Source organism: Thamnophis sirtalis, unplaced genomic scaffold (assembly GCF_051295495.1).
Source record: "Thamnophis sirtalis isolate CommonGarterSnake01/CBP01778 unplaced genomic scaffold, rThaSir2_p1.2 scaffold_3, whole genome shotgun sequence".
NCBI classification, from domain to species: Eukaryota; Metazoa; Chordata; class Lepidosauria; order Squamata; family Natricidae; genus Thamnophis; species Thamnophis sirtalis.
In genome coordinates this window covers 6,949,785-7,014,258 of record NW_028261383.1, presented here as the reverse complement: position 1 = coordinate 7,014,258, position 64,474 = coordinate 6,949,785, and the positions used below count along the sequence as shown (strand labels likewise).

Sequence of the window (64,474 nt, the reverse complement as noted above, 5' to 3'; positions counted from 1 at the left end):
ATTAGCCTAACATCAATACCTGGGAAGATACTGAAAAAGAGAAGAAAAAAAACAAGATCTGCCAACATCTTGAAATGAGTAAAATAATGTAGCAGTCAGCAAGGGTTTGTTAAAAACAGATCAAGCCAAACCAATCTTATTTTATTTTTCAATATAGTGACTAAATTAGCAGACCAGCGAAATACTGTGGACATAATATACTTAGATTTCAGTAAGCCATTCGACAAAGTAAACCACAATCTACTTCTATGTAAGCTAGAAAAAAGTGGGACAGATAGCATCACCAAGAGATGCATTCATAACTGGCTGACAAATTATACTCAATGAGTCGTCTTTAATGGGTCTACGTCTACATGGTTGGAAGTAAGCAGGGGGTGCTACAAGGTTCCATTTTAGGCCCAGTACTCTTCAATATTTTCAATAACGGTTTAGATGAGGGGATAGATGGGAAACTTACCAAATTTATGTATGATAGTAACTGGCAGGAATAGCTAACACCTTAGAAGATAGGGTTAAGATCCAGATGGGTATTGACAGACTTGAACACTGGGCCCTATTTAACAAAATGAAATTCAATGTAGAGAAAAGTAAAGTCAAAGGCAAGAAAAACCCAAAGAACAGACATATACTGGGTGAAACCAGGCTTAATAGCAATAACTGCGAGATGGCTCTTGGGAGTCTTAGTGAACAACCTGTTAAATATGAGCCAGCAACATGCTGTGGCAGCCAAAAAAGCCAATGCAAATGTAAATTGTATTAACAGAGGGATTCAATCAAGATCAAGTAAGATATTAATACCACTATAAAGCCTTGGTAAGACCACACCTAGAATAATGCATCCAGTTATGGTCACCACACTATAAAAAATGTTGAGACTCTAGAAAAAATGCAGACAAGAGCAACTGAGGTGAATAGGGGATTGGAGGCTAAAATATATGGAGAATGGTTGCAAAATCTTGCCATGGCTAGTCTAGTGAAGAGGAAGACCAGTGGTGACATGATATCAGTCTTCCAATATTTGAGGGGCTGCCACAGAGATGAAGGGGTCAAGCTATTTTCCAAGGGGCTCAAAGGCCAGACAAGGAATAATAGATGGAAACTGATCAAGGAGAGATTCAACCTGGAAATAAGGATTTATTTACTAGACTTATATATCGCTTCATAGGGTTTTCAGCCCTCTTTTAGCGGTTTACAATTTTTTTAGCAAATTGAGTCAGCAACTTGCCCCCACAGTCCGGGTCCTCATTTCACCCACCTTGGAAGGATGGAAAGCTGAGTCGACCTTGAGCCGGTGAGATTTGAACTGCTGAACTGCGGAACACAGTCAGCTAAAGTGGCCTGCAGTACTGCACCCTAACCACTGCGCCACCTCGGCTCATGGATACTTTTTTGACAGTGAGAACAATCAACCAATGGAACAGCTTGTCTTCAGAAGTTATGGGAGCTTCATTACTGGAAGCTTTCAAGAAGAGATTTGACTGTCATTTGTCAGAAATGGTGTAGGTTCTCCTGCTTCGGCAGGGGATTCCACTAGATGATCTACAAGATTCCTTCCAATTCTGTTAATTTGTTAAAATATGAGCCAACAATGTGTGTCAGCAGCCAAAATAAAGAATGAGATACAAAACAATAGCAGAGTTGGAAGGGACCTTGGAAGTCTTCTAGTCCAACCCCCTGCCTAGGCAGGAAACCCTATACTGTTTCAGACAAATGGCTATCCAACATCTTCTTAAAGACTTCCAGTGTTGGGGCATTCACAACTTCTGGAGGCAAGCTGTTCCACTGATTAATTGTTCTAACTGTCGGGAAATTTCTCCTCAGTTCTAAGTTGCTTCTCCCCTTGATTAGTTTCCATCCATTGCTTCTTGTTCTACCAAGGCTTCATTAATAGGGGGTAGAATCAAGATCACATGAAGTAAAGTTCTTAGTAAAGGTTTTGGAATACCGCATCCAGTTCTGGTCATGACAATATTAAAAAGACCCTGAAAAGAATGCAGAGAAGAGCAACAAGAATGATTAGGAGGCTGGAGGCTAAAACATACAAACTATGGTTACAAGAATTTGTATGTCCAGTCTAATGTAAAGAAAATGATAGCAGTATTCCAATTTTTGAGGATCTCCAACACAGATGAAAGGAGTCAAACTATTTTTTTGAAAGCACCAAAAGGGAAGGCAAGTAACAATGGATGGACACTGATAAAAGAGAGAACCAACGTAGAACGAAGGAGAAATGTCCTAAGGGTGAGAGCAATCAACCAGTGGAATAGCTTGTCTTCAGAGGTTCTGGATGCTCCATCACTGGAGCTTTCAAAAAGAGACTGGACAGGCATATGTCTGAAATGATATAGTGTTTCCTGCTTGTACAGGGATATGAACTAGAAGACCTCCAAATTTCTCCCAACTCTATTATTCTGTCTGTCATAGTTCCCTGTAATGAACTCTGGGAAGTCATGACTGACACATTGTTCAGGTTCAAGAAACCCTTTCACGAGTACATCATATTGGCACTTAGAAAGTTGAAGCTAGCCCTGCATTATTCCTGTACATAAAGATAGGTAAAAAAATAGGATTTCTCCCCCCCCTCTGGTCTTTACTTCATGTGGACCAATCAGCCAAGTCGTAGGTTCCCGCCAGGCTTCAACATATGTACATTGACATGACCTTAGTTCACTGGCTGGCTGGTGTTATGTTATGACTAGAGACACCACATTCCTAAATTTTCCTCTCCCCCTTGAATGGCAACCAAAAAATGAATAGCAATAGCAGTTAGACTTATATACCGCTTCATAGGGCTTTCAGCCCTCTCTAAGCGGTTTACAGAGTCAGCATATCGTCCCCAACAACAATCTGGGTCCTAATTTTACCCACCTTGGAAGGATGGAAGGCTGAGTCAACCCTGAGCCAGTGAGATTTGAACAGCCGAACTGCAGTCAGCTGAAGTGGCCTGCAGTACTGCACTCTACCCACTGTGCCACCTCCCAGAAGTTCATCTCATTTTCCAGGTGGACACTATGTCTTCGTCTATGTCTAACTACACCTGATAAGAATATTTGAGAAACTTTAACTGGGATTGTTGCAGTCAGCATGGGTTATGCTAGATAGTCTCAGGGTCTCCTTCAAATTTATGAACATACAATTCTAAAATGCTAATAACAAATGTATAAGGAGTTTATTTAAAATGCATATGTATTTTATAAAATTAACACTGTTTAATAACAAAATATACATGTCATGGTACCCGCTCTTTGAAAAATTATTCAGAAGTGATTACATGGAACAAACTTGGCCTTTTGAAGCACAAAAAGGTTGAGATAGTTTCCTTTCCTCCTTTGTATTATTTCTCCAAAGAAAATAAGTTTGATGAGTCATTGTCAGGACCCCATACCTGCCATGGCTGCAGCCTTTGAGTCCCCAGTCTCTCTTCTCCGTCTTTCCTCTTGGATGTGGAGGAATATGCAGCATTCAAGCTATGGCCCAGAGTATTAAACAAAGTATAAATATGGTGGTTATATTCGTTCCAGACCCTATTTCTTTCCAATTTGGTCTTCAGAGGGGATTTCTGAGTGCATCTTTTCCGGCCTTTCACAGAAAGGAGGTCTTCTGAAAAAGAACAGAGAAAAGATTGATCACCAAACTGTGGTTGCACACAGAGATCGGGTTTGAAGGAACTATCGTTTTGTCCTTTTCTCAATTGAAAGATATAGGTCCAAACACTATGGACATATTTCAGAAATGTGTGTCTTTTTATAGGCAATTTGCCAGAGGCTGTAATTATCCAGATTTTCCCTTCAATGGGTTCTGGCAAACTTGTAAGTATTGAATGGAAAGAAAGAAGTCTGTCCCAAATGGAAAACATTTTTATGATGTGAACAAAGACATTGACTTGTCTCCACTTGGAAATGGCATCCCTGAGAGGTGCTGTATGTCCAGCTGATGAAAATTGTTGTGATATAACAACACAAATTCCATTTTTGATAAGCATAGGAGTCAATGTCCTCATGGAATTCTCTCCATTCTCTGTGTCTGAAGCAAAGAGACCAATCAAGGTCCATCTGAAATGGAGAAGCAGTTGGACAATTGCTGGGTACTGAAAGCCTTCTTTAGGGAGCATCCGGTAAAAAAATGGGAATTGACTTTTATCACTCAGAGCCTCTGAAACAACTTTATAACTAATCTGAAAAAGCAATGAAGAATGCTGTATTTAAGATTTGATATTAACTTTCAATAAATCCAGCTTTTTTTTCATGAACATATTAGAATAGTGTATTATTGATTAGCTGATATTACAGATATTAGCAAGACCGGATAAAAAATACAATAAAGGAAATGAAATAATAATTAAAAAATCAGAATAAAGAATGCAAATGACTCCTTTTTTTCTGAAATCAGACCCACATTTGCAGATTTAACTGAATTGTTTTATTCAAATAAAGAGCCATATGTAAGGTTTTAAAATTCTGTCCACAAAGTTATTTTATTGTTGTTTTAATATAAGGATTTTGATTTCAACACAGATCTTCTCCTCACTTTCACAAGTATGCAGTAGAAGGCCCCAAAGTAATAGGGATAGTGTCATGAGATGACAGGGCTGCTTTGCTGTTTTCCCTCTCCCCAGTGTCAATCCCATCACTAGACAATATACAGTACCTATACTGGCCATGGAGGAAAGCAACTCTTGAAAGCCATAGAGTGGATATGGTTGAATTTATTGCTTACCTATCCTACCGATTCACTCTTTTTACTAGATAAAGCGGGACACCACAAACCTGTGGGACTTTGTAGGCGTCTGCTAATGTTGACATCTGGATGGAGATATCCTTGTCAGCTCCATCAATAAGAGCCAAAAGGTTGTCCTTCCTTCCACAGCTGTAGTTGGGAACATTGGCTTCTCCAGTAGAGAGCATGTCCAGCAAGGAATCTGAAGTGCCAATAGTGTTCAAAGAGTTGTCATGCATGTTGTAGCCAAGTGTGAGATTTTTCAGGAGCTTGGAATTCTTATTGACCACTTGAACAGCAAAAATAAAGCGTAGGAATTTAGACTGATCAGAAGATATTATACTGTAAAAAAAATGTTCATTTTTATCATCACCGTTACCATCATCATTAATAGCAAACTATATTTTATATTTTAATATATTTTTGCTTGACTAATCAAAATAAAGCATAGCACTTTTCAATGAGCAGTAGATAAACTCCTGTAAAAATGAAAAAACAAACAGCTGTAAATATGATCATATTACTATCATCAACAACAGAACCAACAACATTTTTTTTTCAGTTTAATTTGCCTTGTCTTTTGAAGCCTACAGAGTCTTAATCCAATACTGACTCCAAACCCAGAGACAAATGATACTCACCCATCTCCATTCAATTTTAATGAATGTTGGGAAGATGGAATTGATACAATCCTCTACATGGGTTAAGAAGTGCAAATACACTATTCATTGTGGCAGTACTAATTTTCATTTGCCCAGTAATCAGAGTTCAAAATAATTGAATAAAGTAGAACCACCATAAAGGGAAGAGGATGTTTCAAAAGTGATCCAGAAACCAATCCTAAAAATAAGTTATCCTGTATTTCTATAAGGATCTGAAAGTAAATATCAATGAAGGGTTGTATTTGAAATGACCTGGGCAGGGGAAAACTACAATAATCACTATTTTAAACAAAAGTCAGTATTCAAGTCATAAATTCAAGATTGAACACAGAGAGGAAAATAATATGGACTTGTTTCATATTCTTTTTCTGTTCCATCTTTGGATTTGAATCTTTTCCTGAAAATAAGACAAAGAAAGCATGGAAATCAAAATGATTCAGGAAATTAGACAGGAGAGGTGCTGCTATATTCATCTGAAATAAGTGGAACAAGGAGAACAAAATGAGGTGTTAGAATTATAAATAGAGGGAATGCAATAGAGGGAATATAACTCCATTATCCTGAATTACTTACGAGTTGGACTGACTAGAAGGAGCGGCATTGAAAGGGAACATTATATGAGATATTTTTGTTGCGGTGATGACTATACCAATGATTTGGTCTCCTGATCTGTAATAGGTCCATGGTTTTTTCCCTTCCTGAAGCTCCAAGGTCAGTGGACATTTCATTGTAACATTCCCAGAGACTGGCAGGGATAACAGTAGCATCAGGAACAGAAGCAGGAGGTTCATAATTCCTGGGGATTAATCAATGTGCTTCCTGCTTTTAAACAAGAACAGGAAGAAGAGTTGAAGAATTAAAAGTCCTCACACAAGAGCCAGTGGCTTTCCTAATTAAGACAGACAAAGCAAACTTCACCTGGAAAGGAGAGAAAGGTGCATTTAACAGCACAGTATGATGTTTACATTGCTTCAGTCTGATGTTTACATTGGTCATTGGAGAAGTAGGAAAGCTCAAGGAGTAGGGTGCTGATAATTATAGTGAGAAGCAACATTTTCTCTGGTGAATCTGAACTTCTTCATTGGCTCGATTTGCAGAAAGGTAGCTGGAGTACAGCATATTAGTGAAAAATTACAGATATACCCCTGAGGGCAGTGTTTTTTAGTGGTTGTAATCTTTCCTGTCAGGACCTGTCCAGAAAATGATGCTGGAGGAAAATGCAGCATTTCAAAACCTATGTTGTTAACTTCGGCTATCCTTCAACATGGAATCTTTTCTCCAGAGAGTAGTGAGTAAGGTCACCCAGAACTATGGAGTTTGGTGCCACACTAGGTTGAGGACACTGAATATTTTTTGATTATATCATTGTGTAAATATGAAGAAAGATACAGGCCCAATAGATTTTTTTTCCATTGACACCAATTTACTGCCACACCCAACTAAAAAATGGTTTGAAGGGACATGAATTTCCTTCCTTCTTCTGGTTGTGTGGATGAACTACATGATAGTGGAGCTCTTTGGTCCTTCACATCTCTGAGACTGTGTGTGACCCCCCCTCCCAAGACTTCCAAAGTCTTGAAAGAGGTGGTTGGGTATCCCTGTGTTCAGTTGTCAGAAAGATTATGTTTCTTGTTTGGAGAGATGTAAATTGACATGTACAATTTGACTTAGAAGGAAGAAAGGGAATTGAGTTAGAGGGGGCAGCAACCACCCTTAGGTAATACACCAAGGTTTAAGGTTTTAGGTTTAAGGTTTTAATGGATTTGTATGCCACCCAATCCCAAAGGACTCCGGACGGCTTACATAAAAACAATTTAAAAAATATTAAAAGAATTTAAAATATAAGACAAAGCGAATTAAAAACACAACATGCACTCAATCTTAGTGGGGCTGGAGATCAATCGAGGATCAGCAGCCCCAGGCCTCCCGGAACAGCCAGGTTTTAATAGACTTTCAGAAGGCCGAGAGAATGGGGGGGGGTCTGGATCTCAGGGAGTAGATCGTTCCATAGGGCCAGGGCAGCTACAGAGAAGGCTCTCCCCTGAGGAGCCACCAGGCGATATTGTGTCATCGACGGCACCTGGAGAAGGCCCATCCTGTGAGATCTTATTGGGTGCTGGGAGGTATGTGGCAGGAGGTGGTCATGGAGATATCCAGGTCCTAGGCCATGTAGGGCTTCAAAGGTGATGACCAGCACCTTGAAGCGCGTTCAGAGACCAATAGGGAGCCAATGCAGTTCACGGAGGATAGGTGTAACATGGGTGTATCTAGGTAAACCCAGTATCGCTCGTGCAGCTGCATTCTGGACCAATTGTAGTCTCCGAACACTTTTTAAGGGCAGCCCCACGTAGATCGCGTTACAGTAGTCGACTCTTGAGGTGACAAAGGCGTGAGTGACCATTTGGAGTGCCTCCCAGTCCAGGTAGGGCCGCAACTGGTGCACCAGATGAACTGGGCAAAAGCTTCCCTGGTCACAGCTGACAAATGATGTTCAAGTGTCAGCTGTGGATCCAGGAGAACACCCAAGTTGCGGGCCCTTTCTGAGGGGTGTAAGCTTTCACCCCCAGGTTTAAAGGTGGGATGTCTGGAGTATCTTTGGGGGGCAGCATCCAAAGCCACTCGGTCTTGTCAGGGTTGAGTGCAAGCTTGTTCATTCCCATCCAGTCCCTGACAGCTTCCAGGCAGTGGCACATCACTTCCACCGCTTCACTGAGTTGGCATGGGGCAGACAGATACAGCTGGGTATCGTCCGCATACTGGTGGTATTTAATCCCGTACCGGTGAATGATCTCACCCAGTGGCTTCATGTAGATGTTAAATAGGAGGGGGACAGGATCGAGCCCTGCGGCACTCCATATTTAAAGGGCCTAGGGGTCGACCTCTGTCCTCCGACCAACATCGACTGCGACCTGCCAGAGAGGTAAGAGGAGAACCATCGTAAAACGGTGCCTCCCATTCCCACCTCTTCCAGCCGCCACAGAAGGATACCATGGTCGATGGTATCGAAGGCCGCTGAGAGGTCAAGAAGCACCAGGATAGAGGAATGTCCTCTATCCCTGGCTCGCCAGAGATCATCGGTCAGTGCGACCAAAGCGGTTTCGGTGCAGTAACCAGGCCTGAAACCAGACTGAAAGGGATCTAGATAATCCGCTTCATTCAAGGTCCGCCAGAGTTCGAGGGCCACCACCTTCTCAACAACCTTCCCTAAGAATGGGAGGTTGGAGACTGGACGATAGTTTTTAAGGGCAGCTGGGTCCAGAGAAGGTTTCTTAAGGAGGGGTCTCACCACCGCTTCCTTCAAAGGTTGCGGGAAAGAACCCTCCCGAAGAGAGGTGTTTACAATCCTCTGGATCCAGCCTCGTGTCAAGGATGGGCAATCCCTGAGGACATCTGATTTTTTTAAAAATTATTCCCATGTTACAGATCTCAACTTCTTTTCTTAGTGCCTGACTACAAGAGGTTTGGCAATTCTGATTTCTGGTTGTTGCTTTTAGTTGAGGCGTAACAAGGGTGATTCATCCATGATATTTTCTGACATGTCTCAGGGAAGCCTGGTTGATCTTCTATTTTTTTTTCTTTGAAGAAGAAGCATCTGTTTTCCTTGACATCCTCTCAGTAGAGTTGGACTATGGATGGACAAGGGAGGATGGTTCTTCTTTTCTACCACTCTCATGCCAAATAAGGTTACCAGCACGGGTAGAAAAATACAGATTTTTTTTTTTACTTTTTCTCTGAAGTAAAAATGATATAAGCTCCACAATTTTATTCTGCACCACCAATTTAATGAAAGGATTCCAATTCAGAATTGACTTTTCTTAAATGTCTAAATCTCATTTGAATCGATGCCAGCATCCTAATCATCAAAAGAGTTAAAAATCAGCTGTCTCTATTGTGGGTATATGGGCCATATAAACACCTCCAGAAATGGGAGACTTGGTCCATTTGTTAAGAGTCATAGTTGTACATTTTATGTGTAGGTGTGGGTATCTCCTTCTGTGTCTATCCTTTAATGATTCTATATTTCATGTGTTATCACTTCCAATTATTAATTATTGCAGAAGATAAATAAGCAAAGGGACAGAAAGAGATTGAAAGTCCGTCTGAAATCTTAATACAACAGCAAGAAGAATGACAATATGAAGAATAATCCAAAACTGAATTTGAAACTGAATTATGTACAAATAATGAACATGCAATAACAAAAATGTATAAAGTTTAAGCATTTGAAACAGAAGCTGAACAAACTGAATTTGCATTACTAAATTAACTATTAAATTTAGATATCGAATAAAGATGGGATTTATATCTCATAATTTAAAAGATTGGGGTATTTTTTAGAAATATAATGATCTATTCTTGGTATATGACACCAGAGAATTTATCAAAAATATGTAAAACATATTTTAAACAATGCAGGAATTATGAAAATTATGGGAGAACATTTAATCACATGGGGCAAACTTGTGAGAAAACTAAGACACTTTAGATACACTTTACATTATTGACACAATAATGTAAAAAATTAGAAAGGCTAAAATTGTGAAGAAACCAGATTTTTTTTATTGGGACTTCTGAACAATGAATTAAAAAGCATTCATAGGAGACGGATTTTACATATGGTAACTACAAGTATATTATTGTACATTCAAGATGGAAGTATCATGGAATTACCACAGTGAAGGACTAGATTGTGGGAAATGTAGAATTTAAAGAAATGGGGAAAACATCTGTTGAAAAGACGGTTGGAAATGTGCTTTTTTTCTTTTTCATTCCTTTTGTATTTATTTTTTCTTTTAATTAATATTTTGTTTTCTGGAAAAGTTCTTGATAAATACATATTTAAAAAGAATTAGGGAAAGCTAATAATAACTAGATAAACTCAGACATAATATACATTCAGTATCCAAAAATAAAAGAAAAATGGAAAGAATCCCAGAGTTCCATTCAGATAGGTGAGATATTTCTTGGAGATTTGAAAATGCTTCCAAATCTCTTAGCCTTTGGTGGGTTAAAAATACAATTGTTGAAAGAATATTTAAATAACATGTCACTATACTTTTTCTAGAGTGTGAACATCTTTTTTATATCATGGCAACCAAAACTGGATGCAGTATTCCAAGGTAAGGCCACACTTGGAATATTGCATCCAGTTTTGGTCGCATGATTAAAAAGATGTTGAAACTCTAAAAACAATGCAGAGAAGATCAACAAAGATGATTAGGGCACTGAGGGCTAAAACATATAAAGAACAGTTGCTGGAACTGGGTATGTCTAGTCTGATGAAAAGAAGGAATAGGGGTAGATATGATAGCAGTTTTCCAATGTCTCAGGTGTTGCCACAAAGAAGAAGGATCAAGCTATTCTCCAAAGCACCTCAGGGCAGGACAAGAAACATGGATGGAAACTAATCAAGGAGAGAAGCAACCTAGAATTAAGGAAAAATTTCCTGACAGTTAGAACAATTAATGAGTGGAACAACTTGCCTCCAGAAGTTGGGAATGCTCCAACACTGGAAGTTTTTAAGAAGACATTACATAACCATTTGTCTGAAGTGGTGTAGGGTATTCTGCCTAAGCAGAGGGTTGAATTAGAAGACCTTCAACGTCCTTTCTAACTCTGTTATTCTATGTTCTACTTTCATTGATTATATCCTGATATATTCACACTTTCAGGAAAGCATTAACAGAGTACTGGAAAATGCTATCCTTCCTTTTTGCAATCCAAGTGACCAAAAAGAATCCCAACATTTCATTCAATATCACCCTGGAATACAATATCCATGACAATTATTTCAGTGCACACATGACTTCAGAGGCTTTGCTGGACCTGCTTTCGGAGGGGGAGGCCAACGTTCCCAACTACAGCTGTGGAAGGCAGAAAAAACACAGTTGCTATTCTTGAAGGAGCTGATACTGACATCTCCATCCATTTTTCAACCATGTTGAGAACCTATAAAATCCCTCAGGTGTGTCTTTGTTGGGAAGACCATTTTTAGACATGCAACTTACAGCCAGACATCTTCTGTTGTAAATGGAAATTAAAGTTTGATTGTGGGAATTGCATGAAGTAAGCATGAAGGTTAACACTCCTCCAAAATTTTCTGCAGCCAACTGTCACTGATTGGAATCTTGACCCTGTTGCTAGGCAACTAACCTAACAGAAACTCCCCCTCTGCTCTCCTTTCTCCTGGGCCATGACAAGCCAACACCTCAAGAGCCAAAATAGACAGCAAAGAGGACAAAGGAAAACCTTGAGTTGTCCACTTCTAGATATCATATGGTTTAGTTAGATCACCATTAACCATAATTTCAGCCTTCTGACTAGTATCAGATTTCTCAGCAAGACTGAGGAATTTCTCAGCAAGGTTCATATCTTCCAGAACTTTAAGCAAAAAATGCCAATGCAAATTATCAATGGCTTTCTCTGCATGTTTTTTGTTATGTTGTTTTAAATATATATGACCGGGATTGCAAACATATGACACATGTGCCACAGGTGGCATGTGGAACCCTCTCTGCAGACACATGAGCCATTGCCCAGCTCAGCTCCACTGCGCATGTGCATGTGCTGCCCGCTGGCCAGCATTACATTATGGGTGTGGGCATGCACATGCTTGAGCCCCCTCCGCTACCCCCACTTGTGGCACATGACAAGAAGGTTAACCATCACTGTACTATGACATCCAATACAATTCTCACATTGTCATCTTTTGTCATTTCATTTAACTAAACAGCCACATTGATCTTTGTCTAAGGTGACCAGACATCCAGATTTTGGTGTGATAGTCACGATTTTTAATAATTTGTCCCGTCGCGTATTGAAAAACTCCTGATTTTCCAAAAGAAAGAAAATCAATTTTAAAAAGGACACCGTTAAAAAAAAAGTTTTTATTTCTCTAAAGTGTCGTTCCCTATGTGGCCTTTAGAGGGCAGTGGTTTCCCTCCCTACCCTTTTGCGCGTGCATGCGCCGAGGCGTGCCGTTTTTCTGCAGGGAGAGTGATGGTAAGGAGGAGGCTTGGTCCTGGGCCAAGCAGCTCAGCCTTCAGAAGTTTTTGGGTGCCGCTCTTCCTGCAGCCATGCCGTGCAAGCCGCTGTCAACCTGGTCTGGGTGAGCCAAGGGGAGGCAGGCGTGGATCTGGTTGGGAGAGGTTGGCGATGGGGGTGGCTTTTGAAAGGGTTGGGAGGCATGGGGGAAGGCAATCGGGGGAAGGCTGCTTTGCAACTGCCAGCGAAGTCCCATCCCCCCTCCTGCTCTTGCCTTATCTTCTGCTTGCTCCATCCCAGCGGAGGCTGAGCCCGCCTCTTATTTGGACCTCCTGCATCCCCCCCAAACGGAGCACCCCATTTCAAGCAACGAGGGGCGCCAAGCAGGGCAGGGTTGCAAACACCCCTCCCCCCAAGGCTGTAGGCGAAAGCTGCTCTCCAGCATCCCTCCCTGCCCTGCCCTCCCAGACCCAGAGCCATCTCTGTGGAGGTCCTTTTTGGCTTTAACACGAAGCCTTGAGGGGGGAACAGGGCGTGCCCAGGCACCTCTGCCCCTGAATCAGGAACGCTGGAGAAGCGGGCGCAGATCACTGGCTTTTTAAATCAACTTTTTGGAAGGAGAATGGGAGGACAGATGGGGCGAGTACTAAAGGCATCCCTGCTGAAATCGCTTTTAAAAAAGTCATTTTAAAAAAATCCCACTTTTAAGGCGGTGAGCAGATCTAATGCTCCTTCCAACTCCCCACAATAGAGAAAGGGAGGGGGGAAGAAAGTTAGGGAAGGAAGGAAAGAAGGAAGGAAGGAAAGGAAAGAAAGAGAGAAGGAAACAAGGAAGGAAGGAAAAGAATGAAGGAAAGGAGGAAGGAAGAAAGGAAGGGAAAAAAAGAGTGACTGGCCTCATTTCATCCAAGCAGGTTTCCATGCCCAAAATGGGACTAGAAACTCCTGATTTCTTGTCTGGTGCCTGAACCACTAATGAAAAGAAGGGCTAGGAGAGACATGATAGCAGTGTTATTTTTTCCCTACTCTACTTCTGCTTCTGGGCTAGAGGGATAGAATCAAGATCACGTGAAGTGTTAATACCACTTTATAATGTCTTGGTAAGGCCACACTTGGAATGCTGCATTCAGTTTTGGTCATCACGATGTAGAAAAGATGTGGAGAATCTAGAAAGAGTGCAGAGAAGAGCAACAAAGATGATTAGGGGACTGGAGACTAAAACATATGAAGAACAGTTACAGGAACTAGGTATGTCTAGTTTAATAGAAAGAAGGACTAGGGGAAACATGATAGCAGTGTTCCAATATCTCAGGGGTTGCCACAAAGAAGAGGGAGTCAAACTATTCTCCAAAGTGCCTGAGGGTAGAACAAGAAGCAATGGGTGGAAACTAATCAAGGAGAGAAGCAACTTAGAACTGAGAAGAAATTTCCTGACAGTTAGAACAATTAATCAGTGGAACAACTTGCCTCCAGAAGTTGTGAATGCCCCAACACTGGAAGTCTTTAAGAAGATGTTGGATAGCCATTTGTCTGAAATGGTATAGGGTTTCCTGCCTAGGCAGGGGGTTGGACTAGAAGACCTCCAAGGTCCCTTCCAACTCTGTCATTGTATTATATTGTATTGTATTGTATTGTATTGTATCGTATCGTATCGTATCGTATCGTATCGTATCGTATCGTATCGTATCGTATCGTATCATATCGTATCATATCGTAACTCATACATTTTAAGAAAAGGCAAGAGACCCATCTCTTTCTCTCTTTCTAGTGGCTGCCTCTATTCCTGGCCTGCCTCATCATCATGGCAGCCCAGCATCAGCCAATCAAACAGGAGGGAAGATAACAATGGTTGCCTGGAAACTCAGCCATCAATCAGCCTCATAGAGAAGAGATTTGAATAATAAATATGGGGTGGGGGGAAGGAGGGTATCAAATAAGGATAAAATTAAAATGTTTTTTTTTTTTTTTTTACTGATGATAAAGAGACAAAAACTTCCAGAAATGCAGACAGATGGGATGCTGAAGTCCTAAAAGAGTTTCCCCCACCTAAAAATGGCTGCCACGACGAGATTTTCCCCAAGTGGAGCCTTTGGGGCAAGTGGGAGCAATGGGGCAATGGGGGACACTCAGGATGCATCTTCCTGAGAGTCCTAGAGAATTCCTTCCAGGGAGAGGCCAATTGCATATTTATAATCACCATTCACCTATAGTATTTCCCTGAAAATAAGACAAAGATAAGGTGACCAGATTTTCAGATTGGTAAAGAGGGACACATTTAATGGAGGGGGGGGGTGTTGATTAAAATTTTTATACGGAGCAACAAAATTTTTCATACAACGCAAAAATAGTATTGTAATATTTTTTTTATTTCAACATAACTACAATTTACAAATATAAATTGTAACTGTTGCCAAACATCAACATTTTGATCACGTGACCATGAGGATGCTGCAACGGTCACTAAGTGTGAAAATGGTCGCTAAGTGTGAAAAATGGTCACCAGTCACTTTTTTCAATGCCATTGCAACTTTGGTCACTAAATGAACTGTTTGAAAGCTAAGGCTAGCTTGCATTATAATGCCTTATGGTAGCTTACATTTTCAAGAGAGAGAAGCTAAACTCCTAAACACACAAGGAATTTGTCTTTGGTGAATATGCTCTCAGTGTACATAAAGAAAAATAAAATAGAATACATTCATCAAGAATCATAAGCTACAACACTTAGTGATGGTCACTAAAGCCTGGAGGATTGTTCCCTCTGTGCTTCTTTAAAACAGTATACGTTAGAATAGAATAACAGAGTTGGAAGGCACCTTGGAGATCTTCTAGTCCAAACCCCTGCTTAGGAAGGAAACCCTACACCATTTCAGAAAAATGGTTATCCAACATCTTTTAAAAAACTTCCAGTGTTGCAACATTCACAACTTCTCTCCTTGATTAGTTTCCACCCATTGCTTCTTGTTCTACCCTCACGTACCTTGAAGAATAGTTTGACTCCCTCTTCTTTGTGGCAACCCCTGAGATATTGGAACACTGCTATCATGTTTCCCCTAGTCCTTCTTTCTATTAAACTAGACATACCTAGTTCCTGTAACTGTTCTTCATATGTTTTAGTCTCCAGTCCCCTAATCATCTTTGTTGCTCTTCTCTGCACTCTTTCTAGATTCTCCACATCTTTTCTACATCGTGATGACCAAAACTGAATGCAGCATTCCAAGTGTGGCCTTACCAAGACATTATAAAGTGGTATTAACACTTCACGTGATCTTGATTCTATCCCTCTAGCCCAGAAGCAGAAGTAGAGTAGGGAAAAAATAAAATAATGTCTAAAAATATTTTAAAACTTAAGGAAAATTTCAAGACTTTGACAGAAAGAAAATAGAAAACAGAAACTAAAAACAGCTAAAAAGAAGCAAGTTACAATGAAAATGGACATTAAACTGTGAAAAAATAAGTACAGCCTCTTTGAATTCCATGGATTTACAAATCAGGACACAGTAAAAGTCATCTGGTCCTCAACATCTGGTCCTCAACAGTTCTTAAAAATAGGTAAATACAAGCTCAGATGAATAACAGCACCTGATATATTACAACCATGCCATCATTTATTTTACAAAAAGAAAGCCAAAAGGAGAAGCCAGGGGTGAAGAGAACTCCAAAGAGGGTATACTTTCTTTTTCACATGGCTGTAGTGTGGATAATGAGCTTATAAAAAACAGAGAGCTGAAATAGAAAACAGTTTTCATATTAAGATTAATGTTGTCATGTGTAAGCATTCCTCTTGTGAAATAAAAATCTCTCCTGAGCCACTGCAGACGGAAAACTCAAATCACCTGTTCATGTTTCCAGTGATTTTGGAAAATTGAGTCTGTATCAATCTACTTTTTTTTTACTTACCGTATTTATCGGCGTATAACACGCACCGGCGTATAACACGCATTCCCCATTTTAACACAAAAATTTGAGTAAAAATTTTTTTCATTAAAAATAAATGACTTGGAAGCTCGGAACTTAATGTTGGATTAAAATTTATAACATTAGAACATGAATTACTTCCCCACCCTCTTCTGTCACATCATTTTCCCCCCTCTGATCCCCCTGTACCACCTAATCCCCCCCCAGATCCACCTGTACAACCTAATCCCCCTGTACCACATAGTCCTGATACCACCTGTACCATATAACCCCACCCCCCATATCACATACTCTTTCCCCCTGCGCCACATAACAAGCCTGTAGCAGACTAGCAGACTCAGGTTACTCTTTAATTGCGCTGACGAGTAACGTCCTCAGCGTAACGTCAGGGACGTCACTCGTCAGAAGTACGGTGGCCTCGGAGGGTCCTGAGGAGCAGCCTTTAAAACAGCAGCGCGGGTGGCTGCGGACTCACAGCTGATTGGGAGAATGCCGGCGCGTACACTTGGGACCAGAGAGCAGGCGGGCGGGAAGGTAAGCACCCGCAATGATGGAGAAAAAATACAGTCAGCGGGCGGCTCTCTGGCCGCTGCGAGCCGCTGCTGCTAGGATGGGGTTAAATCAGGCAGCGGGCGGCTCTCCAGCCGCCGCTTGTTCAATGATGGGGTTAAAGCGAACAGCAGGTGGCTGGAGAGCTGCCGCCACTGCTGCAAGGTAGGGGTTATATCAGGCAGGGTAGCTGGAGAGCCGCCGACGCTGCCATGAAATGGATGCTGCACTTCTATGAGTATCATGGGCGCCGGTGAATCAGCTGGAGCAGGCAGTTTGGGACCCGGCGTATAACACGCAGTATCGGTGCATAACACGCAGGCAGGGTTTAAGCTTGCAATTTTAGTTTTAAAACTGCGTGTTATACGCCGATAAATACGGTATTTACCTTTCAGCAATTGGTGGCAGAGATGGGATTGCCTCAGACTCCGAGACCGCTAAGTGCCATCAGTGAAGAGGAAGAATGAATTGTTTGTTAGAAAGAGGGAATTTAGTCCAGGAAGATCTCCAACCCTCCAGGCACTGGCCTCAGAAATGACCTGAGCTTTGATTAGGTAATGGGAGATGGATAAGCTGGAAGCTTTTTTCTCCTCACACTTGGATTGGGCAGAAATAGAGGCCCACAATTTTAAAATTGCAGATTTCAGGCAAAAGGTCCTGTATCAATTGAATCCATGGCCCTGGGAAGTAACAAAGCCTCTCTGGTTTATTTGGCCACTTTATCTCAAATCTCAAGACATTTTGAATTGATCTTGGAACTAATAAAAAACATGGAAAAATAAACGAAAAGAGATGCCTTCCATTAAACATCTGAATTCACAGAGAAATTTTATTCCAAATACAGCTCCAGCTATGATTAAGGTGGTAGAGAGAGAGGGCCTAGATAGATAGATAGATAGATAGATAGATAGATAGATAGATAGATAGATAGATAGATAGATAGATAGATAGATAGATAGATAGATAGACAGACAGACAGACTGACTGACTGACTGACTGACTGACTGACTGACTGACTGACTGACTGACTGACTAAGGGAAGGGAGACCAGAGAATGGACCTCTATCTTTCCTTCCTTCCCTGTTGGTTATTATCTCCCATCCTTTCCCTAGATTTGGGTGTGGCAAAGACAGTTGCTCTCTAGGTACTTCCAGAAAATGTGCACTTCCTGCAGCTCGCTAGACAGTGAAGACTCTGGGATTCCCTCCTGCCACTTTCTATCTTGGATTATTTTCCCATTCACGCAGCAGAATGCTGAAAGCTTTCCATCTAGGGACAAGAGGATCATATGGCTTCTTTGAATAAGAGACCAATATGATCCTTGTGTGGATCAAGTCTTCGCACACAGTGTTAAGCCTTCCAGATGCTGTCTTGTAGCAGGGTCACTACATTTTGTCCAGAAAGGATGATAGGATAGTTATGACTCAATACAGAGTAATGGAATTCTGATGTCCCATAAGGACTATGAAGTCACCTAATACCTCCAGAAAAACATGGTATACAGTATATATCCAGAGTGTTGCAAGTTTGGGTCATCAGTATGATCTTGACACCAAGCTCCACTGCTCATACCTACTTTCAAGAAAAAAGTCATAGAGGGAGAAAATGACTATATTCACACAAATTTAGAGTTTAGAGTCTTATTCCTGAATGTATAACAATTTCAATTATTAATTGGTTTATTTTACTGATAATGTTTGAATTTAATTTGATTAATGTTATACTTTTCCTATGTTTATTTCCTTCACCTTTAAATAGCAATTGTCACATTGATTCAAAGGAAGAATACAAAACATCAGTAACTGCAATAGAGAAGGTAATAGCTATCAGCCTAAGAAACAATTTTACAGTCATTTCTCCACTTTTATCATTAGATGTTCCTTAGTGTTTAGATCTGGCCTCAGGATGATAATATAGCACTTTGTGAAGAAGATGCAACCCAGAAGTCCAGCACTGGAGGTCAAGATGGAGAAGACTTGGACAATCACCATGGACTTTCCTTTGGTGCTCAGATAAGTGGGCAGGAAGGAGACCCAAACACTGCAGAACACCAGCATGCTGAAGGTGATCAGTTTGGCTTCATTGAAGGCCCCAGGCAGGTTCCTGGCCAGGAAAGCCACAGTGAAGCAAATGGCAGCTAGGAAACACATATATCCAAGGACAACATAAAACATGGTGACGGAGCCTTCATTGCATTGCAGAATGATCTCTCCAGGCTGGGAGTGTAGGTCAGAGTCAGGGAAAGGGGGAGAAATTCCCAGCCATAAGACACAGATGAAAATTTGGCCAGCAGAACCAGAAAGAATGATGGAGTTGGCCAAGCTCTTCCCCAACCATCTTCTCACACTGTTCCCAGGTTTTGAGGCCAGGAATGCCAGCACTACTGTGATTGTTTTGGCCAACACAGAAGATACGGCTATTGAGAATACAATGCTGAACACTATTTGTCGGAGAAGACAGGTGACTTTCCTTGGTCGTCCAATGAAGAAAAAGGAGGACAAGAAGCAAAGCAAGAGGGATATCAGGAGGATGAAAGAGAGGTCTCGGTTGTTGGCTTTGACAATGGGGGTTTCAAGGTATTTAATGAATATGAATAAAATGAATCCTGTAGTTAGGAACAAGAGTAGAGCAAAGGAGACCAGGATGATACCCAGATGTTCTTTATAAGACAGAAAGGTTATTCTTTTATGTATACATTGGACTCTGTTCTGAGTTGGATATTGATCATCTGGGCACTTGGTGCATTTTTCAGTATCTGAGAAAAAAGAAAGTAATATTTATTTTATATCTCTTTTCACCTTCCAAGAAAGAGCTTCTTTGGATGTCAGATGATATTTATCAACCATGGCAGGTGCCAATATTGAAAAAAACCAATAGGGGCAGGTTGACAATACTGTGACTGTGTGATCATCCCACAAACTTTATAACATGTTCTAATGGAAATGCTCCCTCAGAATGTTCCCTGGATCTCTGCTTGAAATACATCAACTCAAGAGGATTGCTGCCCAATGGCTAGATGGTCCAGATATCCAGCCATAGACTTAGCCACACTAGTAAATGTTCATACATAATTTTATTTATAATTGTACCTGTTAGGAATGTAATCCAAATTGTTGGGTTGGCAATATATAAACCATAATAGTAATACTGTATCTTTAATTACTGCTGTAAATGTGATTGGTTGCTGTTTCCTCAGGCGGACATAAGATGGAGACAGTCTGATTGTTAGATGCTGATTGTTGGATGACGGTTGTAGATGTGTCGTGTATTGATCGGCGTGAATTACTGTGAGTTTGCAACTGTTAGCGATTTTCGTGTACTGAACTGTTTATATAATTCTGGACTGTGTTTTTTGGATCACCCCTTAACTGCAGATGTTGATGACTGACTGTCTTAACCTTGTATGAATTGGACTCTGCATACCTCTATTTCCACAGAAGTACAACACTATCTGTTTTACAATTCAGTGTCTCCATATGCTGGTTTATGTGTTCTACACCACTCTCACTACACTTCTCTGCATGTACTCGTTCTCCTAATGGGGAGCTTACCTAACAGCACTGATCATTCCCATTATTCATTTTTAAAATAATCAACTGTTCTGATGTTTTATCAACCTCCCTGAAGCCTTCATGAGTATTTGAAATCCACGGTTAAAATTGGAGCTTTCCTGCTGCTTCTACAGAGACCAACCTGCCTGGGTTTAGCGATTTGGAGCCCACTTGGCTGGTCTTGCAAGACTGAGGAAGGTCAGAGCCTCAGTCACCTGTGTGTGAAAGTTGTCAGAAATGCCATAGATGATAAGGACTTTCAGAAGTGGTTTGCCATTGCCTCTTTCCTAGGGCATGAGAGATTGGCTGGCCCTGGTTCACCCAGCTGGCTTTGTGCCCAAGGGAGGAGTAGAATTCATGGTCTCCTGGTTACTATCCTGAAGTCTTTACCATAGACAAACTCTGATCATAGCCATACAACCCATGTAACGTAGTCAATTCACCAATGGTTACATTCACACTTTTAACTCTGGTTTATTTTCTGAGGTTGAACCTGTTGGCCAATGGGTTAGTGAATCATGTGTATTAATTCGCAGGGACTAGCTGAACATTAATTTACAATAGAAATAAGCTGAAGATGCTTTTTCCCATAAGGACCACATTCACACAACATACTTCACCAGACTGAGGAAATGTTCTTGCAGCCACCCTGGGACAAAAGACAGCTCTAGGTTCAGCCTTCTGAAAGGCTATAATAAACCATGAATGACCACAGCTATTCCCCCCTCCACTTCCCTGGGTTCTCACCAGATGCAAACCCACAAATTAGGTGGCCACATTTCCAACTGAGGAGTTTTCCTCCCCTCTGGACTAGGCTTCAGTGAGACATGACAGTAACATGATGGACAGGAGAAGCCATGTTGCACATCAACCTGGCGCTCCAATTCACAGACCACAACTGGAACCTGGAGCCACCAGCAGACACTGAGAGTGGAAGCTTAGGACTCTACAGTAGGACAACTTTCAAATAATGTACCTGGGATATTGGTCATCCTTTGCTCCTCATTGTAAGGATGGAACTGCCTATTATTTCTGCTTCTCCTCTCACTCAACTTTATTGATACACATTTTTATATGCTGTTTCTGGCAATTTTATTATATTAATGCTGCATTCTGTTACACCATATGAAATAAGTATAATAGCTTACTTGGTTCTCTTTCCCCTCTGATTTCTGTTACATTGGTTTCCTTTCAATACCAATAGTTAATAGTCCCTTTTAGAACCGGAACTATATCTCTTTTTTAGTTGCTGTTGCATTTCATTATTTAATATCCAAGAAAATTGGAAAGATCAGAAGAAGAGGGAAGATTCAGTAACAACCAAACCAAGGAAACTATGATGGAGTCTATGCTGAATCTGGGAATGTTGAACTGGGCTACCAACAATATTTGTTTTTTTATCCCTTAATCCATAATATGGAAAATTAAAGCACTAAAAATAAAAAAATCTCTAATAATGGTAAATATATGTCTCTTCTTCCACATATGGCAAGTCTTGATGAGCAAAAACCATTAATCTGAAACCACTTCTCAATTTCAAAGAATGGAGATGTCCTAAGAACAATAAACATGGGAGGACAGCTCCAAATTGGCAAGAAAAGAAAAAAATTCCTTGGATGCAAATAATCTTGTACAATCCATGCTGTTCTTCTATCTCTTCCTACCTCATCCCTCAAATTCTATTCCTTATTCCTCCCATTATGGAAGAAATTTGGCATTTTGAAAATTGAGAACCACAAAATTATGAACAACAGATGTCTCTTTGAAAGTGCACATTGATCAAAATGTTCTGGTTGAATCCAGTACCCTTTTCTCTGATAACACCCACCTTCCTGAGTGGAGATGGTCCCCTCTGGACAAGGAACACAGTCATAGCAGCAAACTGGCTCTCCTTGCCGAGCTTGCTTGAAAAATCCAGGCTGACAATTTTCCACACATTTGGACTGAGGCAGAGACTAAGAAAACAAGGAATGACAAATGAAGTATGTTAGAACTAACCCTCAATGAAAAATTGAGGTAGACATGAACATTAGTCAAGTAGTTGCTGAACTTCACTTACCATATTTTTCAGAGCATTTTTTTAAAAAAGTTTTTGCACTCTGCAAACCTCCCAAAAACGGCTTGTTTTTTATAAAACAGGCCTGTCCCCCCCCCCCCCCAAAAATGGCATGGATATCACTTAGTTGTAGTTGTAGTTGTAGTTGAGTTTATTTATAGGCCGCCCTTTTCCCTGAGGGGACTCAGGGCGGCTAACAACTTGTATGGGAAGGGAAGACATACAATAACATAAAAACACAATGTAAAATTAAAATCAAGCAACATTCATTCAACATTCGGGTGGGGGCAGATTATAATCTTACCCACAGGCCTGGCGGGATAGCCAGATCTTGAGGGCTGTGTGGAAGGTCTGAAGGGTGGTGAGGGTATGAATCTCCACGGGGAGATCGTTCCAGAGGGTCGGAGCTGCTACTGAAAAGGCTCTCCTCCGCGTAGTTGCCAGCCAGCACTGGCTGGCAGATGGCACTCAGAGGAGGCCTAATCTGTGAGATCTTATGGGTTGAGAGGAGGTGATTGGCAGGAGGTGGTCTCCCAAGTATGCAGATCCACTACCATGAAGGGCTTTGTAGGTAGTAAGAAGCACCTTGAAGCGCACACGGAGATCAACAGGTAGCCAGTGCAGCTCGCGGAGGATAGGTGTTATGTGGGTGAACCGAGGTGCACCCACAATCACTCGCGCAGCCGCATTCTGGACTAGCTGAAGCCGCCGGATGCTCTTCAAGGGCAGCCCCATGTAGAGCACGTTGCAGTATTCCAGCCTAGAGGTCACGAGGGCGCGAGTGACTGTTGTGAGAGCCTCCCGATTCAGGTAGGGTCGCAACTGGTGCACCAGGCGAACCTGGGCAAATGCCCCCCTGGTCACAGCCGACAGGTGGTGATCAAAGGTCAGCTGTGGATCCAGGAGGACTCCCAAGTTGCGAACCCTGTCTGAGGGGTGTAAAATTTGGCCCCCCAGCCTGAGCGATGGAACACTAACCAAATTTTTGGGAGGGAAACACAATAGCCACTCAGTCTTTTCTGGGTTGAGTACAAGCTTGTTAGCCCTCATCCACTTAGGAGACTTGTAGTGTTTCTGGAGGGGTCGGGGGGGAAGTGAGCAAAAACTGGCCCATTTTTCACAAAAATGGGTCCGTTGTGTGTCAAAAAATAGGACATCAGAAAGGTTATAGAGTGCTCATGGTGGCTGGGGGGGGGGCAAAATTGAGCAAAAATCAGGCCGTTTTTTGCTCATTTCTGCCCTCCCCAGCCCCCAAGAACTCTCTAAAAGCGTCCTACAAGATATGCATGGCCATTTTGGGGATGGAGGTGGGGTTTGGGGAGGCAAAAAATACCGTATTCAGTGTATGACGCACCCAGATTTTCACCCTCTTTTTTGAGGGAAAGGGGTGCATCTTATACTCTGAAAAATATGGTAGGGAAATAATAATTTTTTAAGTAACTCTCAATGTTGCAGGGGATACAACAACTGACAGATTCTTCATTTAGTTTCTCCCTTTGCTTCCAGAATATCTGATTGCAATATAGAACATTTCTACTTGATAAATTCTGAACTGAGCAATTGAGAAAAGAATTAGCATGAAGTAACAAATAGTGGTCCTCCACATGTTTGTATTACCATGCACTCCTCCTTTCTTCATTTACCCATGAATTTAAAGTAAGATGTTGTTTTCATATTAAAGGTTAGAATGAAATTTATTCTAAAAAGTTTATGATTTTTTCTAGTTTACAAGATTTATTAAAATTGAATAAAACTGTGGTGAAGAAACCTGTGACCGGTTGGGTCTGGAAAGGTTTCTTCTGAGCTACATGTTACATTGCAAGGCTATCCCCATTTGAAAGTGGTCCAGACCATCTTCAATAAAGGAAAACTTCATTACAAAGTTAGGATGTCAACTCTTCTTTGTTCATTTGTATATTTATTTACTAAGTTTATATGGACACCATGCTGGCGAACTAAGAGTAAAACTGACTGCCTAGTTTCCAAAACTAGAGAGAGATGAAATGGGGGTGAGTCATGAGAACATAACCCTCAAAAATGCTACATCATGAATTTTTATCTGTATCACATGTGATGGGAATATGAACCCTTTGACAGAAAGAGATGTTTCTAAGATCAAGCAAGATCTTAGAAACAGATCTTGTGTCCACAAAAAGGGTTTTTTTTTTCTGTTGAACAACCATCATTAGGAGACACCAATTAGCATGAAAAGACAGAGCTACATTTATTATTGGTTAAATATGGAATCTCCTTTTCCCTAGAGAGACTTAGGGTAGCTGACAGTCAAGATAAACAATTGCATTCAAGGATGTTCCGTATGAAGTGAAAAACCAAAGATCAAATCTGAGTAACTTCTTTTTCAAATTGTCCCTCATTTCTTCCAGTATGAGGAAGGGCTTTTCTTTGGCTCAAGGGCTTGTTTCTGGCTTCCAGAGGGTCTCCAGAGCCAAGGGGAGGGCGTATATGGCTGCATGAAGCAATAGCAATAGCAATAGGAGTAGACTTATATACCACTTCATAGGCCTTTCAAGCCTCTCTAAGCGGTTTACAGAGAGTCAGCATATTGCCCCCAACAATCTGGGTCCTCATTTTACCCACCTCGGAAGGATGGAAGGCTGAGTCAACCCTGAGCCGGTGAGATTTGAACCGCTGACCTGCTGATCTAGCAGTAGCCTGCAGTGCTGCATTTAACCACTGCGCCACCTTGGCTCTCTTTCCTGAAGGCTCAGGAAAAGTCTCCGGAACTCGGGGAGGGCAAAAAATGGGCCTACTGGAAGTTCCAGAGGTCCAGAAATGGGCCTGTTTCCAGTTTCTGGAGGACCTCAGGAGGCCAGGGGAGGCTGCTTTCACCCTCTAGGAGACTTGGGGAAAGCCTCTGGAGCCTGGGGAGGGTGCAAAACAGACCTCCCAGAAGTCCAGAAATGATCCTGTTTCCAGCCTCTGGAGGTCCTCTGAACTCTGGGGGATGCCATTTTCGCCCTCGTGGAGATTCAAGAACAGCCTGTGAAGCCTGGGAAGGGTGAACTCCCCTGTGAGTAGGCTAAGTAGGCCATAACCCACATGGTCACGCCCAGTGGTGCGTTTCAAAATTTTTTGGAACCTCTTCTGTAGGTGTGGCTTGCTTTCCAGGTCCACTGGTGGAACCTCTTCTAACCAGTTTGGTAGATTTGATGAACCGGTTCTACCGAACAGCTGCGAACTGGTAGGAACCCACCTCAGGTCACGCCCACCCAGCAACTGGACAGAGAACTGGTTGCTTTTTTTTTTCAATCCCAATCCTGATCTGAAGGATACCTTGCCAATTGTACTGAAGTGTTCCAAGCCATTTAACTATAAGGGTTCTATTCCCCACATTCAATTCTCACTGTATTGGCTTAGCACTTGGAAAGTGTCTCAAGCCTTGGAAAACAGAGAAAAGACACCAGTGTTTCACCCACCTTATTGAGCAAATTAAGCTGTGAAAGAGCATCTTGATCGATATTAAGTCTCTGTCTTTCAAAAGTCCCCAGTTGCTCTGTAATGGGATCCTCCCTGGAGAGAACTATCAAGCTTATGATGTTCAGATCTGCTGCCACATCACTATTTTGGTCCAAGTACAGTTTCAAGTGGGAAAGATTGCAAAACTCATTCTTTTTCAGAAATGGATGGAACTAGAACAGAAATATCCAGGAATGTTAAAAGCAGAAACCTTGGTTTTTCTATCCCACATTGTTTTGTTTTTTTCAGATTTGAGTCTTTCTGCTACAAGTATTATCACTGTCCTCAAAAGAAAGGTTCAGAAAAATTTATCAATTATATAAATATTGATAAAATAAATAATTAATGAAATTGGTAATGCGGAGCATTCTAGACTGGATCACAAATGAATTGAACGAACAAACAAATGCAAAGATTATTCAGAAAACCCTTGAAAGCAAAAGGGCAATTACCATAAAGATGATTTTGTCAAGAAGAAAGTTGTCAGGTTAATGTTGTCCCAGGCAAACCAGATGCAAAAGAGGGCCAGATGAGCTAATTCTATTTTATTGTGATGCTGCATTAACAGAATTATAAAATTGTAAAAGTACAAATCTCCTTCCAACATTTTTTCAGCCTGAAAATTTAGGAGAATTTTTCATCAGTTCCTTTCTCTCATAACCCAGCTGTGGGTTTCCCTCTCTTATCTGAACCTTAGGCAGAAGCTCTTCTCACTGTCTGAAAAGTCATTTTCACGTATTATTACACTTCCTAAATAGATTATGGAATTCTGACGATATAACTAGATTTCAGATGTGATTAGGAATCTAGTTATGTGTCAGCTGAATGGTATGATATATATCTGGATAAAAATTGTCTTTGTATTACATAATTTTTTCAATTTTCCTCATAAAACCTGCTAGTTTTAAATAGCAATTAGTCATCGATCATCTATGATATATTTTCTGTGATAGAGAAAAGTACATTGACAATTCATGATTTTGGGTAAAATATTTAGACCAACCCATAGACAAAAGTATTTTGAACTTATTTAAAAATACCAAACTTCAAGAAAAATATTTATGATTTTGTGATACAGAGAAATGCATAAATGAAAGCTACAAGAAAAAAAAAACATCTGATTTTTAGTGACTAGGACTTAACAAAGTATGGCAACTTTAATATAGGTGTGTGTGTGTGTGTGTGTGTGTGTGTGTGTGTGTGTGTACTGTTCACTGATTATAATAAATTAGTAATATTTTAATGATTGGATAATAATTATATAAATAATTGGATATTAATGTCATTAATTGTGTGCTGGAGAATGGATGATGGAAAGGCTAAAAATAATAAAAAGATAATCAAGCAATGAATCTGTGAACAGCTAGAAGCAAACCAAGTTAAAACAAAAATCAACATGGGTTTGTCAAACACAAATCATGCCAAATAAATCTTATTTCATTCTTCAACAAAGTGATTAAATTAGTGGATCAGTACAATGTTGTGAATACAGTATACTTAGATTTCAGTAAAGCATATGATCACAACCTACTTGTTCGCAAACTATAAAAATATGGAATATATAGCCCCACCACAAGGTGGGTTTGCAACTGGTTGAGAAATTGTACTCAATTTGTAATCCTCAATGGAGCCACATCCACATGGATGGAAGTCAGCAGTGGAGTATCCCAAGGTTCCACTTTAGGCCCAGTACTCTTCAATATCTTCATAAATAATCTAGACAATGGAATAGAAGGAAGACTCATCAAATCTGAAGATGATACTAATCTGGTAGTAATAGCCAACACCTAGAGCACAAGCTCAAGATCCAAAAGGATCTTGACAGACTTGAACACTAAGCCCTATCTGACAAAATGAAATCCAATGAAGATAAAAGTAAAGTTTGATATGTAGGCAAGAAAAAACAAATGTATAGGTACAGAATAGATGAAATTTGGCTTAATGTAAGTAACTATAAAAGGGAACTTGGAGTCTTAGTGAACAATCACATAAATGGGTAAAGTGTTAGTGTCACCAAAAAAACTTTGTTTTCCTGGACCATGGTCTGCACTACCTCCATGATGGGCTTTTGGCAAGGGATGAGCTGCATCTCACAAAGGCTGGGAAGAATATTTTCAGAAAATGACTGGTTCAACTCCTCAGGAGGGCTTTAAACTAAAATTGAGGGGGGGAGGATGACCAGTCTTTGGGATCTCCAGGACCTAATTCCAAACAAAAACCCCTAGAAAGCAAGTCAAATAATGAGGTAAAGAGGGATGGGAAAGAAGACAAACTCAAACACCAAATAGGAGACATAGGAAGCATACCCAGAACCGGGTATAAAGATCTCAAATGTCTATATACAAATGCACAAAGTTTGGGGAAGTAACAGGGTGAACTTCAATTATTAATGCATGAAGGTCAATATGATATAGTTGGAATTACAGAAACTTAATGGGATGAAACACATGACTGGGACATAGTAATAGAATGATACAAACTGTTTAAAAAATCCCAGATCTCATAAAAGAAGAGGTGGAGTTGCATTGTATGTAAAGGACCACTATACCGCTACAGGAACACACAAAACCAAAGCAAAAAAAGTCCTAGAATGCATATGGGTCAATATAATACAAAAAAAGAATGACATTGCCATAAGTGTATAATACAGGCCACCAAACCAAGCAGAAAAAAATAGATATACTTTTTGCTAACCAACTAACAAATTATATGTAAGAAACACACTACAATAGTAATGGGGGATTTCAATTACCCTGTCATCAATTGAAAAACTAATTCTGCACCAAGTGACAAATCGAATAGGTTCCTGACCAACCTACCTGTCCAAAAGGTAGAGGAGGGAACTAGAGGGACAGCCATACTGAACTTAATTCTTACAAACAGAGAATTCTTAATTCGTACAAAAGTGATAGAGGTAATTGAAATCACAGGAATCTTGGGTGAGAGCCACCATGTCATACTAAAATTCAACATAACACAAACACAAGCAACTTAACTAAGGCAGAATATTTTGAGGAATACAAATCTAGGGGACTTGATGGATTATATCACAGAGTTCTAAAGGAGCTAGCAGGTGTCATCTCAGAACCACTGTACCACATCTTTCAAAAATACTGGAACACCGGGGAACTACCAGAGGACTGGAAAAGAGTAGATGTAGTTCCCATCTTGAAAAAAGGAAGGGAAAAAAACAGACCTAGGAAACTACAGACCAGTCAGCCTAACATCAATACCTTGGAAGATACTGGAAAGGATGCTTAAAAAAGAAACAGGGGGATAGAAGGGAAATTTACCAAATTTGTGGATGATATTAAATGGCAAGAATAGTTAACACTTTAAAAGATAGGGTCAAGATCCAGATGGATCCTGACAGACTTGAACACTGAGTCCTACTTAACAAAATGAAATTCAATGTAGAGAAAAGTAACATCTTACACAACAACAAAAAAAGAACACATATAAACAGGGTGAAACCAGGCTTAATATCAATAACTGTGATAAGGATCTTGGAGTCTTAGTGGTCAGTTAAATATGAGCCGTGAGTGTGTGGCAGCAGCGAAAAAGCCAATGCAATCCTAAATTGCATTAATGGAGGAATACAATCATGATCAAGTGAGGTATTAATACCACTCTATAAAGCTTTAGTAAGACCACACCTAGAATAGTGCATCCACTTTTGGTCTATAAAAATATGTTGAAACTCTAGAAAAAATGAAGACAAGAGCAAGTAAGGTGAGTAGGGGACTGGAGTTGCAAAATTTTGGCATGACTAGTCTAGTGAAGAGAAGGGCCAGGGGAGACATGATATCAGTCTTCCAATATTTGAGGGGCTGTCACAGAGATGAAGGGGCCAAGCTATTTTCCAAGGCATTCAAAGTTCAGACAAGGAATAATGAATGGAAATTGATCAAAGAGAGATTCAACCTGGAAATTAGGAGAATTTTTTTTTTGACAGTGAGAACAATCAACCAATGGAAGAGCTTGCCTCCAGAAGTTGTTGGAGCTTCATTATTGGAAGCTTTCAAGAAGAGATTGGACTGCCATTTGTCAGAAATGGTGTAGGTTCTCCTGCTTGGGCAAAGGATTCCTACCTACAAGGTTCCTTCCAAGTACAATATTTGGGAATTTGGCTCACGGAGAGATGTTCCTCTATCAAGGTACATAACTATATGAAATTGCTACAACAGGTATCTAAAGATATGACTAATTGGAGTAGCAAACAACTGTCTCTGATGGGCAGGATTGCGACAGTCAAGACATATGTATTACCAAAATTTTTGTTTCTGTTTCAAACGGCACCAACTAAATTGGACAATTTTTTTTTTAAATCTTTGGAGACAATAGTGACACAGTTTATATGGCAAGGCAAGAAAGCATGAATCAAAGCCCAAACATTGCAAAAACGCAGAGAACTGGGAGGCTTCGGAGTACCCAACTGGGAAGCATACTATAACACAGCAATCATGACATGGGTGAAAGATTGGGTGATGTTGAGTAGAAGGCGCCTATTGGCTATAGAGGGACATGACCTCCCCCAGGGATGGCATGCCTCCCTCTGGCAAGAAAGAGACACCCTCCATAGGTACTTCATGGGACATTATATTTGGAAGATTTTGATGGGGGTCTGGGAAAAGATGAGGAAAAAATACTATCTTAGGGTTCCGTGCTGGTTGGCACCATTAGAGGCCTTAACGCATCCGAGTGTATTTAATTGGACAAGAAACATAACATATAAAGACATCATGACAGAAGATGGCAACATGAAAACAAAGATGGAATTAGAGCAACAGGGCAGGAATTTGGAATGGTGGGAATATTTACAGGTTAGAAACAGGTTTAAAAGTGATAAGGCACGTTTTGGGATCTCCCCAAACCCTCAGGGGCTAGATAAGATCCTGTTTGGTGGAGACAAGAAAATGTTATCGAAGATTTACCAATTTTTGACCTGCCAAGATGCTAAAGAAGAGATGGATAAAAGCCTTCTAATAGCATGGGAGAGAAACCTTGGCTATGAAATTGAAATGGGCAAATGGTGGGATCTATGGAGTAAGACCATTAAACTTACAACATCTACAGCATTCAAAGAAAACATATACAAGATGGTTTATAGGTGGCACTTCCCCCCAACGAGGTTAGCCAAGATGTTCCCTGGGTTATCTCCATTGTGTTGGAAATGTGGAAGAAAGGATGGTACATTCTACCATATTTGGTGGTCCTGTACTGAGGCCACGAAATATTGGAAAAGGATTAAAAAATGGTTAAAAGAGGTTACCGGGGCAAACATGGAATGGAGACCCGAGAACCTTCTACTAAGCATTAAACCAGAAAACATAAGCAGTTCAATACGGCATTTGAGCCTACATATAATTGTGGCCGCAAGAATAACTTATGCACAATTTTGGAAATCCACTACCATACCGTCGGAAGGTGCTATAATTAAAAAGATCTATGAATGTGCAGAAATGAACAGAATGACGGGTTGGCTGAGGGACAAAGGAGAAACGGAACATTATCTTAGCTGGAACCTATGGTATATGTGGGCAACAAGGAGAACAGCAGGGACTTAAAATGGGGAAAGTTAACATGGGTATTGTAATAGATCCCTGAACTTTGCAATGAGAAGATGTGGCTTAGAGACCTAACAATGAGGAAGGAAAGAAAAAACTGGGCTGTGAATGACTGTCACCGCGGGGGGGAGGGGAGGGGGGGTTGTATGTTTAAAACGGTATTTGTATCTGTATGTTTTACGCTTAAAAAAATATGTATAACTAATGAATGCCGATACAAAAGGCTGTATATTTACTTTATATTGTTATATAAGATTTGTCTTTTTTATGTTGTTGTATTTTTCTTTCTGTTTTTTAAAGGTAATAATGTTTAATAAAAATTATTTTTAAAAAAAGGTTCCTTCCAACTGTGTTAATCTGATAAAATATGAGCCAAAAATGTGTGTCAGCAGCCAAAATAAAAAAAATGAGATCCTAGGTTGCATTAATAGAGGGATAGAATCAAGATCACATGAAGTTCTACTAAAGTTCTTAGTAAAGGTTTTGGAATACTGCATCCAGTTCTGGTCGCCACAATATAAAAAAGACAAGACCCTGAAAAGAATGCAGAGTAGAACACGAAGAATGATTAGGAGGCTGGTGGCTAAAACATACCAACAATGGTTACAAGAATTGGTATGTCCAGTCTAATGTAAAAAACCTGATAGCAGTATTCCAATTTTTATGGATCTACAGCACAGTTTGAAATTAGTCAAACTAATTTCTCGAAGCACCAAAAGGGAAGGCAAGTAACAATGGATGGACACTGATCAAAGAGAGAAGTAACCTAGAACTAAGGAGAAATGTCCTAAGGGTGAGAGCAATCAACCAGTGGAATAGATTGTCTTCAGAGGTTGTGGATGCTCCATCACTGGAGGCTTTCAAAAAGAGACTGGACAAGCATATGTCTGAAATGATATAGGGTTTCCTGCTTGTACAGGGATATGAACTAGAAGACCTCCAAGTCTCTTCCAACTCTATTATTCTGTGTGTGATTGTTCCAAGTAATTAACTCTGGGAAGTCAGGAATTTGACACATTTTTCAGATTCAAGAAACCCTTTAATGAGTACATCATTTTGGCACTTAGAAAGCTGAAGCTAGCTCTAAATTATTCCTGTAAATAGAGATAGTTAAAAGAATAGAATCCCCCCCAGGTCTCTCTGGTCACATGGGTGAGTCTATTCAGTCTATTCATAGGTTCAGTCTATAGGAATCAGTCTATTCGTAGGTTCCCACCCAGCTTTGACATATGTCCATAGATATGACCTTACTTCACACGCTGGGTAGTAGAAGTTATGATTAGTCAGATGAGACACCACATTCCTAAGTTCCCCCCTCTCCCCCTTGAATGGCTACCAAGAAATGAAGCAGAAGTAAGCAACACTTCAGTTGTAGTTGTTTTGCAGGTGGACACTATATGTTTAAAATATTTCTGAAAATGATCTTAAAATAGTAGTTTGCAGGCCAAATGAGAGTTGGCAGTATGATATCTGTGAAATAAAGGCAAATGAATACATTAAAATGTTAGATGTGAATGTCTTGGTTTGGAGAGAAACTAACTCAAATATAAATTCACTTTGAAGGCACCACACTTTGAAAAGACATTGCACAAATACTGGATCAGCTTTAGAGATGGAGAATGAAACCAAGGAAAGGATGAAAAGAGCTGGTCTTAGAATTAGGGAAGGAGAAGGAAAAGAAGAGACATGTTGGTCTATAAGACTGAAAATCTGGAGAAGATGGAATCTGGTTGGAGAAGGGAGGTTATAGCACTTCCAATAACTGAAATTTGTTACACGGAGGTTTGCTGTTATTCCAGAGTGTTGGACATGGAAACTGAGCTCAGTCACAAGAGAGGAGATTCTGACTGAATGAAATAAAAAACATTCAAAAAGGAGGAACAATTTTAGAGCTGATCCAGTGAACCAGAGAAGTTCAGTTTCCTCTTCACTGATTGTTTTGATGCAAAGACCCAGCAGCCATCACTTAGAGAAACTTTAACTGAGATTCATGCAGATAGGAGGGGCTAAGCTAGATAATCTCAGTGTCTCCTTCAAATTTATGAACATACATTTTTAAAATGCTAATCACAAATTTATAAAGATAGGAGTTTATTTAAAATGCATATTATTTTATAAAATTAACACTGTTTAATATCAAAATATACATGTCATGGTACCCACTCTTTGGAAAATTATCCATAAGTGATAAGATGGACCAAATGTGTTGGCCTTTTGAAGCACAAAAGATTGAGATAGTTTCCTTTTCTCCTTTTTGTTCCTTAACCAAATAAAGTAAGTTTGATGGGTCATTGTCAGGACCCCATACCTGCCATGGCTGCAGCCTTTGAGTCCCCAGCCTCTCTTTTCTTTCTTTCCTTCTCTTCCTGGATATGGAGGAATACGCAGCTTTCAAGGCATGGGCCATAATATTAATCAAACTATAAATATAGTGGTTATATCGGTTCCACATCCCATTTCTTTCCACTCTGGTCTTCAGTAGAGATTTCTGAGTGCATCTTTTCCGGCCTTTCACAGAAATGAGGTCTTCTGAAAAAGAACAGAGAAAAGATTGATCTCCGAACTGTGGTTGCACAGAGAGATCTGGTTCAAAGGAACTGCCATTTTGCCTTTTTTTAAATTGAAAATTATAGATCCAAACACTATGGATATATTTCAGAAATGCATATCTTTTTATATACAATTCCCCAAAGCATGTAAATATCCAGACTTTCCCTTCAATGGGTTCTGGCAAACTTTCAAATGTTGAATGGAAAGGAAGAAGTCTGTCCCAAATGGAAAAATATTTTATGATGTGAACAAAGACATTGACTTGTCTCCACTTGGAAATGGCATCCCTGAGAGCTGTTGTATGTCCAGCTGATGAAAATTGTTGCAATATAACAACACAAATTCCATTTTTGACAAGCATAGGAGTCAATGTCCTCATGGAGTTCTCTCCATTCTCTGTGTCTGAAGCAAAGAAACCAATCAAGGTCCATCTGAAATGGAGAAGCAGTTGGACAATTGCTGGGTAGTGGAACCCTTCTTTGGGAAGCATATGGTAAAAAAATGGGAATTTACTTTTATCACTCAGAGCCTCTGAAACAACTTTATAACTGATCTGAAAAAGCAATGAACAATGCTGTATTTAAGATCTGTTATTAACTTTCAGTAAATCCAACTTTTTTGTCACAAACATATTAGAACATTGCATTCTTGATTAGTTAATGTTATAGAAAGAATGTGAGCAAAACTAGATAAAAATTACAATAAAAGAAATGAAATAATAAAAAAAATCAGAATAAAGAATGCAAATGACTCCCTTTTTTTCTGAAATCAGACCCACATTTGCAGATTCAACTGAATTGTTTTGTTCAAATAAATAGCTGCATTTTATTTAAGTTTTTAAGAATCTGTCAACAGAGGTTATATGTTATTGTTTTAATATAAGAATTTTGATTTTGGCACAGACCTTCTCCTTATTTGTGTGCAGTAGAAGCCCCCAAAGCAATGGTGATGGTGTTATGAGATGATAGGCCTGCTTTGCTGCTTTCCCCTTCCCCAGTGTCAATCCCATCACTAGACAATATACCTACGCTGGCCATGGTGGAAAACAATTCTTAAATGCCATAGAGTGGATATGGTTGAATTTATTGTTTACCTATTATACTGATTCACTCTTTTTATTCGATAAAGTGGCACACCACAAACCTGTGAGACTTTGTAGGCATCTGCTAATGTTGACATCTGGATGGAGATGTCCTTGTCAGCTCCATCAATAAAAGTCAAAAGGTTGTCCTTCCTTCCACAACTGTAGTTGGGAACATTGGCTTCTCCAGTAGAGAGCATGTCCAGCAAGGAATCTGAAGTGCCAATAGTGTTCAAAGAGTTGTCATGCATGTTGTAGCCAAGTGTGAGATTTTGCAGGAGCTGGGAATTTTTATTGACCACTTGGATAGCGAAAATAAAGCGTAGGAGTTTAGACTGATCAGTAGATATTATACTGTAAAAAAATGTTCATTTTTATCATCACCATTACTATCATCATGAATAGCAAAATATATTTATATTTTAATGCATTTTGCTTGACTAATCAAAATAAATCATAGCAGTTTTCAATGAGCAGTAGATAAGCTCCTGTAAAAATGAAAAAACAAACAGCTGTAAATATGATCATGTTACTATCATCAACAACAGAACCAACAACATTTTTTTTCAATTTAATCTACCTCATCTTTTGAAGCCTACAGAGTTTTAATCCAATACTGACTCCAAACCTAGAGACAAATGATACTCACCTATCTCCATTCACTTTTAATGAATGTTGGGAAGATGGGATTGATACAATCGTCTACATGGGTTAAGAAGTGCAAATACACTATTCATTGTGACAGTACTAATTTTCATTTGCCCAGTAATCAGGGTTCAAAATAATTGAATAATTACAGTACAACCACCATAAAGGGAAGAGGATGTTTCAAAAGTGACCCAGAAACAAATCCTAAAAATAAGTTATCCTGTATTTGTATCTGGAAGTAAATATCAATGAGGAGTTTTATTTGAAATGATCTGGGCAGCGAAAAACAACAATAATCACTAATTTAAACAAAAATCAGTATTCAAGTCATGAATTCAAGATTGAACAGAGAGCAGAAAATAATGTGGACTGGTTTCAGGGTTTTTTTTCTGTCTCATGTTTGGATTTGAATTTTTTTCTCAAAATAAGTCAAAGAAAGCATGGTAATAAAAATGATTCAGAAAATTAGACAGGAGAGGTGCTGCCATATCCATCTGGAATTAGCAGAATAAGGAGAACAAAATGAGTTGTTAGAAATATAAATAGACGGAATGCAACTCCATTATCCTTAATGACTTACGAGTGAGACTGACTAGAAGGAGCTGCATTGAAATGGAACATTATATGAGATATTCTTGTTGCAGTGTTGACTACACTAATGAGATGGTCTCCTGGTCTGTAATAGCTCCATGGTTTTTCTCTATCCTTGTGTTCCAAAGTCAGTGGACATTTCATTCTAAGCTTCCCAGATATTGGCTGGGACAACAGTAGAATTAGAAGCAGAAGTAGGAGGTTCATAATTCATGGGACTCAATCACTCCCCTTCCTGTTTCTAAACAAGAAGAAGAGTTGAGGAATTAAAAGCCCTCTCACAAGAGGGGGATTGAAACAGAGAAAAAACTAAGCTTCACCTACAAAGGAGAGAAAAGTACATTTAACAGCATAGCCTCTGTCTGTCCTAAAATTCACATACTACAGAGTGTGACATAAAGCATTTATCCTTTTCTAATGCAAGATAACCCCCCCCCCCCCATAGTACTTCAGTCTGATGTTTACATCAAAGGCAGTCACTGGAGAAGTAGCAGGAGACATCTCAAAGAGCAGGATGGTAATAATTACAGTGAGAACAAACTTTTCCTCTGGGGATCCTGAACTTCTTTCTTGGCTCCATTTGCAGAAAGGAAGCAGGAATAGAGTATATTTAATGAAAAATAACAGATATACTCCTGAGGGCAGTGTTCTGTAGTGGTTGTGATCTTTCCTATCAAGACCTGTCCAGAAAATGATGCTGGAAGAAAATGCAGCATTTCAAAACCTATGTTGTTAACTTCTGCTATCCTTCAACATGGAATCTTTTCTCCAGAGACTGCTGAGTAAGATCACCCAGAACTATGAAGTTTGGTGCCACTCTACTTTGAGGACACTAAAGATTTTTGGATTATATCATTGTGTAAATATGAAGAAGGATACAGGGACAATAGATATTTTTCCTTGACACCATTTTGGTGCCACCTAAAAATGCACCTAAAAACTGATTTGAAGGAACATGGGTTGGAGACCTTGTTAGAATATGCCAAATTAAATGCAATTTGGGCAATTTATGTATGACAAACCGCGACATTATTGGTAAATGGAGAAGAGGCGGGTGATATTGAGATTGGTAAAGGCACAAGACAAGGATCCCTATTATCCCCCCTACTGTTTATCCTTACATTAGAACCCCTTCTTAGAATAGTGAGGAGTGATACACAAATTAAAGGGTTACGAGCTAAAGCTCAGGAATTTAAGGTCCAGGCTTTTGCCGACGACCTTGTTTTTATTCTGGAGGATCCTATGGCTTCTGGGATACAACTTTTACGTAAAATAGAGGAGTACGGTAGGATAGCGGGGCTACGTACAAATAAAGAGAAGACAAAACTGTTAATTAAGATTATGACTTTGAACCAGAAAAGGGTAGTACAAAGCCTGTTAGGGATTAACATGGCCCATAAAATACAATACTTGGGAATTTGGCTCATTATCCTCTATCAAGGTAGATAATTATATGAAATTGCTACAGCAGGTATCTAAGGATATGACTAATTGGAGTGGTAAACAACTGTCTTTGATGGGCAGGATTGCGACAGTTAAGACACATGTATTACCGAAATTTTTGTTTCTGTTTCAAACGGCACCAACTAAATTGGACAATTTTTTAAAAAAATCTTTGGAGACAATAGTGGCTCGATTTATATGGCAAGGCAAGAAAGCACGAATTAAAGCCCAAATCTTGCAAAAACGTAAAGAACTGGGAGGCTTCGCAGTACCCAACTGGGAAGCATATTATAATGCAGCAATTATGACATGGGTGAAGGATTGGGTGACGTTGAGTAGAAGGCGCCTATTGGCTATAGAGGGACATGACCTCCCACAAGGATGGCATGCCTCCCTCTGGCAAGAAAGAGACACCCCCATAGGTACTTCATGAGACATTATACTCAGATGATTTTGATGGGGGTTTGGGAAAAGATGAGGAAAAAATACTATCTTAGGCTTCCGTGCTGGTTGGCACTGTTAGAGGCCTTAATGCATCCCAGTGTATTTAATTGGACAAGAAACATAACATATAAAGACATTATGACAGAAGATGGCAACATGAAAACAAAGATGGAATTAGAGCAGCAGGGCAGGAATCTGGAATGGTGGGAATAGTTACAGGTTAGAAACAGGTTTAAAAGCAATAAGGTACGGTTTGGGATCTACCCAAACCCTCAGGGGCTAGATAAGATTTTGTTTGGCTGAAATAAGAAAATGTTATCGAAGATTTATCAATTTTTGACCTGCCAAGATGCTAAAGAAGAGATGGATAAAAGCCTTCTAATAGCATGGGAGAGAAACTTTGGCTATGAGATTGAAATGGGCAAATGGTGGGATCTATGGAGTAAGACTATTAAACTGACAATATCTACAGCATTCAAAGAAAACATATACAAGATGGTTTATAGATGGCACTTCCCCCCAACGAGGTTAGCCAAAATGTTTCATGGGTTATCTCCCCTGCGTTGGAAATGTGGAAGAAAGGATGGCACATTCTACCATATTTAGTGGTCCTGTACTGAGGCTACGAAATACTGGAGAAGGATTCAAAAATGGCTAAAAGAGGTTACTGGGACAAGCATGAAATGGAAACCCGAGAATCTTCTACTAAGCATTAAACCAGAAAACATGAGCAGTTCAATATGGCATTTGAGCCTACATATAATTGTGGCCGCAAGAAGATGCTATAATTAAAAAGATCTATGAATGTGCAGAAATGGACAGAATGACGGGTTGGCTGAGGGACAAAGGAGAAACGGAACATCATCTTAGCTGGAACCTATGGTATATGTGGGCGACAAGGAGAACAGCAGGGACTTAAAATGGGGAAAGTTAAATAGCAGTTGTTAACAATGGGAACTAAAAGTGAACATGGGTATTGTAATAGATCCCTGAATTTTGTAATGAGAAGATGTGGCTTAGAGATTTAACAATGAGGAAGGAAAAAAAAGTTGGGCTGTGAATGACTGTCACCGTGGGAGGGGGGGTAGTAGGATTAAAATTGTATTTGTATTTGTATGTTTTACTCTTAAAAAAATGTATAACTAATAAAGATTAAGAATATGCCAAATTAATGTCAAAGAGCTCAGCAAATCTAAGAACCAATACATTTCCAAACTATCGATCTATATCTATATCTATATCTATATCTATATCTATATCTATATCTATATCTATATCTATATCTATATCTATATCTATATCTATATCTATATCTATATCTATATCTATATCTATCGATACCGATACCGATACCGATACCTATACCTATACCTATACCTATACCTATACCTATACCTATACCTATACCTATACCTATACCTATACCTATACCTATACCTATACCTATACCTATATCTATATCTATATCTATCAGGGACGTGCAGTCAGGGGAGGCAGAGCCTCACCATTGTCATCATGAAAAGAAAAAAAAATGTAAATGAAAAAGGCTGAGCTAGTTGCTGCCAGAGTCACAGTGGATGACTCTGCTTAGTGCTTAACTGTTTAAAAAAGCCTCTTAAAAAGTGCCCTCTATAGGAGGCGGGAGAACAACGTCATCTAGTCTGGTGTTTTATTATCACTTGAGCAGAGTTAAGCAAGGGTTAAAAGCCGAAAAATTCCTGACGTAGATGAGGCACATCATTCTCCTGCCTCCTCCTGTAGAGGGCACTTTTTAGAGGCTTTTTAAAACAGTGAAGCACTAAGCAGAGTCATCTGGCAGCAACTAGCTCAGCCTGACCTCAGCTCTTGCCTTTTTCCTTTTACATTTTTTTTCTTTTTTTTCTTTTCATGATGGCAGGCAAGAGCAGAGTTGAAATCCTCTCTGAAACAGCTGGAAAAGGTGGGTCCGAGGGAGGGGGAGGAATTCAAACTTCATCCTCAAGTGTAGATCCCTCCTCAAGTGTAGTTTGATTGCATGCAGAGCTACGTTGCCTTTACACACACACACACACACACACACACACACACACAGCTGGATAAAAGTATATAAGCCCAGTTTTACTGATTATAAGTTTGAAACGGCAATGTGGCTCCACCTGCAATCAAAGGCTCAGATCGAAAGGCAGCAGGGGAATGCGGGGGAGGTATGGCAGAGGAGCTGCTTTCAAGCCATTGGAAAATATATCCAATCCAACTTCTGTGTTTGTGTTTGTTTGAGAGTGAGTGAGTGAGTGAGAGAGGGCTCCAACTTATCTGTGTGCATGTGTCTGTTTGAGAAAGGGGGGAGGGAGGGAGACAGAGAGGAAGGAGGGGGAGGGAGAAGAAAAAGAATGCAGGAAAACTTTTTCGTAAAGGAGAAAAATAAATGTCACTATAAATTGGAACAGCATGCCTGGCTGTGGAATTCTGGGAGTTGAAGTCCACAAGTCTAAATAAATTTGAAACCCCTGTGTCAGTGCATCACCAGCCATAAACCTCACCGCATGTCACTGATATCTCTATCTATCTATCTATCTATCTATCTATCTATCTATCTATCTATCTATCTATCTATCACCATCTTTCAAGAAACATATATAGAGAACTATGTAGCAAGGCATAAACTACAGCCTACATAGAGCAGAAGGAAGGTTCCATTAGGTTAGTTGCCTAGCAACAGAGTCAAGATTCTGATCAGTGACAGTTGGCTTCAGCAACATTCTGGGGAGTGACAGCCTATAGAAGAAACTGTGGGTTTCTTCTCTTTGCTGGGAATGACATTTAATACTCAAATGTGATCCCTATGTATGAATTTCATTTTTACCCTTAGGCCATTGGAAGATAGATAGATAGGTAGGTAGGTAGGTAGGTAGGTAGGTAGGTAGGTAGGTAGGTAGGTAGGTAGGTAGATAGATAGATAGGTAGATAGGTAGATAGGTAGATAGGTAGATAGGTAGATAGGTAGATAGGTAGATAGGTAGATAGGTAGATAGGTAGATAGGTAGATAGGTAGATAGGTAGATAGGTAGATAGGTAGATAGGTAGATAGGTAGATAGGTAGATAGGTAGATAGGTAGAGGTAGAGGTAGAGGTAGAGGTAGAGGTAGAGGTAGAGGTAGAGGTAGAGATATACATGATATATAGATGTATAGATGTATAGGTATAGGTATAGGTATAGGTATAGGTATAGATATAGAGATAGAGATAGAGATAGAGACAGAGACAGAGACAGAGACAGAGACAGAGACAGAGACAGAGACAGAGACAGAGACAGAGACAGAGACAGAGACAGAGACAGAGATAGAGATAGAGATAGAGTTATATAGTTAAATGTAGTCAGTGAAGCCTCAGGGATGCTATTCCACCATTTTCTACCAGATGAATTTCCCATTCACATAGCTGAATGCTGAAAGCTTCCCATTTGGGATACTTTGGGATCACATGGCTTATTTGGATAGGAGACAAATATGATTCATGGCTGCTTTCCATTTCCTTATCTGGATCATGTCTTCACAGAGGATGTTGAGCCTTTCAAGTGCTGTTTTGCAGCAGGATCACTGGAGTTTGGACATGGCCAGAAAGGTTTTTAGGATAGTTATGACTGAACATAGAGTCATGGAATTCTGAGTTCCATTAAGATCTATGAAGACACCAAATACCTCCAGAAATAACTGGTGTAGACATACAGAGTGTTGGAAGTGGGGTCATTTGCATGATCTTGATATGCACCTCCACTGTTCACACCTACTTTTAAGAAAAAGTCACCATGTTCACAAAGATGTAGAATTTCATATTTGAGACACCTCAGGCAAAAGACTCCTTCCTTCTCTCTTTGGGAAGACTTGTCTCTTCTATTAAGCCATCTTTACTTAATATAACTATCTTATTTCTTAGCTGGTTCATCCCTGACTGCATGACAATTTTAATTATTAATTGTTTTATTTTACTGTTTGATGATAATGTTGGAATTTAATTTCATTAGTCTTACGTTCTTTATATGTTTATTACCTTCAGTTTTAAACAACCTTAATTGTCACATTAATGCAAAGGAAAAATACAAAAAACCAATAACTGCAATGAAAAAATAAAATGTTACAAGCCTAACAAACAATTTCACAGTCATTTCTCTACTTTTATCATGATATGTTCCTTAGTGTTTAGATCTGGCCTCAGGATTATAATGTAGCATTTGGGGAAGAAGATGCAACCCAACAGTCCAGCACTGGAGGCCAAGATGGAGAAGACCTGAACAATCACCATGGACTTTCCTTTGGTGCTCAGGTAGGTGGGCAGGAAGGATACCCAGACACTGCAGAAGACCAGCATGCTGAAGGTGATCAGCTTGGCTTCATTGAAGGCCCCAGGCAGGTTCCTGGCCAGGAAAGCCACCGTGAAGCAAATGGCAGCTAGGAAACACATATAGCCAAGGACAACATAAAACATAACGACAGAGCCTTCATTGCATTGAAGGATGATCTCTCCAGGCTGGGAGTGCAGGTCAGAGTCAGGAAATGGGGGAGAAATTCCAAGCCATGAGGCACAGATAGAAATCTGGCCAGCAGAACCAGAAAGGATTATAAAGTTGGCCAAGCTCTTCCCCAACCATCTTCTCGCTTTGTTCCCTGGTTTTGAGGCTAAGAATGCCAACACCACTGTGATTGTTTTGGCCAACACAGATGACACAGCTATTGAGAAGACAATGCTGAACACAGTTTGTTGGAGAAGACAGGTGGCTTTCCTTGGTCGTCCAATGAAGAAAAATGAGGACAAGAAACAAAGCATGAGGGAGACCAAGAGGATATATGAGAGATCCCGGTTGTTGGCTTTGACAATGGGAGTTTCTCGGTATTTAATGAATACGAATAAATTCAATCCTGTGGATAGGAGCAAGAGTAGGGCAATTGAGACCAGGATGATGCCCAGATGTTCTTCATAGGACAGGAAGATTATTCTTTTTGGGATACATTGGACTCTGCTCTCGGTTGGATATTGATCAATTGGGCACTTGGTGCATTTTTCAATATCTGAAAAAACAGAAAGTAATATTTTATTTATATCTCTTTTCTGCTTTCAAGAAATATCTTCCTCAGCTGTCAGATGACACTGATCAACTACAGCAGGTGCAAATAATGAAAACAACTCCCAATTGAGACAGGTTGATAATACTTACTGTGACTGTGGGAATATCCCAGAAACTTTATCTCATATTGTGATGGAATATCTCCCCCCCCTTCCGCCAGAAAGTTCCCTGCATCATCTCAAGGTCACTTTTTGTGATTTGTGTGCTTTTGTGAATATTATGCATTAATACTGTACTCTGTTATTTTTGTTATTCTTCCCACTATGGAAGAAATTGGGAAGCTTGAAAATTAAGATCCACAAAATTGTCAACCTTAGATGTGTCTCATTTGAAAAAAACACGTTGATCAAAGTACTCTGGATGAATCCAGTACCCTTTTCTGTGATCACCCACCTTCCTGAGTGGAGATGGTCCCCTCTGGACAAGGAACACAGTCATAGCAGCAACCTGGCTCTCCTTCTCGTTTTCGCTTGACAAATCCAGGGTGACAACTTTCCACACATTTGGACTGTGGCAAAGGCTAATTAGAAAAATAAAGAATGGCAAATGGTAGAACTAACCATCAATGAATAGTGGAGGTAGACATAAATATTATCCAAGTCCAGCTAGATAAATAAGGAATTTCTATCTCCCAATGTTGCAGGGGATACAACTACCGACAGATTCTCCACTTAATATTTCCCCTTTGCTTTTGTGCTGTCAAGTTTGCAAAATAGGACATTTCTACTGAATAAATTCTGGAGAGAAGCAATTGAGAAAAGATTTAAGCATTAAGTGACAATTAGTGGTTTCTCCACATGGTTTTATTAACCTGCACTCCTTTTTTCATATGCCCCAGAATTTAAATGTGATGTTTTATTCATGTTTAAGTTTAGAAGGAAATTTATTCTGAAAGTTTTATGATTTTTTTTATTTACCTAGATTTATTAAACAAAATAAAACCGTGTTAATGAAATAAACTTCTTTTCATTTGGATCTGGAAAGTTTTCTTCTGGATTCCATGTAGCATTGCAAAGACACCAATTTGTCAGAAGTCCAGAACCACTTCCCAGTTATGAAGGAAAACTTCATTACAGATTAAGATGGTCAACCTTAATTGATCTGTTCTTTGTTTATCTATATATTTATTTGCTATTTTATATAGCTGCCATGCTGGTGAACTAAGACTAAAAATGACTGCATAGTTTCTAGACGTTTAGAGAAATGAGATAGCAATAGCAATAGCAATAGCAGTAGACTTATATACCGCTTCATAGGCCTTTCAGGCCTCTCTAAGCGGTTTTACAGAGAGTCAGCATATTGCCCCCAACAATCTGGGTCCTCATTTTACCCACCTCGGAAGGATGGAAGGCTGAGTCAACCCTGAGCCGGTGAGATTTGAACCGCTGACCTGCTGATCTAGCAGTAGCCTGCAGTGCTGCATTTAACCACTGCGCCACCTTGGCTCTTGGAGATGCAAATAAGGTCATGAAAATGTTTCCCTCAGAAAGGAAAAGTTAAGCTTTTTTTGCTACATCACATGGGACAAAAGTTTGAATTTGGAACAGCAAGAGATTTTTCTAACGTCAAGCTAAGTATCCAAAAATTGTCCTTTCTGTTGAAAACCCACAATGAGGTGATACCCATTGGCATGAGAAGATTATTATTATTAGTTAATTTTGGAGCTTCAATTGCACATTGAATACAATTGAATATAATTGTATTCAAGGATGTTCCATATGAAGGGATATGCTAAAAACCAAATCTAAGTAACTTTCTTTCTCAAATTGTCAAATTTCAGTGTTTCATTTTTTTTAATCAGGGAACATCAAAACAGTCATTTCATGTGAATTTCTGCAGGAGCAGAATATTTTTATATCCCCTTGGCATGAAAGACAACAATGGATAACTCTGACTAGGTATGTTCTATTTAAGAACATCACAGATTATAAACCTGCCCAACCATGGCAAGATAAATCTGAATTCCAAACCAGATTTTTCAATGGTATCAACAGAAACTGTGTCCAGTCTTGATTAGAATTATCCTTGCCTCTTTTACCCCACTGGGAACTTGGCATTGGAGAAAAGAGTTTCATTCTATTTTGCTAATCTAAGGCAAGAAAACAAAACAGGTTGATGCTATCAACATGAAAACTCCCAGCATTTGATTGCAAAAGCAATAGCACTTAGTACTATTTACCATTTCACAGTGGCTTACAGAATACTCTAATTGGTTTACAGAGTCAGCATATTCCCCTCAACAATCTGGCTCCTCATTTTACTGAGCTCGGAAGGATGGAAGACTGATTCAACCTTGAGCCAGACAGGATTGAACTCTTGGCTGTGGGCAGAATTAGTTAGCAAGACTACATTCTAACCAATTCACCACGAAAGCTTTTGGAAAGGCTGTCCCCTTTCACCAGTTTTATACAGATGACAGGGTGCATAGGAGACACAAAATAGACATGATTTGTGTCCTAAAGAATGATCATTTGTCATCCCACATTGGACATAGATGAATCAATTTGAAATAGTGTTCCAGGTAACAACATGTGAAGGACACCTTATTGGTTGTACTGAAGCCTCCCTAGTCATTTAAGAAAACTATAAGGGTTCCACTCCCAACATTAAATTCTCATTGAAGGTCATTGTATCTGGTGAATGGGCTTAGCCACTTGAAATGTGTCCCAAAGCTTTGGAAAACAGAGAAAAGACACCAATATTTCACCCACCTTGTTGAGCAACTTTAACTGTGAAAGAGCATCTTGATTGATTGTAATTCTCTGTCTTTCAAAACTTCCTAGTTGCTCTTTAATGGGATCATCTTTGGAGAGAACTACCATGCTTATGATGTTCAGATCTGCTGCTATATCCCCATTTTGGTTCAAATAGACTTTCAAGTGGGAAAGATTGCAAAACTCATTCTTTTTCAGAAATGGATGGAACTAGAACAGAAATATCCAGGAATTTTAATAACAGAAACCGTGTTTTTTTAAAAATCTCACATAGTTGTCCCAAATATGCTTTTTCAAGAGGCAACGGGGATTTGGGGGGTCTTTTTTGAAGACATTTTGCTTCTCATTTAATAAGCTTCTTCAGCTCTGCCTGGATGGTAGAGAATGGAAGGATTTATACTCCTTGCAGACAGCTGGTCATTTGCCAATATTCCAATTATCCACAGATGAATTTATTGGCCAACATTGTTGTCCTTTTGGAGCACACAAAGGTTGAGATGTCTATGGGGATTTTCAGTCATCCAGATCATGCTTGTTCCAAAAGTGTATTTTCAAGAGGCAACTGGACTTTCTCTCTCTCTCTCTCTCTCTCTATCTCTTTTTTTGGAAAACATTTTACTTCTCATACTTCTCATCTTCTCATTTTCTTTTAATCACGATTCTTTTCTTTTTAAGTCTTGTCTCGCACTCCCTTCCCTTATTGTTGTAAGCCGCCCTGAGTCCCCTCAGGGAAAAGGGCGGCATATAAATTTCCAATAAAATCTCAAAAAAATCTCATCCAAGAAGCTTCTTCAGCTCTAACTACATGGTGGGAAATAGTGGGGGCTCTCTGCAAGGAGTATAAATCCTTTCATTCCATACTATCCAGTCAGAGCTGAAACAGCTTCTTGGATGAGAAGTGAAACATCTTCAAAGAAAAACAAGAAAGTCCAGTTGCCTCATGAAAAAACACTGTTGGTAGAAAAAAGTTGAGATAGTTCCTCATCCAAATAAAGTAAGTTGAATGGATCATTGTCTTGACCCCATACCTGCCATGGCTGCAGCCTTTGAGCACCCGACCTCTTTTCTCCCTCTTTCCTTCTTCTCTTGAACATGGAGGAATAGGCAGCATTTAAGGTATGGGCCAGAGTATTAATCAAAGTGTAAGCAATGTGGTTATATCGATTCCAGATCCTGTTTCTTTCCACTTTGGTTTTCAGTGGAGATTTCTGGGTGCATCGTCTCCGGCCTTTGACAGAAATGGGGTCTTTTGAAAAAGAACATTGAAAAGACTCATCTCCAAACTGTGGTTGCACAAAGAGATCTGGTTCGAAGGAACTGTCATTTGGCCTTTTTTTCCACTGAAAACTGTAAGTCCAAAAACTATGGACATATTTCAAAAATGTGTGTCTTCTTATTTGCCGTTCTCCAAAGTTTGCAATTATCCAAAGTTTCCCTTCAATGGGTTCTGGCAAACTGTTAAGTGTTGAATGGAAAAGAAGAAGTCTGTCCCAAAGGGAAAAATATTCTACGAAGTGAACGAAGACATTCACTTGTCTCCATTTAGAAATTGCATCCTCAAAGAGTACTGTTTGTCCAGTACTTGAGAATTGTTGTGATATAACAACACAAATTCCATTCCTGACAAGCATAGGACTAAAAGTCCTCATGAAATTCCCTCCGTTCTCTGTGTCTGAAGCAAAGAGACCAATCAAGGTCCATCTGAAATAAAGGAGCAGTTGGACAATTCCTGGGTAGAGAATCTCTAATTTGGGGAGCATCTGGTAGAAAAAAGGGAATTGACTTTTATCACTCAGAGCTTCTGAAGCAGTGAAACGGATCTGAAAAAACAGTGAAGAATACCATATTTAGGGTCAGTTGTTAGCTTCCGATAAATCCAACTTTTTTGTGATGAACATATTGTTCCATTGTATTGTTGATTAGCCAATGGGGCATATCAAGATATAGAATTTTAAACATAGATCATTAGCAAGACGCAAAATAAAATAAAAGAAACAAATTAAATAAGAATCAGAATAAAGAGTGGAAATCATATTTCTTATTTTTGGGGAAACAGGGAAGATGTTTAAGTGTTCTGTCTCTGGATTTCTAAATATACACATCTTTTCATTATACGGAAATTGGTTAAATCTGATAAGAACATGTAAAAACTACCCTAAGATGTTCAGCCATTTTGATATTCAAATACTTCACAATTTGGAAAGAAAGTTATAAAAAACATCTCACATCTCTTAATATGATTTTTAACTTATATAGTCCAAGCAGTTTATAATTCAAATATTGTCTGTTCTAACAGGTAGAATTCGGGAGTCAGTCAGTTTCTGTAGCTTTAATTTTATACCAATACTGAGCTTTTGAATTTCATAGAGAAGATATAGTTGGATTTATCACTTATCTATCCTACCAGTCCACTCAGTTTTCTAGATAAAGAGGCACACATACAAACCTGTGGGACTTTGTAGGGTCCTACTAATCTTGACATCTGGATGGATTTGTCCTTGTCAGCCCCATCAATAAAAGCCAAAAGGTTGTCCTTACTTCCACAGCTGTAGTTGGGAACATTGGCTTCGCCAGTAGAGAGCATGTCCAGCAAGGCATCTGAAGTGCCAATTGTGTTCATATAATTGTCATGGATGTTGTAACCAAGTGTGAGATTCTGTAGGAGCTGGAAATTCTTACTGACCATTTGAATAACCAAAATAAAGCGTAGGATTCTAGACTGATCAGAAGAGTTTCTACAGTAAAAAAGTTAATTTTATCAGCATTCAATTTTTTCCCCAAATGAATCTACTTTGTCTTTTGAAGCCTATGGAGTCTTAAGCCAATTCTGACTCCAAACTTGAAGACAAATGAGAGACCCACCTTCATTTAGTTTTAATAAATGTTGGGAAAATGGAATTGATACAGTCCTCCACCTGGGTAAGAATCACAAATACACCATGCCCACTAACCAGTGTTCAAAATCTATAGATATAAAAGTGAAAACCACTCACATAGAATCATAAAATCTCCAGGACTTAGCTTCTAAGTACACTCTTAGAAAGGATTTTTCAAAATCATCAGCTCATTAGTATTTCTTATATTATTATTATTAACACGCTCTGATGCTAAGGAGTTCTATTCCCCCCTCCCCACCTGGAAAAAATTCTGTTCAAGCTGCCAGTTAGGCAAGGCCAGCAAGTGACTTAACTAGTCTGCTGGCTGGGAGTTTGGAGAGAAGCCTGAGGCAGAGAAGGAGATAAGATAGGAGAGGCCTATCCTAGGGGCCTGACTGAGGGAGAGAAGGGGATAAGATATGGGTGGATTCTATAGGGCAAGCCTGATGGAGAAAAAGGGAGAGGTGAGGCCAGTCGTAACTACTCATTAATTTTCAAGCTGCAAATGTTGATTTAACATGAAGAAAACATGGAAAACAAAATTATTCAAGAAAGTAGACAGGAAAGGTGCTGCAATATAGGAACAAGGGGAATAAAAAGAACAAAATGAGAGAGGTAGAATTATAAATGGAGGAAACACAACTCTATTATCCTGAATGGCTTACAAGTGAGAATGACTAGAAGGATCTGCATTAAAAGAGAACATTATATTCAATATTTTTGTGCCAGTGGTGATAATACCAATGAGATGGTCTCCTGATCTGTAATAGCTCCATGGTTTTTTCCCATCCTGATGCTCCAAGGTCAGTGGACATTTCATTGTAAGATTCCCAGAGACTGGCAGGGACAACAGTAGCATCAGAAACAGAAGCAGAAGGTTCATAATTCCTGGGGATGTATCAATTCATGTCCCACTTTTAAACAAGAACAGGAAGAAGAGTTGAAGAATTAAAAGTCCTCACACAAAAGCCAGTGGCTTTCCTGATTAAGACAGACACTGCAAACTTCACCTGGAAAGGAGAGAAAGGTGCATTTAACAGCACAGTCTGATGTTTAAATTGCTTCAGTCTGATGTTTACATTGGTTACTGGAGAAGTGGAAGGAGACATCTCAAACAGCAGGATGGTGATAATTACAGTGAGAAGTAACTTTTCCTCTCGTGAGTCTGAACCTTTCCTTGGCTCCATTTGCAGAAGGGCATCTGAAGTAGTGAATGTTAGTGAAAAATTACAGATATACCCCTGAGAGCAGTGTTCTTCAGTTGTTGTATGGTGAGTGTATGGCATATGTGTGCGATTGAGTGAATGATCCCACTTTTTATTAGCCTATCATTGTTGTATTCTGTGTTTTTAAATTGTTACGTGGGGACTGTCTGGGTGAACGAATGAGTGTGTTTGATTCGGAGGACCTGTCAAGGAATGCGGGGGCCATTGGGGTGGTCGGGGGAATTACGGACACGGGAGTGGGCCGGAGCATTACGGTCGTAACAGGGAGGGGCAGATACGCCGGGGACTTTAGGGCAGGCCATTACCGGGGAAGGAGGGCTCACTACGTCACAGAGATCCCTCCTTCCGGCCCTACGAATCCCACTCCAAGGCCAGGTGGTGTGAGTAATCAGGACCCTGGCCTCAGGCTGCTGGCGCTAAATGCCAGGTCTGTAGTTCATAAAGCTCCTCTCATTCAGGACTTAATTTTAGACAAGAGGGCAGACCTGGCATGTATTACTGAGACCTGGCTGGGCCCGGAGGGAGGAGTCCCCCTCGTAGAGATGTGCCCAGAGGGTTTTCAGGTGCTCCATCAGCTGAGAGCTCAGAGAAGGGGTGGGGGTGTGGCCATTGTTATCCGAGAGTCTCTAGCACCTCGTAGGATCGCTGCTCTGGAGCTTGTCGGGTGTGAGTCCCTGCTGGTGAAGTTGGACCTCAAGGGTCAAGTGGGTTTGCTGCTAATGTACCTGCCTCCTAACTGCGTTGCAGCAGCCCTCCCCTCGCTCCTCGAGTCAATAGCCGAGCTGGCAGTTGAGTTCCCCAGACTTATGGTCCTGGGGGATTTCAATTTGCCTTCCCTCGGTGAACACTCTGATGGAGCACAGGAGTTCATGGCTTCCATGACAACCATGGGCTTGACCCAAGTAATCCAAGGACCAACCCACTCAGTGGGTCACACGCTTGACCTCATATTCCTCTCAGAGCAGTGGAATTGTGATCTTGGTCTGAGGGGTAGTGAGATCTTGCCCCTGTCATGGTCAGACCACTACCTATTGAGGCTTGACTTTCGGAGACCAAACCCCCACTGTAGGGAGGAGGAGCCAACCAGGTGGTTCCACCCCAGGCGACTTATGGACCCTTTGGGGTTCCAGACGGAGCTTGGGGTTATTCCTGATACTCTCGCCCGCAGTCCGGCGGAGACTCTGGTTGCTGCCTGGCACTTGGCGGCGACGAAGTCTCTTAACCGGATTGCGCCTCTACGGCCGCTCCGAGGCAGTGGATCCCGGAGGGCTCCTTGGTTTACTGAGGAACTCCGGGAGAAGAAGCACCAAAGGAGACGCCTAGAGCACTTATGGAGTTCCAGTAAATCTGAATCGAACCGAGCACTTTTAACAACCTGCACCAGAGAGTACATTCGAGCAATTAGGACGTCTAAGAGAACACATATTGCCTCTCTGGTTGCGTCTGCTGAGTCGCGCCCAGCCGCCCTGTTTAGGATAACCCATTGCCTCCTAAATAGGAGGGATACGGGCGATCCGCTGCAGGGCAGGGATGAGAATTACGTCCAATTCCTCGCAGACAAGGTTGCTCGGTTCCGGGCGGACCTGGACTCCAATTCTGCAGAGCCAGCCGAGGCACTAAGGGATAATCTGGTAAGCCATCACTGGATTGATTTTCAAGCTGTTACCCCTGAGGATGTGGACAAGGCGATGAGAGCTGTAGGTGCCTCCACATGTGTGCTGGACCCGTGCCCCTCCTGGCTGGTTGTAAACAGCAGAGAGGTGACACGAGGCTGGATCCAGGCGGTTGTTACCGCCTCTCTACGGGAGGGGGTCTTTCCCCCTGCTTTAAAGGTGGCGGTGGTGAGACCCCTCCTGAAGAAACCATCCTTGGATCCAGCCGTTTTAAATAACTATCGTCCGGTCTCCAACCTCCCCTTTGTGGGGAAGGTTGTTGAGAAGGTGGTGGCCTTTCAGCTCCAGCGGTCCTTGGAGGAAGCCAGCTATCTCGATCCATTCCAGTCAGGCTTCACACCTGGCTGCAGCACAGAAACCGCTTTGGTCGCATTGACCAATGATCTCTGGAGAGCCAGGGATGGAGGCCACGCCTCCATCCTGGTGCTCCTTGACCTCTCGGCGGCTTTCGATACCATCGACCATGGTATCCTTCTGCGACGACTGCGGGAGGTGGGGGTGGGAGGCGCTGTTTTACAGTGGTTCTCCTCTTATCTCTTGGACAGGTCGCAGTCGGTGTTAGTTGGGGGGCAGAGATCGACCCCTAGGCCCCTAATGTATGGGGTGCCGCAGGGTTCGGTCCTGTTCCCCCTTCTTTTCAACATCTACATGAAACCGCTGGGTGAGATCATCCGACGGCACGGGATAAAATACCACCAGTATGCGGACGATACACAGTTGTATCTGTCCACCCCGTGCCAACTCAACAAAGCGATGGATGTGATGAGCCAGGGTCTTGAGGCTGTTAAAGACTGGATGCGGGTTAACAAGCTTGTGCTCAATTCAGAAAAGACTGAGTGGCTGCTGTGCTTCCCTCCCGCGAATTGGCCAAGTGTTCCATCTCTCAGGCTGGGGGGTCAAATTGTACGCCCCTCAGACAGGGTTCACAACTTGGGAGTCCTCCTGGATCCACAGCTGACTTTTGAACATCATCTGTCAGCTGTGACCAGGGGGGCATTTGCCCAGGTTTTCCTGGTGCACCAGTTGCATCCCTACCTGAACCGGGAGGCCCTCACAACAGTCACTCGTGCCCTTGTGACCTCTAGGCTGGAGTACTGCAATGTGCTCTACATGGGGCTGCCCTTGAAGAGCATTCGGCGACTTCAGCTGGTTCAGAATGCGGCCGCGCGAGCGATCGTGGGTGCACCTCGTTTCACCCACGTAACACCTATCCTCTGCGAGCTGCACTGGCTGCCTGTTGATCTCCGGGTGCGATTCAATGTGCTACTTATCACCTACAAAGCCCTTCATGGTACTGGACCTGGGTACTTGAGAGACCACCTACTGCCAATTACCTCCTCTAGACCGATACGATCGCATAGACTAGGCCTCCTCCGAATTCCATCATCCAGCCAGTGTAGACTGGGAACTACCTGGAGGAGAACCTTCTCCGTGGCTGCTCCGACCCTCTGGAACGAACTCCCCATGGGGATTTGGACCCTCACCACCCTCCAGTCCTTCCGCGCCGCCCTAAAGATCTGGCTGTCCCGGCTGGCCTGGGGTTAAGATTCTAACCCCATCCGAACTGTGTGACTGTTGTATTTTAAATGATGTATTGTCTTTATGTCAGTAATTGTTTGTCCTCCCCCCCCCTTTTGAACTGTGAGCCGCCCTGAGTCCCCCCAGGGAAAAGGGCGGCATACAAATAAAGGGAAAATGAAAATGAAATGAAAAATGAAATTGTGATCTTTCCTGTCAGGACCTATCCAGAAAATGATGCTGGAGGAAAATGTAGCATTTTAACACTTATTTTGTTGACTTGTTTGTTTATTGTTTGTTTATTATATATTTTTTTAATTTTTTAAAAAAGATTTTATTGGTAAAAAGAAAATACAACATCCATAACTTGTAAAAAACAATACAACTTTGTAAAAAACAATACAACTACATTTCGAGATATTCCCATACTATCAAATCATTATAAACATCAAAGGTTAGGTATCTTATTCCTTCCCTCCCTCTTCTCTTCCCTCATTTCTTCTTTTCCATACCCTTTTCTTCCCTCCCCCCTTACTTCCTTCTCCCCTGCCTTCCCTCCTTTCTTTTCTCCTTTCCTCCTTTCCTTCCCTCTCCTTTCCCTCCCTCGGTCCCCCCCTCCTTCTCACATACCTTTCCTCCTTCCCTTCCTCTTTCCCTCCCCCTTCCTTTTCTCTTAATTTCCCTCCTTTCCTCCCTCCTTCCTTCCTTCCTTTCAACTCTCCTTCTCTCTTTCTTTGTTTATTATATTTATATGCTGCCCTTTTCCCCCAAAGGGGACTCAGGGCGGCTCACAACTCAAACCAGGGAAGGGGGATACAGACAAAAAAATTAAAAATGACACATAACAATACATAATTTAAAACACACGACAGTCATACCATTTGAGACAGGGGCAACAGCTCTTTAGCCACAGGCCTGTCAGAACAGCCAGGTTTTAAGGGCTTTGCAGAAGGCCTGGAGGGTGGTGAGGGTTCGAATCTCCACGGGGAGTTCGTTCCAGAGGGTCGGAGCAGCCACAGAGAAGGCTCTCCTCCGGGTAGTCGCCAGTCAACACTGGCCGGCGGATGGAATTCGGAGGAGGCCTAATCTGTGGGATCTAATCGGTCTAGTGGAGGTAATTGGCAGCAGGCGGTCTCTCAAGTACCCAGGTCCAATACCATGAAGGGCCTTATAAGTGACAACTAGCGCCTTGAAGTGTATCCGGAGACCAATAGGCAGCCAGTGCAGCTCGCGGAGGATAGGGGTTATGTGGGTGAACCGAGATGCACCCACGATTGCTCGCGCGGCTGCATTCTGGACAAGCTGGAGTCTCCGAATGCTCTTCAAGGGTTGCCCCATGTAGAGCACGTTGCAGTAGTCCAGTCTAGAGGTCACAAGGGTGTGAGTGACTGTTGTGAGGGCCTCCCAGTTCAGGTAGGGATGCAACTGGTGCACCAGGCGAACCTGGGCAAATGCCCCCCAGGTCACAGCCGACACATGGTGTTCAAAAGTCAGCTGTGGGTCCAGGAGGACTCCCAAATTGCGAACCCTGTCTGAGGGGCGTATTGTTTGACCCCCCCCCCCCAGCCTGAGAGATGGAACACTTGGCCAATTAGTAGAGGGGAAACACACCAGCCACTCAGTCTTATCTGGATTGAGTACAAGCTTGTTAACCCCCATCCAGTCCCTAACAGCCTCGAGGCACTGGCACATCACGTCAACCGCTTCACTGAGTTGGCACGGGGCAGACAGATACAGTTGCGTATCGTCCGCATACTGATGGTATTTTATCCCGTGCCGTCGAATGATCTCACCCAGCGGCTTCATGTAGATATTAAACAGGAGGGGGGACAGGACCGAACCCTGCGGCACCCCATAATTCAGGGGCCTAGGGGTCAATCTCTGCCCTCTGACCAACACCGACTGCAACCTGCCTGAGAGGTAAGAGGAGAACCACCGTAGGACAGTGCCTCCCACCCCCACCTCTTGCAGTCGTCGCAGAAGGATACCATGATCGATGGTATCGAAAGCCGCTGAGAGGTCAAGGAGCACTAGGACGGAGGTATAACCTCCATCCCTGGCTCTCCAGAGATCATCGATCAATGCGACCAAAGCGGTTTCCGTGGTGTAGCCAGGCCTAAATCCCAACTGGAAGGGATCTAGATAATTGGTTTCCTCCAAGGACCCCCGGAGCTGAAAGGCTACCACCTTCTCAACAACCTTCCCCACAAAGGGGAGGTTGGAGACAGGACGATAGTTGTTTAAGACAGCTGGATCCAAAGATGGCTTCTTCAGAAGGGGTCTCAGCAGCGCCGCCTTTAGAGTGGGGGGAAAGAACCCCTCCCGAAGGGAGGTGATAACTACCGCCTGGATCCAGCCCTGTGTCACCTCCCTGCTGTTAGCGACCAGCCAGGAGGGGCACGGGTCCAGTACACATGTGGAGGCACTTACAACTCCCATGGCCTTGTCCACGTCCTCAGGGGCAACAGCTTGAAAATCAATCCAGTGATGTCCTGCCAGATTCTCCCCTGGTGCCTCGGCTGGCTCTGCGCAATTGGAGTCCAGGTCCGTCCGAAGCCGAGCAACTTTATCCGTGAGGAATTGGACGTAATCCTCAGCTCTGCCTTGCAAAGGATCGCTCGTATCCCTCCTATTTAGGGATACTTCTGCTATCCTTCAACATGGAATCTTTTCTTCAGAGACTGCTGGGTAATGAGGGTTACCCAGAGCTTTGGAATTTGGTGCCACTCTTGGCTGAGGAAACTTAATATTTTTGGATTGTATCACTGTGCAAGAATGGAGAAAGATAGAGGCCCAATACTCCCCCCTGCCCTGATACAAATTTGGTGCCACACCTACAAAAAACTAGATTGAAGAGACATGGATTCCTTTCTTCTGGTTATATGGATACACTTAATCGTGGTGTTACTATTTGACCTTCACATCTCTGAGGCTGTGTGTGATTCCCTTCAAAAGACTGCCAAGACCTTGAAAAGGATGATTGAGTGTTCCTGGTTTATCTTTGTCAGAAAGATTAGGTTTCTTGTTTGGTGCATTGGGAAGGTACATCGATATATATGTACACCTTGGCATAGAATGGAGAACTGGAGGATTGAGTTAGAGAGTGTAGTAGGAGTATCCTGGTGATAATGTGCAGATCATTTGTGGACCTGGATGAATACACAGCTCTTAAGGCCTATGCCAGTCCACAATGTGGGCTACATGATGTGATTGTCAATGGACAGGATCTTTCATTAGCTTCCTGGGAGAGAGTCACCAATTCCTCTTTCTCTGGACATTTTGCCCAGCCTTTCAAAGACAAGCCATGTTTGGAGTAGGAACAAGGAAATGCTTTACTTACAAATTTTGAAGCGGAAAAGTAAAGGGTCTGAATATCAAATGTCCTGAGTTTTTGTGAAAGGTAAAGACCCCTGCAAAGAAATTGCACATCTGTTGTAATGAATACTATACCTATTGTGGGTTTTATCATTCTATAAGCAAAAAGTTTTTGAAATCATGAACTCAAAGTCAATTATAGCCTCTGAATAATAAATGACAATAATATGACTCCATTTGTAGAAAAAAGTATCAATGTGGATCAAATCAGTCATATTCGATGTGATGTATGACAAACATTCATCATTTTGGAGGAGCAAAAACTTAGCTGACTTGAAAAAAATTGAAAAAGAAAGGAGTGCATATAAAATATTCTTTATTTTTCTTCATATCAGATGTTTGCACGTATGACAGAGCGAGAAGTCCACCACTTGCAAATAAAACTTTGATCGCAGGGATCTGTTTATTCTGCTTAGACATTGTACCTCTTTCTGATGACCTGGGAAATATATAGAATGATACGCACGAGTGGTGAAATTCAATCTTTTTTACTACTGGTTCTGTGGGTGTGGCTTGGTGGGCATGGCAAGGGAAGGATACTGCAAAATCTCCATTTCCATCCCACTCTGGGGCCAGCCAGAGGTGGTATTTGCCGAGTCTCTGAACTACTCAAAATTTCCACTACTGGTTCTCCAGAACCTGCTGGATTTCACCCCTGATATGCACCCAACTGTGGGATTTTGTATGTGGCCAGCATGGTGGCTATCAGAGGAGAGGTATTTGTCTCATCCCCTTCAAGGACAATAAAAAGATCCTTTTACCTTCCACAGCTTTATTAATGAACATTGGCTACCCCAGGTAAGAGAAGGCTCAACATAGAATCCCAGGTCAGTCTGGTGTTGAAATTGTTGTTGTGGGGACATTGGGTAGGAGCTGGAGATCTGATTGATTTCCTACATGGCAAAAAGGAAGGAGAAGATGTTCCAGGAGTATGTGGGTGTCTTCCCAGATATATACAGATATCATATGCTCATTTAATACATAAACCCCACAGGACTTCTCCCTCCCCAAAAGCATTTGATCAAAATTGATTTGATTTCTGGAAATCTCTTGTGCAGGTAAGCTGAAACAAAGAGCACTTACTTTTCTTTCTTTGAATCTTTATATCTCAGACCAATCAGACATGCTTTAAACCTGGGTTCCCTGGACCTGGTTCCAGGATAATTGTTTTAAGAGACAAATTTAAAGAGAAGGAGAAAAGAAGAAGGACCCTCCTCTATCACTTCAGTCACAACTGGAACTGGTGAAATAACCTGAAGTTATACAGAGGCTGTTTCTACACTAAACAGGGAGCTTGGCTAGCTCCACTTCTGAAACATCAATTTGTGATGTGGCTGTGGCTCTCATGAATTCCAAAGCATTCTTTTTTTTAGGAAAAAGAGGATTTACTAAAGGCATCGGAAGAAAAGAAAAGATCAAAATGTGGAGCTTTTGGAATCATTTGTTAGTGGACTGGTTTTAACTCCATTGCTATAGGAATGACTTACAAGATAACTTCAGTTGGTTACCTGTGGAAACTGTATGGTTAAAATGCAACAGAAAGAACCAACCAATCAGAAGGTCTCCTGGCCTATAATCATTTGGTCTATTTGGTCTATTCCATCTGGCTCAGAAATCTAGGTATATTTGGTCTTCTGTAGCCCATCGGCTTCATGGAGATGAATATCAAACAGTGATTGGATAGAGGGAAAAGAGTGAATGAGGATTGTGTCCAATCTCTGCAGCTCCTAAAATAACTTGGGATATAAACCTAATAAAGAAAGAAAATAAGTGAATGTCCAAGGATCATGAGAATCATTTTTATTTTCTGGCTAAAAATATGAGAGGGGTTAGTGCTTCAAGGAAAGTTTCTCAATTTTGTGAAAGAGAGCAGTGTCCTGCTTTGCCATCACTTTTCCTCCAAACACAAACTGAAACACACAAACATGTGCTAACTTTTGAATTCCATGTATACGTATATGTATATGTGTATGAGTATGTATATAGTATAGGAGGAAAGCCCAGAGAATGGACCTCCAGATTTCCTTCTTTCTCTGTTTCAGATTTAGCTTTCTCTATGATGGGGTGTGGAGAATATGGTCTCTAGGCAGCTTCCAGAGTAGTTGCACTCTTCCTGCAGCTCCCTAGTTAAGTCTAGAAAATGAAGCCTCGGGGATGCTCTTCTGCCATTTTCTACCTTAAATGATTTTCCCATTCACATAGCTGAATGCTGAATGCTTCCCATTTTGGGTACAAAGGGATCATATTGTTTGTTTGGATGGGAGACCAATATGATTCATGGCTGCTTTCCATATCCTTATCTGGATCATGTCTTCACAGATGATGTTGAGCCTTTCAGGTGCTGTTTTGAAACAGGGTTACTAGTTTTTGGACATGTCCAGAAGGGTTGTTAGGATAGTTATGACTGAACACAGGGTCTGGAATTCTGAGGTCCATTAAGATCTGTGAAGTCACCAAACACCTCCAGAAATAACTGGTGTAGGCATCCAGAATGTTGGAAGTGGTGTCTTTTGCATGATCTTGATATGCGCCTCCACTGTTTACACCAACTTTCAAGAAAAAAGTCATAGAGAAAGTTACCATGTTCACATAGATGTAGAGTTTCATATTCAAAACACCTCAGAAAAAAGGACTCCTTCCTTCTCTCTTTGGGAGACTTGTCTCTTCTATTCAGCTGTCATTACTTAATGTAACTATCTTATTTCTTAGCTTGTTCATCCCTGGTTGCATGACAATTTTAATTATTAATTGTTTTATTTTACTGTTTGATGATAATTTTGGAATTTAATTTCATTAGTCTTACATGCTTATATGTTTATTTCCTTCTTTTTAAAATAAAATTAACTGTTACTTTAAGGCAAAAGAAGAATGCAAAAGCTAGAAAATTGCAATGAAAAAATTAAATGTTACTTAAAAAAATAATAATATCAGAGTTATTTCTCTACTTTTATCACGAGATGTTCCTTAGTGTTTAGATCTGGCCTCAGGATTATAATGTAGCATTTGGGTAAGAAGATGCAACCCAAAAGCCCAGCACTGGAGGCCAAGATGGAGAAGACCTGAACAATCACCATGGACTTTCCTTTGGTGCTCAGGTAAGTGGGCAGGAAGGATACCCAAACACTGCAGAAGACCAGCATGCTGAAGGTGATCAGCTTGGCTTCATTGAAGGCCCCAGGCAGGTTCCTGGCCAGGAAAGCCACAGTGAAGCAAATGGCAGCTAGGAAACACATATAGCCAAGGACAACATAAAACATGGTGACAGAGCCTTCATTGCATTGAAGAATGATCTCTCCAGGCTGGGAGTTTAAGTCAGAGTCAGGGAATGGGGGAGAAATTCCAAGCCATGAGGCACAGATGAAAATCTGGCCAGCAGAACTAGAAAGGATGATGGAATTGGCCAAGCTCTTCCCCAGCCATCTTCTCACACTGTTCCCTGGTTTTGAGGCTAAGAATGCCAGCACCACTGTGATTGTTTTGGCCAACACAGATGACACAGCTATTGAGAAGACAATGCTGAACACTGTTTGTCGGAGGAGACAGGTGGCTTTCCTTGGCCGTCCAATGAAGAAAAATGAGGACAAGAAGCAAAGCATGAGAGAGACCAGGAGGATATATGAGAGATCCCGGTTGTTGGCTTTGACAATGGGAGTTTCTCGGTATTTAAGGAATATGATTAAAATTAATCCTGTGGATAGGAACAAGAGTACGGCAATTGAAACCAAGATGATGCCCAGATGTTCTTCATAGGACAGGAAGATTATTCTTTTTGGGATACATTGGACTCTGCTCTCTGTTGGATATTGATCATCTGGACATTTGGCGCATTTTTCAATATCTAAACAAAAAGAAATATTACTTTTATATCTCTTTTCACCTTTCAAGAAAGATCTTCCTCAGCTGTCAGATGACACTGATCAGCCACAACAGGTGCAAATGATAAAAACAACTCCCAATTGAGACAGGTTGATAATAATTTCTGTGACTTTGGGAATGTCCCACAAACTTTACCACATATTGTTATGGAATATCTCCCCCCCCTTCCACCAGAAAGTTCCCTGCGAGAATTTCATCATCTCAAGGTCACTTTTGGTGTTTTGTATGCTTTTGTGAATGTTATGCATTAATACTGTATTCTTTTATTTTTGTTATTCCTCCCACTATGAAAGAAATTTGGAAACTTGAAAATTAAGATCCACATAATTGTCAAACTTAGATGTGTCTCATTTAAAAAAAATACATGGATCAAAGTGCTCTGGATGAATCCAGTACCCTTTTCTGTTATCACCCACCTTCCTGAGTGGAGATGGTCCCCTCTGGACAAGGAACACAGTCATAGCAGCAAACTGGCTCTCCTTCTCGTTTTCGCTTGACAAATCCAGGGTGACAACTTTTCACACATTTGGATTGAGGCAAAGGCTAATCAAAAAATAAAGAATGGCAAATGTACTATGGTAGAACTAACCATCAATGAATAGTGAAGGTGGACATAAATATTAGCCAAGTCCAGCTGGACTTCACCTAGATAAATAAGGAATTTCTAACTCCCAATGTTGCAGGGGATACAACAAACTGGCAGATTCTCCATTTAATTTTTCTCCTTTGCTTTTTTGCTATCAAGTTTGCAAGAAAGGACATTTCTACTGAATAAATTCTGGAGAGAAGCAATTGAGAAAAGATTTCAGCATTAAGTAACAATTACTGGTTTCTCCACATGGTTTTATTAACCTGCACTCCTTTTTTCATATGCCCAGGAATTTAAATGTGATGTTTTATTTACCTAATTCAAGTTTAGAAGGAAATTTATTCTGAAAGTTTTATGATTTTTTAAAATTTACCTAGATTCATTAACAGAATAAAACCGTGTTGATGAAAGAAACTTCTTTTCAGTTGGATTTTTTGAACGTCAAGCTAGGTATCCAAAAATGGTCCTTTCTGTTGAAAAACCACAACGAAGCGATACCCATTGGCATGAAAAGATTTTATTAGTTACATTTGGAGCCTCAATTTTACATTGAATACAATTGATTATAATTGTATTCAAGGAGGTTCCAAATGAAGGGATATGCTAAAAACCAAATCTAAATAACTTTCTTTCTCAAATTGTCAAATTTCAGTGTTTCATTTTTTTTAAATCAGGGCACATCAAAACAGTCATTATGATTTCATGTGAACTTCTGCAGAAGCAGAATATTTTTCTATTCCCTTGGCATGAAAGACAACAATGGATAACTTGGACTAGGTATAAGAACATCACAGATTATAAACCTGCCCAACCATGGCAAGATAAACCTGAATTCCAAAGCAGATTTTTCAATGGTATCAACAGAAACTGTATCCAGTCTTGATTAGAATTATCCTTGCCTCTTTTACCCCACTGGGAACTTGACAACAGAGAAAAGAGTTTCATTCTATTTTGCTAATCTAAGGCAAAAAAACAAAACAGGTTGATGCTATCAACATGAAAACTCCCAGCATTTGATTGCAAAAGCAATAGCACTTAGTTCTATTTACCACTTCACACTGCCTTACAGAATTCTCTAATTGGTTTACAGAGTCAGCATATTCCCCTCAACAATCTGGCTCCTCATTTTACTGAGCTCAGAAGGATGGAAGACTGAGTCAACCTTGAGCCAGACAGGACTCTTGGCTGTGGGCAGAATTAGTTGGCAAGACTACATTCTAGCCAATGCACCACGAAAGCTCTTGGAAAGGCTGTCCCCTTTCACCAGTGTTATACAGATGACATGGTGTATAGGAGACAAAAAATAGACATGATTTGTGTCCTAAAGAATTATCATTTGGCATCCCACATTGGACATAGATGAATCAATTTGAAATAGTGTTCCATGTAACAGCATGTGAAGGACACCTTAGTCATTTAAGAAAACTATAAGGGTTCCAATCCCAACATTCAATTCTCATTGAAGGTCATTGTATTTGGTGAATTGGCTTAGTCACTTGAAATGTATCTCAAGGTCTTGTAAAACAGAAAAAAGACACCAATATTACACCCACCTTGTTGAGCAACTTTAGCTGTGAAAGAGCATCTTGATTGATAGTAATTCTCTGTCTTTCAAAACTGCCAAGTTGCTCTGTAATGGGATCCTCCTTGGAGAGAACTACCATGCTTATGATGTTCAGATCTGCTGCTATATCCCCATTTTGGTCCAAGTACAGTTTCAAGTGGGAAAGATTGCAAAACTCATTCTTTTTCAGAAATGAATGGAACTAGAACAGAAATATCCAGAAATATTAACAACAATCTTAATAAAATTGGTAAAGTACAGGGAACATTCTAGACTGGGTCACGAATTGAACAAACAAACAAACACAGAGATTATTCATTAAGTCCTAAAAAACAATGGGGTTATTATTACAAAGCATAAACTGGTCAGGAAGAAAGTTGTGAAGCTGATGTTATACCAGGTAAACAAGACCTGAAAGATGACCAGGTGAGATAATTCTACTTTACTTTAATGCTACATAAGCAAAAATTTGCTATGCTTATTGTACAATTTTCCTACCAACCTTTATTTAGCCTGAAAATGGAGACCAATCCTTTCCCACTTTTTTCTCTTCCATTATACAGCTGTGGGCAATTCCCCCTTTTATCCAGTGTTTGTGTGTGTGTGATGCTACCTGCTCTTTGGAACATTATCCACGAGTGATTGGATTGGTCAAACCTCTAGACCTTTTGAAGCACAAAATGGTTCCCCCATCTTGCATTTCTTCTCCAAAGACAGTATGTTTGGATCATTGTCTTGACCTCATACCTGCCATGGCTGCAGCCTTTGAGTTCCCAACCTTTTTTCTCCCTCTTTCCTTCTTCTCTTGAACATGGAGGAATAGGCAGCATTCAAGGCATGGGCCAGAGTATTAATCAAAGTGTAAGAAACACGGATATATCGATTCCAGATACTGTTTCTTTCCACTTTGGTTTTCAGTGGGGATTTTTGGGTGCATCGTCTCCGGCCTTTGACAGAAATGAGGTCTTTTGAAAAAGAACATTGAAAAGACTCATCTCCAAACTTTGGTTGCACAAAGAGATCTCGTTCGAAGGAGCTGTCATTTGGCCTTTTTTTCCACTGAAAACTGTAGGTCCAAAAACTATGGACATATTTCAAAAATGTGTGTCTTTTTATTTGCAGTTCCCCAAAGCTTGGAATTATCCAAAGTTTCTCTTCAATGGGTTCTGGCAAACTGTTAAGTGTTGAATGGAAAAGAAGAAGTCTGTCCCAAAGGGAAAAATATTCTATGAAGTGAACAAAGACATTGACTTGTCTCCATTTAGAAATTGCATCCTCAAAGAGTACTGTTTTTCTAGTAGTTGAGAATTGTTGTGATATAACAACACAAATTCCATTCCTGACAAGCATAGGACTAAAAGTCCTCATGAAATTCTCTCCAATCTCTGTGTCTGAAGCAAAGAGACCAATCAAGGTCCATCTGAAATAAAGGAGCAGTTGGACAATTCCTGGGTAGAGAATCTCTAATTTAGGGAGCATCTGGTAGAAGAAAGGGAATTGACTTTTATCACTCAGAGCTTCTGAAGCAGTAATACGGATCTGAAAAAGCAGCAAAGAATGCCATATTTAGGGTCAGTTATTAGTTTCCAATAAATCCACCTTTTTTTTTCATGAACATATTATACTATTATATTGTTGATTACCAATAGACCATATCAAGCTGTAGAATATTAAACACAAATCATTAGTAAGAGCAGAAAAAAAAATAAAAGAAACAAATTAAATAAGAAT

General features: G+C 40.7%; 1 protein-coding gene across 1 annotated transcript; it reads right to left on the bottom strand.

The window, feature by feature from the left end:
• Positions 1 to 18,676: 18,676 nt before the first annotated feature.
• LOC148047079 (vomeronasal type-2 receptor 26-like) lies at positions 18,677 to 62,843 on the bottom strand. Its single transcript, XM_087707729.1, has 5 exons — positions 62,733 to 62,843; positions 57,476 to 57,607; positions 46,044 to 46,256; positions 22,206 to 22,332; positions 18,677 to 19,581 (listed from the first exon to the last, which is right to left on the bottom strand). Exons 1-5 carry the CDS (start codon positions 62,841 to 62,843, stop codon positions 18,677 to 18,679), a joined length of 1,488 nt encoding a protein of 495 aa, XP_087563855.1.
• Positions 62,844 to 64,474: the final 1,631 nt, after the last annotated feature.

Excerpts from the sequence above, each read along its gene's own strand:
- LOC148047079 (XM_087707729.1), bottom strand. The coding sequence starts at position 62,843 with ATGGTAGTTCTCTCCAAGGAGGATCCCATTACAGAGCAACTTGGCAGT. Across the intron at positions 57,608-62,732 it reads AGCTAAAGTTGCTCAACAAG|GAAATCAATCAGATCTCCAG; the intron begins GTGGGTGTAATA and ends TTTGCCATGTAG. Across the intron at positions 19,582-22,205 it reads GACCATCTCCACTCAGGAAG|ATACTGAAAAATGCACCAAG; the intron begins GTGGGTGTTATC and ends CTTTTTTCTCAG.